Below are 60,948 nucleotides of genomic sequence, written 5' to 3' on the forward strand. Positions count from 1 at the left end.
CTATTATATGCTCTCTTAAGCAACGTTTATAAAATATGTATTCTTCTGAAATCATAAAATTTTGTTGAAGAAGTTTTCCTTTTATTTCTCTATGTTCAAATCTTTAAATTACCAAACTCTTAATATACCCTAGAACAGCGAATGAACTTTAATACGGACATTTTTCTCATTGACCTAATAAAATCTTCAAAGAGAGAGACAGAAAACAGGAGGAGAAGCATATTTAAAGGACAGGATGGTGAATTCACCTTGGACATATTTAATTGGCTGTTGGACCTCCTGCTGGAGACGGCCAGCAGGCTGCTGGAGAATAGAGTATAGAGATGAAGATTTGGAGGTCAACTTGAATAAAGGCACTAGCTAAAACTATGAGACAGAATGAGATCCCCAGGGGGGAAATGCACAATAAGAAGAAAGGGTGTCTGAGGACAGAAGCCTGGAGAACACCAGCATCTGAGGGGAAAGCAAAAGAAGGGACCCCAGAAGGAGAAGCAGAAGAAACAGGCACAGAGGTATGTAGAGAGCCAGGCGTGTGCGCGATCCCAGAAGCTAGGGGGTGGAGGACAGATCACATTGTCAAAGGCCTTACTCAGGGAGGTCAAGTGAAACAAGCACCAAAACAGGCCCACGGGATTTGATCATTAGGAAACCTTTTCCAAGCAGTTGCAGTAGCATGATGATAACAAAGCCAAATTTCAGAAACTTGAGGAATTAGCGGGAGCTGAGGCAGAGCAGATGTTGCATGAAAACTGCTCAAGTATGGCTGTGTGGGAAGGAAAAAGGAGAGGAGAGGAGGGTGAGCCAGTTATTAAGGTAGTGGCTATCAGCTTCAAAACTACTCTTCTGGGCACACTTTGTGGTGCTGGAGTGGGGCTCTGCAAACCGCGTTTCCACTTTGCAGCTGAATCCCTGTTAGTTCTGCCAGTGGGACCTAGAGAGAGATTGGAAGAGGAGAGGGACTTGCTCCTCCCTGTGGCTTTCTGTTCCTGACAGCGTCACTCACTTCTTCACCCAGTAGGGCACTTTTCCCACAAAGGAACACTGTCTATTTGCAACTGAGAAGCCCTTCAGGAGGAATCTAGCTTGGATTTTATTCCCCAAAGGCAGTTGAATCCAGTTTGCAGTTTTTCCAACTTCACAGAACCAGCCCTCAGAGACCCCTGCACCAGCAAGAAGCACCCCTTCTCAGAGGCTTATCTCAGAGCCCCATCCTCCAAGCTTCTGGTAATTCCAACCTCTCTCTGGTTCCCCAGCCCTGGGAGTAACTGCTGCTGCCTGAAATTGCTGCCCTTGTATACCCTAGTGTCTTCTTTTTAACAAGCCTCTGTTAAATTCTTTCTGTTAAAATAACTGCTGTGTTTTTGTCTCCTGCCTGATACATGGGAGAGAAAGTCTTTCTTTTTAACAATGACAAAACTTGAGTGTATTTATAGACTGTGAGAAATAAGCCCCTAGAGAGAGGGATCAAAAAACAAGAGAAAGAGGATAAAACTATGGTCCAAGTCAGAGAGAACACAAAAGAGGCAGGATCAAAGGCAGGCAGGGTGCTAGCCTAGAAGAGAAGGGACCCCCCCTCCCCCCCGCCGACCCAGGTCCCTGAGAGGGAGGAAAAGAGGGAAGATGTGGAGGAAGATAGGTTTGTGGGTGGCAAAAATTGAGGGAAATTGTGCTTAAGGGCCTTGCGTTTCTCCAAGAATTTGGAGGAAACGCCCTCTGCAGAGGTAGGAGAGTGAGAGATGAGAAGAAGCATAGCCAAATCTGGCGTAGTCTCTGAAGGGAATGAGGAAATTTACTAATCAAAGACAAGTAAAGGGATTGATGAGTAATACACAAGACAGAAGTTGGTAAGAAGAGAAATCCATGGCTACGTGATCTTCCCTACTAGGCCTGGCCACAGCTGAGAAGGCACAGCAAGGGTAGGTTGAAGGTCTCGTTGACAAACAACCACTTCAAGACAACGACTGAAGGGAAACGAGACTGTCATTGACTGAATTGCTCAGGTGGTCCGTGAAGTCCAGCCTGGGAAGTCAGGAGGAGAGGCCTAAAGGCATTTGACAGACAGACAAATGCAGAGATCAAGGACTTCATAGTGGAAAAGTAGAAATAAGGAGGTGAGGTCCATGTCAGCTCTTACAGAACCACGATAGTAAGGAGAGAACCTCATGTCAGACTCTGAACTAATGATACCTGCCACCCTAGAAACAGGATAATTTTACCTCTACATACATGGTTGATCTCTTCCTTAACAAAACCTCCAGATGCTGGGGTGAGTGGGGAGGTGGGGTAGGAAATTATGATGTCAGACAAACATTAGTTTTCGTTGTAAGCTTTTTTTTTTTTTTTTTTGTGAGTAAGGTCAGCCCTGAGCTAACATCCATGCTAATCCTCCTCTTTTTGCTGAGGAAGACCAGCTCTGAGTTACCATCTATTGCCAATCCTCCTCCTTTTTTTTTCTCCCCAAAGCCCCAGTAGATAGTTGTACGTCATAGTTGCACATCCTTGTAGTTGCTGTATGTGGGACGGGCCTCAGCATGGCCGGAGAAGCGGTGCGTCAGTGCGCGCCTGGGATCTGAACCCCGGGCCGCCAGTAGCAGAGCTCACGCACTTAACCGCTAAGCCATGGGGCCGGCCCCGAAAAGTATATTTCTAAGGACAAAAAAATACGATATTCTCATCCAGTTAGTTATTCAACAGGAAGAACTGCATCACGCAATATGTTGCATGAACCTGAATCACCCCATTTTGCTAAAAAGACACATCGTGACATTATTCTTTCATCTCCTATAATGTTTACACACTAAAATTTACTTGATACATTTTATAAATGCTGAAGACAGCTGTGTGTAACAAGGCAATTGGGAAGAAATAGATGATATAGAAATAAAAACATTCATTGGTGATCACTTGGTGTTTATAAATCTAAAAATGAAAATGTTTTGCAATTATGGAACAAAAAAGATGACACACATATGTGTCATAAATATGTATATATATGTATGTATGAATAAACACACAAAAACTTAAGCAAATATATTGGGGCCGGCCCGGTGGCATAGCGGTTAAGTTCATGGGCTCCCCTTCTGTGGCCCAGGGTTCACCGGTTCGGATCCTGGGCACCAACATACGCACTGCTCATCAAGCCGTACTAAGGCAACGTCCCACACAAAGCAACTAGAAACATGTACAACTATAACACACAACTATCTACTGGGACTTTGGGGAGAAAAAAAGGGGAAAAAAAAAGGAGGAAGATTGGCAACAGATGTTAGCTCAGGGCCAATCTTCCTTTAAAAAAAAAAAGAAAACAATTCAAGCACAATGTTTAACAAAAAAAAAGGGGGCAAATACATGTGTGTGTATCTTCAAATCCAGGAAAATAAGGAATAAAAATTTGAGTTTGCTATGTCTAAATTCTTATTATAATTTTGTCGGGGAAGAGGGAGAATCCCACTCCGCCCTTTCCCTTAAGGTTCTTATGGCTGGCCAAATAATTAAAAGACAGGTTAGCAGGAGAAAATAAAACAAAGTATAATAACGTGTATACAGGGGACGGCCCAGTGGCGCAAGCGGTTAAGTGCACGCGCTGTGCTGCAGCAGCCCGGGGTTCAAGGGTACGGATCCCGGGCGCGCACGGACACATCGCTTGTTAAGCCATGCTGTGGCGGCGTCCCATATAAAGTAGAGGAAGATGGCCACGGTTGTTAGCTCAGGGCCCATCTTCCTCAAGGAAAAAAGGGGAGGATTGGCATCAGATGTTAGCTCAGGGCTGGTCCTCCTCACCAAAAAAAAAATAACATGTATACAAGGGAGAAACCAGGGAAACTGAGTCTCTCAATAAATGGCGAAGGTATTCACCTTAAATAGCATATTCAGGTAGATAAAGGAGGATGCTTGGGGTGGGGGAGGAGACAGCTATGGGGGCTTACCGGAAAGCACAGCAATCAAGGGTGTGTAGATTTAAGTCCTCTCCTTCTGTGCTGATAAGAGTTTCCGAAGATAAGGCCATCCCTCCCTCTTCCCACTACAGAGAGGGAGATACCTTTACAAATATAAATGTTTGGTAAACAATACTTAGACAAGAATGGGTTTAGCGAGGACCCTGCCACTCTGTTCATATCTAGTTAAATTCCTTTAGGCAGTCGGTGGGGAAGGTCAAATGTCCATCAGAGAAAATAATCAAGGTAAGGAGATATATTTTGGGGTGGCCAAATTTTGATCTCCCACAATTTCTAATAAAGTTATTTTTACTATTTTTATTCTTCTATAAATTATAAAATGATTCAAAAGATAGGTAGATAGATGATCGATTGATTGATAAAAAGAAAGATAGATAAAAAGGGTACATTGGACCCAGATGGTAAATGGCAATGATTATTTTTCCTGGTATACTAAGAGTTTAATGCCTCACATGATTCCTGTAATTCCACAATTTCTTTGTTAGTTGAGAAACTTGTGATGAACTAGGTGTGTCTATGAAATGAACTAGGTGTGTCTGCCCCACCCTCCCACCACCAGCTCTGCGACCCGCAGCAACTCCAGCCCAGCGGCCGCTGCGCCCCACAGGCCCCACAGTTGAAGTCACCGGGGCTGCCGCCTTCTGGGATTGTAGGCAATGAAGGCGACTGGAGGGAATGAGGCACCACAACAGTATTTCTCTCTGGCAGCGTCAGGGGCAGGGCTCCCTGACATTTTTATAGCCCTCAAATATCTATGACAACCGGTGTGCTCATATCTCTAAATTAGAGTTCCGAGGAAATTGAGAACTGGAACTGGACCCACCCCCACCCCCTGCCCGGGGCTGGGACCCATGAGCCATAGCGGCTCCACTCAGGGACCCACCCACAGACCTACCCACAAGCCCTCCTGCAGATAAAGAAAGCAGCAACTCAGACACCACGTGTCCCTGAGTCACTTCCCGGGTAGTGACTCCGATCCTCTACCCTGCTCCAGGCCCCAAATCCTGCAGAAGCAAGCATGAGTTTTTCCACTCAGACAATCAAAACCGCTCCAGTTTCCTGTCCACAGCTAGATCAATTGCTGACCAGCCTGGCTTAGAGGGGAGGGACAGAGCAGCAGGCCTTTCTCCTTCTTCGTAGGAAATAAAGTCAGGAGACAGGCTGCAGAGTTCCCCTCTACTCCTGACATGTGGGACCAGAACAAGAGGCCCAGGCAAGCACTCTGCCCTATTCATGCCCAACACCCCCGCATCCCACATGCACCCACCTTGTGCCTTGGTGCATTGAAATGGCACAGGGTGGGTGTTCAATAAATATTTACTGACTAAATAATCTTTCTGTCCCCACATTGTGAGCCTCTTTAACATGCTTTCTTTTGTGTTTGAAGTTTGCCACTTAAAAATTCAAACTGCCTCACTTTAGAAGAGCATTTGCTTTTCTCTCTTCCTTTAAACAACACCCACCAAACCACAAGGAGAGGCCATGCTCTGCTCTGGGTAATAATTGGGAAATTGCAGCCGTTTTGGCAGCTCAGGGTTGACTGAGAAACAGGTAATTCCTGTTTTGGGGACTGGCTGGGTTTTTTGCTTTGGATCCTATTCAAGGGGTGACTAAGCAACAGAGGGAGATTTTACTCCAAGTAGAGCAAAGAGAGCTCCACGGGCTGGGCTGGGCTGGGAAATGAGGGGAGGGCAGCTAAAGGAGCCAGCCAGAACCAAAGCAACATTCCCAAGGGGCTCCAGAAAAGCCTCACATCGAGGCTGAAACACAGGAATGTACCACAACATTTAACTCCTTTGTGTCCTTTTGATGTTTTGTGTCTCAGCAGACTTGCTGATTCACAGACCTAAGAAGTGACTTCTTTTCTCCATCAAAAACTACTAACCTTTGAGGGACAATTTTGGAACATCTGTCGAAATTTTAAATGCTCATGTCCTAGAAACCATTGATTCTACTTCCAAGAGTTTCCCCTCAGATATGTCTGTACATATACAGGATTTCTGGAACATTTCTTAGGGAAAAAAATGAAACCATCTAATTGTCTTTTAATAAAAGCCACTACCAAACCTTTCATATTGTATCTGTGTTATAGAATCGTATATAGTCATTAAAAAGGATAAGGTGGAAATATATACACTGATATGAAAAGAGGTCCAAAATGGATCATTAAGTAAAAACAAAGCAAGTGGTGACTATGAGTGCATACAGTGTGACCCCATATATGTAAATCAAACAAAATAATTACTGAAAACACCCCAAGAAACAGATTACAGAGGGTAGTGGGTCTAAGAGGAATGAGAAGAGTTTGCTTTTCACTTTAAACCCTTCTGCATTGCTGGAATTTTTTAATAATAAGCCTGTATTTTTTAATAATAACAGTTTAAAGAGAAAAAATTAAAATGCACATATATAGACATATATATAACATCTAAGGAAAATACTTTATTATAAAGTATTGAAGCACTTGATCTGACAGGTCTGATCATAGACAGGAAGAACGGAAAGGTTGAAATTCACTATCATAGGAGAAAAGTCTAAGATATGCAGTCACTATATGCACTCACTCTTTCATTCAAACACTAATTCATTTATGTACTGAAGGCCAAAACTGTGCTACGTGTCGCAGATTAAAAAGAAAACTAAGACATGGCCTCTGTCTCAACAGGAAGAGATGTACAGGTAGATAAATAACTGCCTGAACAGTCAAGGACATCTGTACAGGGTACTGTGGAGACAGTGGTCAGCTCTACCGGATGGGGAGAGGGTGGGAGAGGCCAGCAGGAACACCTTCAGCAAGGAAGGGCTCTGCTGAGTCTTTTTGTGTGTGTGAGGAAGATCAGCCTTGAGCTAACATCCATGCCAATCCTTCTCTTTTTGCCAAGGAAGACCAGCCCTGGGCTAACATCCATGCCCATCTTCCTCTATTTTATATGAGACGCCACCACAGCATGGCTCAACAAGCAGCACAATGGTGCACGCCGGGGATCCAAACCTGCAAACCCTCGGACCACCGAAGCAGAACACACGCACTTAACCGCTGCGCCACCAGGCCGGCCCCTTCTGCTGAGTCTTAAGATGAACAAGTATTTGTGGTAAAGCCAAGACACCTAGTTCTAAGCCTGCCTCTGTCTTCACCAATTCCTGCCATCCCTCTGGGCTTCAGCTTCTTTATCTCCAATGGAATCAGCTCCAAGATTCCCACCCATATAACATCATCCATTCACTCAACAAATACTTATTGAGTGTCTCAGTGGCCCAAATAACAGAAATTTTGAAATAATAAAAACCCAGAGGGAGAAAAGGCACAAGGATGTGTGGTGGTGTAATTCAGGAAGCAACCAAAGTTACTCCATATTTGATCAGTGCAGGAGAGAGAGGAGAGATTCTCTCCTCTGGAAACTGGAAGTTGTTCTCTTCCCGTCAAAGGCTCGGATGTTCTACATAAGCCCAACTGTTGCCATGTTGCAGGGCAAAGGTCGTGCAGAGAAAGGAAAGCCAGTTCCAGGAACAGGCCACCTCAGCAGACACTTTGCAAAATGCACTCAACAGAGAGGATAAACCTCCCATGTTTCAGCAATATTCAAATCTGCAACTGCAAATTAGTTGGTGAAGATAGCACTTGATGTCTGAACTTTACAAAATTGTAGGCAAACTCGGAGACTTTTCTGCAAAAATGGTAAGAGCTCTGAATATCAGGAAGTAACCAATCTGGATCATGTGACAGGGGAGCAAAGAGCAGGTACATAAAATTTCAGGGAAAAAGCTAACCCAAGATGACAGAGTAGAAGATCAAGATAGCAATAATTCCTTTAACCACACCCAGTTAAGGAGTTTAGTCAGACCCCTAAGAGAGGCAGAATTTGTTACCATCAAATTCACACCATACATTATTACTTATATATTTATGATGGTGTTAACACTTTAAAAACTATATACAATTAATGCACCACATAACAACATTTGGGTCGACAGTAGACTGCATATACTGCAGTGATCCCATAAGATTAGTACCGTATAGCCTAGGTGTGTAATGGGCTATACCATCTAGGCTTGTGTAAGTACACTCTATGAGGTTCACACAAGGACAAAATCACCTAATGACGCATTTCTCAGAATGCATCACCATTGTTAAGCAACGCATGACTGTACAGATTTTTCTAAAGTGTGATTTCAGTCATTCTCTTCTTCGGTTAAAATAAATAAATAAATTCCTTTGGAGAACATTGACTTGAGTTGAGTGGACCCTTCAGGCAGCCAGACAAAATCCTAGTTCCTGGAATAGGTGAAACAGGTAAGAAGCTCCTCTGGGAGAATGATGCCTTAACAAGGCTTACTCCTTCCAGGTGGGCTACACTTTAAGTAAAAAAAAAATCATATTAGTCGTGATTAATTTCCTTGGATCTCAAACATCCAAATTAAAACCAGCCATCTTCCACGGCAACTTCTTAAGGGATATGTGCAAAATCACTGTTTATTATTATAAAGCTTGAACCCCAAAATCCCATATAGAATTCCCAGACAGTGAATAAGTTGGACTAAACAATAAAATGCCTTTTAGGCTTCAAATCTTTCCTCAAGGCCCTCACCTTAGGCCTTGCCCTTGATATCTAACCAATCCAATGACAAAAAGAGTAAGATTCTAGAGAAAGCACTGAGAAAACATTATTTCTGTGGTGGGCCCCTGTTCCAGTTGTCCACTGCTGCATAACAAACCACTCCAAAACTTAGTGACTCGTGAAGCAGCTCTCCTCTGCTTCACACGGTGTCAGCTGGGCAGTTTGACTGAGGCTGGAAGATCTACTTTCAAGATAACTCACTCACATGGCTGGCCATTTGGTGCTGGCTATTGGTTCCTCAGCACATGGGTCTGTCCACCAGGCAGCGTGGGCTTCTTCACAGCATGGTGGCTGGGTTCCTTGAGTGAGTGTCCCAAGAAAGAACCAGGTAGACTCAATGTCACCTTTTAACATCAAGTCTCAGAAATCATATGGTGTCACTTCCAAAGTAGTCACCACAAGCCCACCCAGATTTAAGGAAAGGAAACAGAGATCCCACCTCTTGACAGAAGGAGTGTGAAGGTCACACTATAAGAACATGTAGGAGGGCAGATATTGTTATGGCCGTTTTTGGAAAATACAATCTACCACAGCTCCCCAACATCCATTCCACTCAAACAATTTGTCTCAGCTAATTAAGGCAATTCCATCCCTTTGGCTAGCAATTTGTTCAGGGATAGGCAGGCCTAAACCATTTCGGGCAGTGAGATTTAAAAGAAGCTTACTCAGGGTTTCCAGGAAAGAGAAGCAAGTCTCTCACACTGGATGTGTACAAGGAAAAACATGCCCTGGATGTGCCACCTCTGATTACAATGGTAATGTGGACCATGGGGTAAAAAGACAGAAGAACCTCAACCCTGATGACATCACTGAGCTGCTGAATCAATCAGCCCTGGAGCCTCTCCTGCCTTGGGGCCTCTTCTTATAAAGATAATAAATAATAATTTCATGATTACTTAAACTGCTTGAGTCAACTTTCTATTGCCTTCACCCCAAAGCACCCTAACTCATACAATTTCTTCCTGGGAACAGAGCTGAGCTAACCTGCCCAATCCTAGACCTTCTAAGAGCTGGGGGGCAGGAGTATGGGAAGCAGGGAAAGGTGAAACTAGAGGAAGTCTAATTGCACAAAAATGTCACAGCATCAAAAAAGACCACAATTGGGGCCGGTCTCATGGCTTAGCAGTTAAGTGCATGCATTCTGCTACTGGAGGCCTGGGTTCAGATCCTGGGCGCACACCGACGCACCACTTGTCCGGCCATGCTGAGGCGGTGTCCCACATACAGCAACTAGAAGGATGTGCAACTATGACATACAACTATCTACTGGGGCTTTGGGGAGACAAAAGGGAAAAAAAAAAAAGACCACAATACAGAACACAAGAACCTTTAAATTCTACATTTGTCACACAGAAGTCCTCATGCCTACTACTAACCCATCCTATCCTTGTCCTAGACCCAAAGTATGAGTAAGAAGGACTTTGAATGCCCTTTAGAAGGTGGGTGGTGCCACCAACAAAAAGTATTGTACTAGATCAGGTCCTCAAGGAGCTGTCAGTCTAACAGGGAAACAATGGCACATATTTAAATAGCTCTAATTCAAGATAGGCCTGTGGGGGATCAGAATTGGCCACCCCAAAATGTATCTCTTTGGCATGAGGATTATTTGGGCTGGTTACTTTTAAAAACTGCAGACATGGGAGAAGCTCTGAAAAGCAGAATTTACCCTTTGTAAGAGACATTTACATTTGTAAGGGAAATCTCCCTCTCTGTACCAGAAAGAAGGGGGGATGACCTTATCTCTAGAAACTCTTATCAATGCAGAAGGCAAGGACTTAAATCTGCATAATAACCTTACTCTTATTTACTGTGCTTTTCTGGTAATCTCCCATAACTGACTCCTCCCACCCCAACATCCTCCTTTGTCTTTACCTGAAGATGCTGTTTAAGATGAAAACCTCCACCACTTTGGTGAGTTGCTCAGTTTTTCCTGAGTTTCTCCCATGTATACACGTTATTAAACTTTGTTCTATTTTCTCCTGCTAACCCGCTTTTTTAATTATTTGACCAGCCACAAGAACCTTAAGGGAAAGGGCAGGGGGGATTCTCCCTCGTCCCCCTACAGGCTGTAACACATGCCACAAGTGCAGATAAAGAGCTGTGGTTGATCACTGAAGAGACAGACCCTTTCTAGTTGGAAGAGATAAGTGAAAGCTTCAAAGAGAAAGTTCTTTTTGAGTTGGGTCTTCATATATGTTTAATTCGGACATGAGAAGATGGGGAAACATTCCACATGAAAGGACTGAATCACAAGAGCAAAGATCAGTAAGTGGGAAATTGTGGGGTTTCTAAAGGCTGGGAGATATCCAAAATGTGACCTAGTCAGAACAGTGGCCAGCATGCTGTGGCAGCATCCCACATACAAAATAGAGGAAGATGGGCACAGATGTCACCTCAGGGACAAGCTTCCTCAGCAAAAAGAGGAAGACAGGCAACAGACGTTAGCTCAGGGCCAACCTTCCTCAGCAAAAAGAGGAAGATTGGCAACAGATGTTAGCACAGGGCCAACCTTCCTCACCGAAAAAAAAACAATGGCCAGGATGCCAGGATGCATTAACTCTTATTACTTGATTATGAGAATCATATGGCCCAGGAGAGGGTCTGGGGTGGCTGGGGCTTCGGGTAGATGGCACCCAGGGGTTCAGGTAAGAAGAGAGGACATTTAGCAACTGGTAGAGAAGAATTTCAATATTTTAACAACTAGTATGGGCTACCCAGTGGCAACCAGCTGGAAGATCAACTTTGCCTACAGGTGACAGTGGAACTTGACCAGTGGTCCGCTTGACGAGTGTTCATAGTGAATGAAAGGAAATAATGAAAAAACAGGTGAGATTAGACCATAATGGACCTTGAATTCCAAGATGGAGAATTTGCACAAAAAATTTAGCAGTACAGATCCACTGAGAATATTTTGATGACACATTCAAATCACAATGGATTAGATATGGATCTGATATGGCATGGCCTCCTCAGAGTAGAAATTTAACATACATGTGGCAATTTGCCATAGGTCATTGTGAAAGAGAAAATTTCTTAACTCTGCCTGACAACACTTGAAGACCTAAAAACAAGTATGTGGAGGACTTGAACGGTTTCCAACCATCAGCATGAAAGATGTCTAGAAGAATATGAAGAAAAATGTAAATGTGTGCAGACAATGGAGGAAAGCAAACAGTTCACTCCCACCAGCTTGCACAGGGACTCTGGCTGCTCTGAAGATGCCATCGCAATAGTACAAGTGAGGGAATTAATGAGAGCCAGCAATTAGGGCAGAGGCAATGGGAAGTGAGAGGAGGGAAGATAACAATAACCATACCCAACATCCGCAAAGAACTGTTTACAAAGCACACTTTCATTTAATCCACGCAGCAATACTGAAAAATGGTAGTTAACATTTTTATAACACCCCACCATTTAAAGAGCCTTTTCATATTTATTATCACCTTAATTATTATCCCCATTTTACACAAGGGAAAACTGAAGCTCAGAAGAAAACAGCTTATCTCGTAAGGGAGGGGGCTGGAACTCAGACTCAGGCCTTTAGATTCTTTGTCCAGCATTTCCATTTATACCACAGTGGCCTCAGAGATTGTGGGGTCATTCCTTAATATTGCAGATGTGGTCTCAGCGCTCTGGGCAAGAGCTGTAGATTATGAGAGACACCTAAGGATCTTCCTACAGTTCTTATCTTCAAGAGATAAACCTAACCCAGGATTTAGGTGGAAAGATCTTCATCCTAGTGACTGAGTAACACCTTCTGATGCAGATGACTCAGTTTCTGAAAGGATCTTATTTCTGTTTTATTAATCAAATTCGATTTGGGGATCCTCAAGGGCAGGAACCATGACTTTTTTATCTTTGCATCTTCAGAACCTAGCAGAGGATCTGGTACTCAATAAATACTTCTTGAATAACTTAATGAATTAATAAATGAATATAAATTTAAGACCCTTAATAGAAATATCTTGAGATCCTCCTCCAAAAAAGAAAAACAACACAAAGAGTCAAACAATTCTTGGAGCAGGGCTGGCCCCGTGGCCTAGCGGTTAAGTGCTTGCACTCCGATGCTGGTGGCCTGGGTTCGGATCCCGGGCGTGCATGGACGGGCCGCTTCTCTAGCCATGCTGAGGCCGCGTCCTACATGCAGCAACTGGAAGGACGTGCAGCTGTGACATACAGCTATCTACTGGGGCTTTGGGGGGGAAATAAATAAATAAATAAATAAAATTCTTGGAGCAATGAGTTATTTAACATTAAGTCATGAATGTTAAATCATATGGAATTAAATCAGATACAGGCCCTCCTCTGAAATTGTACTATTCATTCAATCCCGCAAACATTCATTGGGTCTTACTACGTGCAAGCGTCTATGAATGACACAAAGATGAACAGCACAGATCCATAATTTCAAGGAACTCACATGCTAGCAGAAAAGAATAAGACATCTACTAACATAAATCCCTTTAATATATGGCAGAATATTAATATTCTCCCCCCAAAAAAAATATTTTACAAAATATTATGGGAGGACAAAGGAGAAGTGGTGGAGATCAGGAAATCTTCAAGAAAGAGGAGTTTCATTGAAGGAGCCATAGAATTTCATCAGAAGGAACTGAAATTAAGGATGTTTCAAAAACAGAGAAAGCTTGAGCAACGGCAAAGAGATGGAAAGTATAGAGGATTTTTTGGTGATAATTGGTGAATCCATTTGGTTAAAGCATACAGTATATAAAGGAAGATGGCAGATGACACTTGGAGACCTTCTGCCCCAACCTATCAGTGTCACATACCAGTTTCACCTCAGACATTATAACCTGCTTCACACTCTTGCACTCCACTCTAATGCCTCTCATCACCTGGGATGAGCTCAGCATTGATGTGGATGACCCACCCAACTGCCCCCCCCCGCCATACCTTCTTGACCTCCTCCATGCCCACTCCACTTAAACTGGAATCATAACGTCTATAACCATGCTTGGATTTTGCCATCATTCTTAAGGGCTCTATCTACAAAATATTAAACTCACTGGAAGATTATACAATACCAATAACTTCTTATATCCCCAGCTCTCTCCATCCCTCTTCTCTACTTGACTTGTTCTTTGATTTCACGGAGACCTTGTGTCCACCCATGTTCCATGTCCTTGCTCCTTCCTTTTTTGTCTTATACTCAATGCCCAATCAAGTGGATTACTTTCTCACCCACACCCTCAATTCCTTCACTGCCTTATCCTTCTGTTACACCCATCCTGTGAAGCCCTAACCCCAAATCTATTCCACAACACTCTCCCTTGTATCCAGTGACTAAAATTTACGCACACCTGGAGAAAGCATACAGCCACACAATCACACAACCATGTGGCTTACAGTCACTACAAAACTATAGCTGCCTAAGCTTTTACACCACCCAGCTATTCTGAGTCAGCTACTCTATTTTCCTCTGAGACCATTGAGAACCTCTTCAAGTCCTATGGCCAATGTCACAGATGTCCTCGCCTCCTGCTTCATGGCAGGAGTGTCAACAGTGATATCAGGGAGGATGCTCTCTGCATCCCTCCTAAACCTGTGGACTATCTACAGCCTCACTCCTGATTTTCTCCTTTTCCATCTCCATGGAGTAATTTCATCCACCCATAGCTCCTCTGAGCCCTTGCTGTATGATTTGTATCCTTTCAACTCTGTATATTTGCCTTTTCATTCTGATAATTCCTTCTCCACAGCCTGTGAACCTACTCAAGCCTCCCCTGTATGTTTTTAAATCCTCCCTTGGTCCTAGATCCCTTCTGGCTGCCACTCCATCTATCCTCCCTTCAATAGTCAATATTCTCAAATGAGTAATCCACACTCCCTGCCCCCACTCTTTTTCTCCCATTCATTCGTCAATCGACTGCCATTTGCGTTTCTTTTTTTTTTTTTTTTTTGTGAGGAAGACCAGCCCTGAGCTAACATCTAATGCCAATCCTCCTCTTTTTTGCTGAGGAAGACTGGCCCTGGGCTAACATCCATGCCCATCTTCTTCTACTTTATATGGGACGCCACCACAGCATGGCTTAACAAGTGGTGCGTAGGTGCGTGCCCGGAACCGAACCAGTGAAACCCGGTCCGCCGCAGCGGAGCGTGCGCACTTAACCGCTGCGCCACTGGGCTGGCCCCATTTGCGTTTCTCCCTACTACTACACTAAAACTGCTCTGGCAAAGGACTCCAAGGATATAACTGCCAAATCAAGTGGACACGTCTCAGCCTTCATCATACTCTGTCTCTCTGAAGACTTTCACCTTGTCAGCCACTCCCTCTATCTTGGAAGCGTCTCTTGCACGAACTTCATGACACCAGGGAAAGCTCTGGATCTCCTCCTGCCTCCCTGATCAATTCTCTTCTTTCTCCTATGCTGGATCATCTTCCTCCTTGTTCTTTAAATGTTGGTTTATTTACAAAAGCTAGGTTGAGCACCATCAGAACAGAGATTTCACCTGCCTTGTTAACCACTACAGCCCTGGTGCTTAGGACAGCTCCCCACACATGGAAGACCCTCCTTATACAACTGCTTAACGTATGTATTGAATGTTGGGAACACTGCAGTGAGTAGGGCACTGGCTCTGCCCTCAAGTAGCTTCCAGACTAGTGAGGAAGACAAGTAAGTAAACAGAAAATGACAGTAGAGTGTGGTAAGAATTATGAAACAAGGAGCTATAGGAGAATATATGATGGATACAGGACATGCTGAATTCCTCCAACATGGAATTGTGACAACCCATGTGAAGTTCTGTCCACCAGGGAACCTCATTAGAGACTTGATGTCCAAGGTTCTTCTCAGAGGATCGTCACATGGGCACACTCTGTCTAGCATGCACCAAAATTCCAAACCCCTAGAAGGAAAGTAGATGGTCAGCACAAACCGCATTGTACCAACAGTTTAGGCACAGTGAGGGAATGGTCGGAAACCTCCTGAAATCCAAGTTCCCAGATGCCAGCCAGAGGCCAACCTTGCAAGCCGGCCTTTCTAAGGATAGCAGTCTCAGGCTGCTAAGTTAACTCTTTTTTGCATAGATACCTAGCCCAGTCTCAGGGATGAGGAATGCTTAGGGAAGATAATTTCTGTATGAAGGATGGTGCTATGGACTTAACTGTGTCTCCTCCTACCCCACCTCCCTCCCCCCAAAAATTGATATGTTGAAGCCTTAACACCTAATGTGACTGTATCTGGAGATAGGGTCTTTGAGAAGTAAGTATAGTTAAATGATTAAATAATTAAAGGTCGTTAAGAGTGGGGCCCTAATTCAATAGGACTGTGGCCTTATAAGAAGAGGAAGAGAGTGGGCCGGCCCCATGGCTTACCGGTTAAGTTCGCGCGCTCCACTGCTGGTGGCCAGGGTTCGGATCCCGGGCGTGTCCCGACTCACTGCTTCTCCGGCCATGCTGAGGCAGCGTCCCACATACAGCAACTAGAAGGACGTGCAGCTATGACATACAACTATCTACCGGGGCTTTGGGGGAAAAATAAATAAATAAATAAAATTATAAAAAAAGAGGAAGAGAGAGATCTCTCCCTCTCTTTCCACCATGTGGAGACACAGTGTGAGAGCAGCCATCTGCAAGCCAGGAAAAGAGCTCTCACCAGGAACTGAATTGGCTAGTACCTTGATCTTGGACTTCCAGCCTCCAGAACTGTGAGAAAATAAATTTCTGTTGTTTAAGCCACCCGGTCTATGGCATTTTGGGTTTTGGGGTTTTTTTTTTAGTGGGGGGGGGGAGACTGGCCCTGAGCTAACATCCATTGCCAATCCTCCTCTTTTTGCTGAAGAAGATTAGCCCTGAGCTAATATCTGTGCTCATCTTCCTCTATTTTGTACGTGGGATGCTGCCACAGCATGGCTTGATGAGCGGTACGTAGGTCCGCGCCTGGGATTTGAACCTGCAAACCCCAGGCCACTGAAGCAGAGCTCAGGAACTTAACCACTATGCCACTGGGCCAGCCCCTATGGCATTTTGTTATGGTAGCCCAAGCAGACTAAGACAGATGAGTAGGAGAATGAGAAAGACTACTGCAGACAGATTAGACAGATGTGCAAAAGCCCTAAGGTGAAAGAGAGAGATTTGAAGAGCTGTAACTAAATGTGACAGTTCTCAGTCCTATTCTCTCCTAAAGTGATTTCATCCCTCTTCCAAACCCCCCACATTCAAGCAGAGACCAAGTTCAATTGCTTTTGCCTTCTCAGTACTTGGCAATTCCCTCTTCATTTCTATGGCCATCTCACCTTGGTCATTGCAACCATATCCTAACAGATTCCTTGCCTCTAGTTTCTCCTCTCTAGTACACTTTCTACACTCCCCCAAAAGGTGAAGTGGATCATGTCACTCTTCTGCTTAAAAATCTCCAGTGGTTCTGATGCATAACCCTCAGGATACAATCCAAATTTCCAAGCATAGCCCTCAATACTCTGATCCTCATCTCTCCAGCCTCATGTCCCACAGTTTCTGCCTCACATTTACCTTCAGCCCACACCCAAAGTCCAGGACTACCACACCACCTGCAAGTACTGAGAACACACATAATCTTCATCCTTCCTTACTTTTGCACAAGCCATTATGTAAGGCTTCCTCTGGAGACACTGCTCTAAGTTCTAAGCATTTTACATGAATTACATCTTAATCCTCACAACAATCATACGAAGGAAGTACTACTATTCTCTCCACTTTATAGATGAGGAAACTGAGGCACAGAGCAGATAAGCGACTTGCTGGAGTTCATACAGATATTATATTGCAGCACTGGGTTTGAACCCCTGTGCTGAGCTACACTGCCTGACTTCACCTAGATTCACCATCTCGCCCATCCAGCTGGTGAATTCTTATTGATCCTTCAATACCCCACTCAAGCATCATTTTCTCCATGATGCTCTCTCTGCTCACCCACAGTTAACCACTCATTTCCTTCCCCACATTGTCATTGTATCTTGGTCACACCTCTGCTGTTATCTTTGTCACACTCTACTGTGTCCATTAAGAACCTACCCAATGCTGCACAGAGCTCAGGTTGCACACAAGAATTACCCTGCACTGTGGAAGTCCTCACATTTATTTCCTGAATGGCCCTTTTACTCATCTGTACCTCACTTTACTCTCTTGGCATCAATTTACCAGCCCTCCCTCGACCTCAGCTCCTTGCCTGCTTTAGCCCTTCAGTTTGAAGCATTGTTTACCTACTTGGCCAAATCTGCCTTTGCCTGCTATTCTTCCTGAACGCTCCCTCCTTTGACTGAAAACCTGGTAATGAACCCCTGTCAGCATGACCCTGGGGAGTTGCCACCACAGGCAGCCCTAACTTGAAAGGGCTGAGCCCCAAACCTGGTTAATAACAATTCATACTTATTTGGTTAGCTGTTTTCTTTGGTTTCACTCAAGCTACTTCACGGGGCAGAGGAGTTATTGAAGGCATAAATGTCTTACAGGAAATCAGGAAAACTAAACAACCAGGTTCAGGAAGAGCAAGAACACTCGTAAAGTTGGACCGCAGGCTCTTCACTCTCGGTGCTGCACCATTTATACAACTCAACTAATACCCGAGCAGCTACTTCTTCTATTTCCAGTTAATAGTTGGTTTATTTTTCCCCTCTATTCTATGCATTCTTTCCAAACTTCATAGCTTCTACCTATTCCTGGTGTCTACTTCTTTGTAATTTTGATTTGTCATGACCCCATGATTCTCTCCATGCAAATGCTTCAGCTTTCCTAAATGCATAGTTCTCCATGTGTTTCTAATTTCAGTTTCCCAAGAACAAGAAGCTGAATGGCCCTGGCTCATCTTCCCATGTCATGTCATGAAACATCCACTATTGTCCATTCTACGAATTGATAGTCCTTGAGTCCAGAGCTAATCTCAATCCAATCAGTTGTGACAGTGGGCACAGGGTCAAATCATGCACAACTTCAACTGGACTGGCCCGTAAGCAGAGGCTATAAGTGAGGTATTTTCCCTTAAAGAGAATTATGGTGTAGGAGATCCCATGCTTCAGGTATGAAATAATTTAGACTAACGATTCTTTAATATTTTTTGATCACAGATTTTTCTGAGAATCAGGCGAAAGCTATGGATCCTTCCCCAGAAAAAATTTCTCTTATGCAGAAAATTTCACATGTAACTTTAGGGTTTTCACAAAACTTTAGGGTTTTCCCCAGCAGCCATCCATAGAATACCACCCCCCCAAACCACCATAGGTCTAAAGTCTATCCACAGACCACCTCAAAGGCAGGCACTATATTACATTCATGTTTGTATCTCTTGTGTCTAGCACTGGGCTTGGCATATAGTAGGTTTTCAAAAATATCTCTTGAATGAATAAATTGAAGAAGTCATTCGTTAATTAAAGTTAAAGAGGTCTTTCAAAACCAGATAGAGGCTAAGAAGTTTGGATTTGATAGAAAAGGCATTGGGGAGCCATTTTGTTTGGTTCTTTTGTTTTGTTATGTTTTTAAGTAGGCAACGGATCAGAACTGTACATTAGAAAAATGTGTTTTTACAAGTCAATAGAACAGACTGGCAGGCAAGAGACCAGTTAGGAAACTGGAGGCAACAGGGAATGAAAACCTAAACCAGAACACTGGAAGTGGGAATAGAAAACATGATCCAAGAGAGAGCTTGAAAATAAAACTGACAGCGCTTGGCACTTGCTAAGATTTGGGGGTAAGAAAGGGACTTCGAGTCAAAACCTGGCTCCAATGTTCTCAGGTGGGGAGAATGGAAGAATGGCAGTACCGTTAGCATGAGATAGGTAGCTAGCTAGACATGAGTGGGGGATCATAGCTGGAAACCTCGCTGCATCAATCAAGCATCTTATTGGCATCCAAACATGAGTGGAGAAATCACAGCTGGAGACCTTGCTACATCAAAGAAGCGTCTTGTTGGCATCCCACAAGATACAGATAAAGGGGAACCAAGACCCACCTGGCGCCACCACCAGAGTCTGAGACCTTCAACCACGAAGATAAACATAACAAGTGCACAAACAACACATACAAAGCCTTCTGCTATACATCTCTAGAGAACATCGACTTTTCTTTAATTTACATACGAATTCCATATGCATTAGCCCCCCTTCCATGGGTGATGACTGCCATGACAGTTCTGGAGATTCCCCTAGAATGTCAAGAACTCCCCCTGCCAACATGTAGGTTGAGGAAAGACCATTATTGGCGATTAACCAGATAATGCTAATTCCCTTCTAAACAGCCTAAATAAAAATGAAACTAACCCAGGACACAGGGCAGCTGTGTTCTCTGGCACTGCCCGCTCCTCACTTGGAGTGTATCTGACCTGTCCTCTAATAAATCTTTTCTTGCTTGCTGTTGCCGTTATGCCGGTGTCACACTGACCAAGACCGTGGGCGATGAGACTCTATAGTCCAGCTACAAGCAGAGACAGGGAAGACAGGAGAGAAATGGGTTTAGGGGAAATAAGTTATTTCTTGAATTACTGAGTCTGACTTTCAAGTGGATTCTGAAAATGTGAGTCTGGAGTAGCTGAGTAGAGATGAAGATCTGCTCAGAAGTGACCCGCTGAGGCTGCAAGAGCAGAGCTGGAGCCAGGAAGCAATTTACACAATGCCCCCCAGCCCGCTGTCTTTCATTCACATCCACTCACTCCACAGTTTTTGAAGCCCTCTCAAAGCCATCATTTTATTCGACAGTCATAACAATCTTATGAAGTAGGAAAGGCGACGTCACCTACTTTTACAGATAAGGAAATGGAGGCTCTGAGGAGTGAGGGGTTTTGCCAAAAGGATTGCAATGAAGTAACAGATCCAGGACTAGAACCCAGAGCTTCTGCTTCTTAACACAACTCCCAATTCGGTTGCCGACTGCACAGAGATAAATGCTCTACTCGCACGAGTCAATTTTTAATCGCATCAGTTTGGGGTTTGGGGTTTTGGTTTTTTCCCTTCAACTGTTATCGTCTGAGAGAGAAGTTTGACATCACGGTTCTCCGCTCGGGGCAAATCATCACTGTTTATTAACTGTCTTCCGCGGGAAGGACCAGATATCCCTGGCTTGTAGGGAACTTCTACTCCGACATTATGGCCCACAGTCCACGTTGCACGTTTTAAAAGGGATCTTTCTGCCCGTCTAACCTGAATGAGCTCGTACATGGAACAGACCCACGGACATGGAGAGACAGAGTTCTCGAAGACCGCTTGCAAAACTTTTAATTCCAAAAAGTCAAAAATCTTCAAGGTTCACAGGACAAGGAGAGACTGTTTAAGGCCCAGAGAGAGCAATGGGTTTTGTGTGAGTTTTAAGGTGCAGCTGTGTGTTTGACAAAGGCGGACGGCTGACGAGTCCGGATCTGCGCGGCGGGGCGGGGGCGGGGCCGGGGCCGGGGCCGCGTGAGTCAGGGGGGGCCCCGCGGGGCGGGGCGGGGCCGGGCCGGGCCGGGGCCGCGTGAGTCAGGGCCCGCGGGCGGGCGGGGCGGCGGGGCGGGGCCGCGTGAGTCAGGGGCCCCGCGGGCGGGGGGCGGGCGGGGCCGGGGCCGCGTGAGTCAGGGGGGGCCCCGCGGGGCGGGGGCGGGGCGGGGCCGGGGCCGCGTGAGTCAGGGGGGGCCCCGCGGGGCGGGGCGGGGCCGGGCGGGGCCGGGAAAGAGCCGGGCCGCCCGCTCAGAGTTCGCCGCGCCGCTCCTCGCTCACAGCCTGCGCGCCTCGCTCCGCTCCGACGTGGTAAGCCCGACTTTTTATTTGTCTGTCTTTTAAATGGAAAGAGAAAAAGCAACGGCACACTTTCCTCCAGGCTTGGTCTTTGATTTATATGCGGACGTGGCAGGAAACAGCAGGAAAAATAAATCTGTGGGAGGGCATTCGGGAAGAGGATGAAGGAAGGAGCCCTAAAATTATACCTGTAGTAACAGCCTGGGGGTGGCCACGGGAGGTTCTTGTGTTTTCCCGGCAAAGGTAAGGTCTAGGGCTGGGGCAGAGGAAATGCCCGGCGGGCCCCGCCTGCCCCGCAGCGCCCCGCACCGGAGCCCGCGGGGTGGAGGCCGCTCCCGCTCCCTCGCTCCGGGAAGGCAGCGGTGGGTTCCTGCTCCCTCGTGCTGGAAGCCCCTCGCCACTGGTGTCCCGGAAGCCTGGAGACACGGGAAAGACGGCGGGGGTAGGGGGTGGGATTCTGTGAGGCGGCACTGGCTACTTCTATAGACCAGAAAGGGCACATTTCAGAACTTAGTCGTCAGGGCCCTAGGGAAAATCAAAGTTTCAGTAAGTTACCGGCAGACGGCCAAGACACAGAGACTGAAACTCAAGCCCGCCCCAGCCAGCGGAACCACAGCCAAGAATGTGGGAGGAGCCCGCTTCCAGCTAAGCCCCCTCTTTTCCTTTGCCTTTTCTCCACCATCTTTTTAGGCACTCACTGCATCACCTGTTTCTCTCCTCTCAGCTCATGCCATTCCCACTTTGAATTATCTCTTTCCCATTAAGCCACCTCCAAAGTCTGTCTCCTCCTTGGCCTCTCGAGTGAAGGGAGTCAGCAAACTTCCGCCCGTGGGCCAAGTGGGGTTTCTGTTCCGCCCACAAACTACCAATGGATTTTACACTTTTAAATGGTTGAAAGAAAATCAAAGGAAGAATAATACGTTGTGGGACGTGAAAATTATATGAAAATCAAACTTCAGCGTCCATAAATAAAATTTTATTAGCAAACGGCCACGCCCATTCATTTATGAGTTGTCTGTGTGGTTGCTGTCCTACAAAAACAGAGTGATAGAGACCATATGGACCACATTGGCCTAAAATATTTGCCATCTGGCCTTTTACAAAACGTGTTTCCAACCCCTGCTCTAATAGGTCCATCTGTATCCCCAACTACTCTTTCCTTCTTCTCCTTTCCAAGCAAAAAGGGAGAATGGCTGTCACAGGGAAACTTGAAAGGCAGACCCAGCACTAACAGGTGCTGAAGACCTGGAATGATTGCCCTGGAGGAAGGTGGATGCCTCCATGCATCCTTGGGAGGAAATGCGGGGGAGTTGGGGGTCGGGTTCACATTCTTTTTTTTTTTTTTCTTGCTTTCCTGAAATGTTTGTTTAGCATGCATTTTTAAAATTCTCTTACAGTATTCGTTTATCATACCCTTTCCTCCTTCCTCTCATGGTTCCCACCAAATACAGCTCGGTGGATGCAGTGAGGTGTGGGGAGCACTGGCCTCCAGGCAGGAGATGTGGTTCTTCTCTCCTTCAGCCATTGCTCCACCTCAGGCAAACCTTTCCCATCTCTGGGCCTCCCTCCTTGGGAACCATCTCGAGTCCCCTCCAGCTCTACAAATTTTACAATTCCATTTAAGTAATTTGATAATGGTGTTTCTTTCTCTTGCTCTGGAAAATTACTTCTGGGGAGAAATGCAGGGGTTTTAATTTTCTCCATGTGGCTGCTAGCGACAGTTTTCAAGAGAAAAAAATACTCTAAATTACAGTCAAGACTGATGTTAAAGAAAAGAAAAAGTAAAGCAGAAAGCCACTTTGAAACTGGAAAGCAATCTGAATTCCACAAGGAAAAGGGGCAGAGGAAACTTCTGTAGGTCTAGAAAAAAGTCACAAAGCCCTCACTCTTTAGTCTGAAACCTTCTACCCTATCTGGTGTGCCCTCCCAGCCAACCTTCTGTCTTCTGACTCATTAGCAATACAGTGAGATTTTAGTCCTGATAAGAAAAGCTGTTGTGCAACCACATCTGTTTCTAGGCTATGGTACTTTTTTTTTTTTTTTTTTGTGAGAAAGATTAGCCCTGAGTAACATCCACTGCCAATCCTCTTTTTGCTGAGGAAGATTGGGGTAACATCTGTGCCCATCCTCCTCTACTTTATATGGGATGCCGCCACAGCACGGCTTGATAAGCCGTATGGTGCCTTGGTCAGCCCCCGGGATCTGAACCTGCGAACTGTGGGCCACCAAAGCAGAGCGCGCGAACTTAACCACTATGCCACTGGGTCGGCCCCCAGGCCGTGGTATTTTGTTTCTTCTCCAAACCCTGAACCTACTAACACTTTCCTTTCCTTAAGAAAAAGTTCTCTTTGAGAAAAAAAGAAAAAAAAAAACATTCCAACAATGTTACTGTTGAGAGAGAATCCACCTCCGAAGAGTTCTTTAGAACCCACCTCTGGAAGAGGCTTTATAGATGCTCCAACATACAATGGGCAGCAGGCACCTCAGCTAGGCTGGTAAAGCACCTGGAGAGACTGAAGTGAAAAGGCTACAGGAAGGAGACGGACAGCTTTGCGACTAAGTGTTCCGGTCAATCCTTAGTACATTAATTATGGGGCCTGAAAGCCTTTAGCTCTGGGCTCCAGGAAGTTCTTCCCAAGAACAATGAAAGCTAAAGGCTAAACTGCAATGTCATTATCCAAACATAGATCGTTGTTAATGCCCGGAGATAAAGCCTCAGAGGAAGGGTGTGGCCTGGTAAGTTTTCCAGCAAGTCTGCAGTTGCTGCTCTTATCCACCAGGGGGAGTCCACCGCTTCACTTCTGGGGCCCCAGGTGCCTGCTGGAATGACCGGCAGACTCTTCAGGACACCATTTTCTTCAAGAATTCTGTTGCAAGGAAAGCAGAGCCCAGCACAGGATCTGAATCTCCTGCTCCTCCTGGTGCAACCACAGCTGCGGTTCTGCTCTGTAGATGCCATGGGAGCTGTGTGAGCGGCAATCTTAAAACCCCCACATCAACCTTTCTGGTTTAAAGTGACCAGAAAAATTTCACCAACCATTCCTGTGGGAATTAGTGGCATCTGGAAGTAGAAGGAGCAAAGGCCAAGGACTGCAGAAAGGGAGCTGGACTGAGATTCTGGGGGTGGCTCTGCCTGTCAGTGCCCTTCTCATGCCTCAGTTTGCTCACATGTAAAATTAATGGTTCCTAACTTTTAAATATGAAGGCTGCTTTTGAATATCCAAAAAATTCTCAGGTCTCCCACCCCATACACAATAATAACTATGCTTTTAGTTTTCTTCTAGAAAATGCATGAGTCCCAGGAATTCAGTATTGCTTTAAAAAGAACTGCCATTTCATTCATCACAGTAGCCTCTATACTCTTAGAAAATAGGAAATGTTTTAATCTATAGACAAGGCTTGGTGTGCACATGGATTTGTGGATGTATAGTTATACCTATATTTACCCCCCCCCCCCGTTCTAAAAACATCAGTAGACCCTGTCACCCCCCACTCATCAAGGCAGTCTACTGCTTTCAGATGTGCCCACATGCTCCATATTTACCCTCACTGTATTTTGCCTGGAATAAACATGTGAGGAGATATGGGAAGGAAGCTCACAGAATGTGATTTTTTGTGGTTGTCTTGGGCCCCTTAGCCCTCTAAAAAATGACTCAGTCTTTTAGGAAACTGCTTTGACACAAAAGAAGACACAGGATTCTCTGGAGTGTTCTCTAGCATCCAGCCCTTGAGATCTTGCCCTTGTCTGAACCCTGAATTTTTTTTTTCCAAAGGCAAAAATGTCCAGCCCTACAGAGACTGAGCGGTGCATCGAGTCTCTGATTGCTGTTTTCCAGAGATACGCTGGAAAGGATGGGAACAGCAGCAAACTCAACAAGGCCGAGTTCCTAACCTTCATGAATAGAGAACTGGCTGCCTTCACAAAGGTACTGGTCCCAGCCCCCACCCCCAAACTACCCATGGCATGAAACAAGACCCTGGCAGATGGCTACGAATGAAGGACCAGCAGCTGATCCCCTACACTCCTGCCTCCTTTTCATTCACTCCAAGACAGTGGTCCACATAACCTAGGCTGAGCCCCTGGGCCTCAGGGTAAGCTCTGAATCATTAATAAAAGAACTTTTCTTTGAATAAGGTGTGTTTTAAAGATCAAAGCTATCAAACTACATGTCATAGGGAACAATGATTTGGTTTTTTCCATTTAGGAAGGGGGCATATGAAATGGTAAATGGCGTAATAGAAGAATTTTCAAATTTTATTCCTCCACCCCAAAGTATCTGCACTATCCGATATGATAGCCACTAGCCACATGTGCATCTAAGGGACTGACTTTCCAAATTAATTAAACAGCCATGTGTAACCAGTGGCTGTAAGTGTGTGTTGGGGGCTGGGATGAGGGGAGGATGAGGCTGATTAGACAGGGCCTACATCCCTTTTCCACCTCAAATCACTCCACGTTTATATAGTTTGTATATTGGAGTTGCATGTAACACTTGAAAAAAGTGTTCTGCTGTTTCTGTGAAATTGTATAACCCCTGATTGTTACAGAAAGAACCCTGACTAGGAGCCAGAAAACCTGGGTTCAAGTCCCAGGTCTTCCCCTTAGGCAAGTCACGTCACCTCTTTGAGTCCGTTTTTATGTCTGGAAACCGGGAATATTACTAACCTTTACCCTGAACCTCATACTCTTGTAAGAATAAAATGTGGCAACATATTTGAAAGCATCCTAGAAAGTGCAATATAAGGGTACTATTATCATTATCATTGTTGTTATTATCTTTGCAGAACCAGAAGGACCCCGGTGTCCTTGACCGCATGATGAAGAAACTGGACATCAACTCTGATGGGCAGCTGGATTTCCAAGAATTTCTTAATCTTATTGGGGGCCTGGCCATAGCTTGCCATGAATCATTTCTCAAGTCTGCTCACTTGCAGAAGTAAATGTAAGGAGCCCTTGGGCCTGGCCTCCAGACCCACTCCCTTTCCTTCTAGCCTCCCGACCATCATCTATTCCTCACAGCCCACACGTACCCTGAGCCCAGCACACCTACCACCCCACGCCGGCCACTCCTGCTGTTATTAATAAAACAATATCGTTTTTTAAAACACATACTGGAGAGTCAGTAAATCTGTGCAAAGGAGAGAGAAGAGTGGGAGGAATATAAATTAGATTGATGGAAGCAGTTACCAGAAACTGCAGCGTAAATACTAAAAATACATCTTGGGTGTATACACAGTGATGACTAATGATACCAACAGAATCATCTCTAAATTACTCAGACTGATGGAGAGATGTCACTTGTCATTACTCGTTTGTTAAATATCTATTCACCTCTGCTACAGGCAGTGTCATAGACTCTGAGAACAGCAAGACAAGAGGTCCCACCTTCACTGAGCTTTCTACTAAGGGGCGGGGGGGACGACAAGGAATGAATAAACGAACAAAGGACTATGAGAGTGTGATAAATCCTATGAAGGAAAGATTACAAGTTGGTATGTTACAGGTTAATGGGGACTGGGGGAGGTCACTTCTGAAAAGACGTGTGCTGAGATCTGAAAGATAAGGAGCAAACATTTGGAAAGATAGAGGAGGGCATTTCAGGAGAAACCAGCAGGGGCAAAGGTCCTGAGGTGAGTGGAAAGTTGGAGGAATAGAAAGGAGGCTAGTGTTGTCAAGGTCTTTACGTTTGGCTGTGGGCTAGTATCAACATGAGTTTTAATTTTCTAAGCTCTCTGATAAAGCAGCAGGGAAAGAGCCTAGAAAGAAGGATTTGAAGGCTGACCCAGGGTTAAAGACCACAGATTAGAGAAAAGCATGTTTTAGCAGTGGGCACTCATTCCTAAGCAGCGCAGGGAAAAAGTGATTGTTTCCAGAGCACCTCTGATTCCTGGATCACAGTTTCTTCCTTCATAAATTTATAGAATGAATCAAACCATTTCTGAAGCCGTTTTTTGTTTTTGGCTCTAACATTCTAGAATCAAGGCCAGTGCCTCAGGCTAACAAATCCCCAGATTTTTCAAGTAGAATTATAGCTACCTCTTGGATGAGTTTCTTAATTCATTAGCAACATGGGGTGGGGAGGGTAGAAGCTGTAGTCAGTGAAAGTATCCATATTATTCTGTTGGCATGTGCACCCTATATAAAAATTAAAAATAATTAATGACTGTTATTACCCGAAGAACACTGAGCCACAGAAGAGATGGAAGAACATCAGGCACCATAAGGTTACTGGCCCATTTGCTATTCTACCAAGAAGTCACTGGCCCTGGCTTTAAGACACCAGGCTCAGGGAACGAACCGGGAAATCTTTACTTGTTTGGCGCCCTCAAGTTTTGATCAGAAGTAAGATCCAATCAGTACCAAGCCTCTAATTCAAGATTCAAATCAACTCTATGGAGTGCCTCCTATATGCAAGGTGAGCGATAGAGAGAGGAGACATCAGGAGGAGGCGCTGGTTTGGGGAGGAGGTGATGAGCTCAGTGAGGGTGTATTGTATTTAGGTGCCATTAGGAGGTCCACTTGGCACTGCCCAATGGGCATCTGCAATTCAAGTCTGGAGAGAAGACCTAGCTTGAGAAGCAGAGAGAGAGGAGGGCCTGGGGGTATGCCCTCAGTTGGGGAGAGGGGTCAGCAAGAGGAAGAGGACTCAGCAAAGGAGAAGGAAGAAGAGCCTAAAGAGGTAGGGGAAAAGGCAGCAGAGCTGACAGAGGGACAGAAAAGCATGGTTAAGAAGGCAGGGCTGGGGCCAGCCCCGTGGCTTAGCCTACTGGCAGCCCCGGTTCAGATCCCGGGCGCACACCGATGCACCGCTTGTCCTGCCATGCTGAAGCAGCGTCCCACGTACAGCAGCTAGAAGGATGTGCAACTATGACATGCAACTATCTACTGGGGCTTTGGGGGAAAGAAAAAGGAGGAGGATTGGCAATAGATGTTAGCTCAGAGCCGGTCTTCCTCAGCAAAAAGAGGAGGACTGCCATGGATGTTAGCTCAGGGCTGATCTTCCTCACAAAAAAAAAAAAAAAAGGCAGGGCTGAGGAACTACATCAAACAATTAGTATACTGCAAAGCTGATGCTCTTCTGGTCCGCAAGTTCTCATTTCTCATACTCTCCCGGTAGATCTCATCCACTCCCGTGTCTTCATTTACTACTAGAGGCCAGTGACCACTCACATCTATCTCCTCAACCCAGTTCTAGCTCCTGAGCTTCAAAGCCGCCTCCTAAACTTCTCCACATAAAATAATACAGGTATCTTTCATGTATTCATATATAGAACAAATATTTACTTACAATGTATAAGACACTGTTCTGTGTATCAGACATAGGTGAATGAATAAGGCAGAGAAGATTCTGGTCCTCAAGAAGCTTGCATTCTCAGGCTCTTCATATCCCTAACTGGCCTTAGCATCCTTCCAACCCCCTAGCCTGTTCCTCCTCCACTGTTCCCCATCTCAGGAAATGGCACCTCCGTCCATCTAGTTGCCCTGCCCAGAAACATGGAAGTCAGCTTTGACTCCTTTTCCCTCACTCCTCACATCCAATCAAATCTCCAAGTTCATCTGATTCTCCACCCAAATATCCCTTGAATCCATCCCCAGCCTTCCCCGGACCCAGGCCACCACCACCTCTCATCTGGATACTTCAGCAGCCTCCTAACTGGCCCCACTCCTCTGGCTTTGCCCCTCTCTAGTCCTTTCTCCTTCCTGAAGCCTCCAGTCTGGTTGCTTTCCAGCTCAAAGCCCTTCAGTGGGCTCCCCAATGCTCTTGGGCATGTAAGGCCAGGCACAACGCACCCCTACTTTGTTCACTGCCTCATCTGACCTCCCCCTCTGTCCCTCCCTGCCCTCACACACGCACCCTGAATTCCAGCCATACTGAGCTTGTTTAGTTCCCTTAGCACACTGGGCTTCTCTTACCTCCCGGCCTGAGCTCCCTGCCTGGAGCACTCTCCCACCCCCGCCACCAATTCACATGTGCACTTACCCTTCCCATATCGGCCTAGATGGTTTTTCCTCCAGGAAACCTTGCTAAACCCCTTAGTGGGGATGAGGCGTCCTTCCCATGTACTATCATAACCTGTATCTCCCCCTTCACAGCATTTACACTAATTGGGTGTCTGTACACCATGCATTTTCCCTGGGTAACCCTCTCCAAACTCATGGCTTTGATCTGTATGCTAATCACTTACATTTCTGCATCCCCAGCCCAAATCTCTCTCTAGAATTCTCAACTCATCTATTTAACCTAACATCTCTACCCAGCTGCCGCACAGCAAGGATTCTTCTTGTTGCAGGTGATAGAAAATTCCACTTAAATTGTTTTAAGCAAGGCAGGAATTTATTGACTCACATAACCGAACAGTCAAGGGACAGCGTTAGCTTTAGCACAGCTCCAGGAGCTGGTGTCTTTCTCTAAATTCCTTGGCTCTGGGGCCGGCCCCGTGGTATAGCGGCTAAGTGTGCACGCTCCACTGCTGGCAGCCTGGGGTCAGACCCCGGGCGCCCACTGATGCACCGCTTGTCAGGCCATGCTGTGGTGGTGTCCCATATAAAGTAGAGGGAGATGGGCACAGATGTTAGCCCAGGACCTCAGCAAAAAGAGGAGGATTGGCATGGATGTTAGCTCAGGGCTGATCTTCCTCACAAAAAAAATTTTAAAAATAAAAAATAAATTCCTTGGCTCTGCTTCTTCAATGTTGGCTCCATTCTCAGGTCCCTTCCCTGTGGTCTGGAGATGGTTATCAGCATTTCTAGGGCTACAATCTCTCATATGAGAATCCACCGAGAAGGGGAAAAACAATTGCCTTTATCCCAGAATTCTCAACAAAAGTACTGAGGTTCCCTCTGTTTGGACCAGCTTAGGTCATGTGACCACCGCTGGGCCAATCACTGGGTCCAAAGATATGCAGTGCCCTGATTAACACAGGCCTTGGTTGTGAACTTGACTCTTAGAACTGGGTGGACCCCTACCCAAACTCTAAGAAACAAGAGTGGGGTAGAGTGGATCAGGCGTGGGAAATGAATGCTGCAAAGTCAAGGAACAAACACACGTAAGGAACACACACCTCAAATACAACATGTTTTAAACTGGACTCTACATCTTTCTCCCAGAAGCTGATCCTCTTGTTTCATTCTCAATTTCAGTGAATTGCACCACCATCCACCCAACCGTCCACACCAGGAACCTGGAGATAATCCTAGACTTCTCTTTCTCATGACTACATCCAAACAGTCATCATTTCTTGGGTTTTACCTCTTGCACACTCATCCCCTCCTCTCCACTCTCATTACTTTATTTCAGACTCTCTTTTAACTGACCATTTAACCATCTCTCCATTCTTACACTAAAAAACTGCTGATTGATGGCCATAGAACCACAAATGTCCAAGACTAATGGATAACCTCCATCAGTGGAATCATGTGTTCACTAAGAGTGTATTTGTGGTTGCTCCCAATCCTGTTTATATCAGTTGTACTTGTTCTTGTAACCTGCAGTTGAATTAAATAATCCATGAACCAATAAAATATGGGTGCAGAAAGATGGTTTTTGCTTTTATGAAAGCCAAATTTAATTTTTTTCAAAGACTTGATAAGGGAAATGCACTGAAGATCACTGTAGTTGATGTAGGTGTAGCTGAGAGAACAATAAACAAACGAGGAAAAAACTCACAGAAGCATCTTTCACTTGGATTGCCTCACAAACATCTTTAAATTCTCCATTTAAAAAAAAAAGAACTGAAAAGCATTATGAATGTGATTTATGCAAGAAAGGTAGTATAGCAAAATATTGGTAAATGTACATGTTTTAAGTTGAATATTTAAAATATTACCATTTTTGTGAGTACCCATTTAAACTGATTTTTTTATGTTAACCAACCTACTACTGTTCCCTACCCTTTGGAAAAGATGGCCTCTACCATTTTGCAATAAACTCTCTTATTCTTCATGTCCCCAGTTTGACCTCTTCCACTCCTTTCTCCACCCTGTGACTCAACAGTTTTTATTATAATTTTTATTTATTTTTTTTTTCCCCCAAAGCCTCAGTAGATAGTTGTGTGTCATAGCTGCACATCCTTCTAGTTGCTGTATGTGGGACGCGGCCTCAGCATGGCCCCAGAAGCGGTGCATTGGTGCGCGCCCAGGATCCAAAGCTGGGCCGCCAGCAGCAGAGCGCACGCACTTAACCGCTAAGCCACGGGCCGGCCCTGACTAAAGAGTTTTTAAAGGCAAACTTGATGGTGTCACTCCCATGGTTAAAATCGGGCATTGGTTCCTCTTAACATGCAGGATGGAATTCATACTTGTTTGGGGGTACTCAAGAGCCTTCGTGGTCCAGTCCCTGCCCCCCCTCCAGCTTTGTTTCCTGTTCTCACCATGACGGCTTGTCTCTAGCCTTGCCAAACACTCCTGAACTGACAGCTAAGTGTTGTGCCTCTGTGCCTTCATAATCTTTTCTTGCTGCCCTGAAAGCCCTTTGCTCCTTTCTACTTCTTCCTACTTGTCCTCAAGAGCAGCAGGAGTGTCATCTCCCCCAGGGAGCTTTCCCTACACCCAGCCCCATCCAACACTGGTTTAACGCTCGTATTCTATGCTTCCTCAGCACTCTGTTCTTACCTCTATCACGGCACTTATCACTGTGTTGTAATGGGGCTTTTACTTGTCTGTCTTCCCCCACTTGACTTTGAACTCAAGAACAGGGACCTAGTTAAATGCATCTTTGTAGCACTAGTGCTTAATGTGGTGCCCAGCCTATAGAAGGTCTGAAAAAATAGATAATGCTATAAAATCAGACTTGGGACACTGTGTGTATCAGTCAGCATCCCCACAGGAAACACATGCACACTTGACAAGGTCACTGAAGAAAGTTCAATGAGGAGGCTATTACAAAGGTGTGGGCAGGGATAAGAGAAACAACAAGAGGTGGCAAAGCCCAGAGGTCTAGCAAAATTAGGAAGCTGTTACCACCGCCAGACCTGACTGGGCAAGGCAAGGGAGCAGTCACTGGAAGCCAGCAAGAGCCATAGGCAAGGGAGAGGGGTCCCTCACAGATGCTGTGCCTTGGGTAGAGAACTGCAGCCACGGTCAGACCACAGGAGGCAGCAGAGAGCCAGGGGAATTAGTACTGATTTCTCTCTCTTCCCACCTTCTGATCTCCTGCAAGTACCTCCCATGGGCCAATCCAAATGGAAGGCTGAGCAGGGCAGAGAAGCATAGAAAGTGGATCTGGAGGGGCAAAGAGAATATTCAGCACATTATAGAAAGCCGAGATCAGTATTTCTCTACCACATAGTTATTCCTGTCACAGAGAGAAGCACAGAATAAAGTGCCAACACTAATGCAGGTAGATTTTTTTGTAGTATATAGTCTTAATTTATTGAAACGTTCTTTTTTTTATTGTGGTTAAATATATATATAACATGAAATTTAACATTTTAACCACTTTTAAGTATACATTAAGTGGCATTAAGTACATTCACACTGTTGTGCAACCACCACCACCATTCATCTCCACAACTTCATCTTCCCCAACTGAAACTCTATACCCATTAAACAATAACTCCCCATTCCCCCTTCCCCCAGCCTCTGGCAACCAACATTCTACTTTCCATCTCTGTGAATTTGACTACTGTCTATACCTCATATAAGTGGAATTTGTCCTTTTGTGACAGGCTTATTTCACTCAGCATAATGTCCTCAAGGTTCATCCATGTTGTAGCATGTGACAGGATTTCCTTCCTTTTTAAGGCTAAATAATATTCCATTGTATGTATATTCCACATTTTGTTTATCCATTCATCCACCAATGGACACTTGGGTTGCTTCCACCTTTTGGTTATTGTGAATAATGCTGCTATAAACATGGGTGCGCAAATAGCTGTTCAAGTCCTTGCTTTCAGTTCTTTTGGATATATACCCAGAAGTGGAATTGTTGTATCATGTGGAAATTCTATGTTTAATTTTTAGGAACCACCATACCACTTTCCATGGCAGCTGCACCGTTTTACGTTCCCATCAGCCATGTGCAAGGGTTCCAATTTCTCCACATCCTTGCCAATACTTGTTATTTTCTGTTTTTTGGATAATAGTCATTATAATAGGCATGAAGTGGTATCTCATTGTCGTTTAATTTGCATTTCTCTAATAATTAGCTATGTTGAGCATCTTTTCATGTGCTTATTGGCCATTTGTATATCTTCATTGGAAAAATGTCTATTCAAATCCTTTGCCTATTTTTTTCCAACTTTATTGAGGTATAATTGGTATACGAAAAAATGGTATACAATTTGGTGACTTTCCCCATTTTTTAATTGGATTGCTTGTTTTTTTGTTATTGAGTTGTAGGAGTTCTTTATATATTCTGGATATTAACTCCTTATCAGATACATGATTTGCAAATATTTTCTCCCATTCTGCGGGTTGCCTTTCCACTCTATTGATAATGTCTTTTGATGCACAAAAGTTTTTAATTTTGATAAAGTCCAATTTGTCTGTTTTTTCTTTTATGGCGTGTGCTCTTGATGTCATATCCAATAAATCATTGCCAAACCCAATGTAGAAGTTTTTTTAATAAACAAAACAAGAAAAAAAATCAAGCAAAGATCTATCCCTTTTGATGAAGATTTGGGCCTTGACGCTAGAACTTTTGTCAAGATTGAGGATGGGGCAGATACAGCATGCCCCTTTCCTACTGCAAACAATGCTGGATAAAATGGAAAGCAACTGCCCCCCCAAAAGTTTAAATACTTGGTCAATCCAAAAGGCAGAAAGAGAAATATCCAAATGCCAAAAGCAGAAAGGGAACTACTAGCAGTAACAGTACACCAGAGTTGAGGCCATGTGACCCTGGGCTGTAGTGGAGAACAGGAACTGAGCTCTTAGCTAAAGGAGGCCACTCCTAAAGAGTTGCCCTGTCAGTGCTGAAGACTAGAAAACTCAGCCCTCCATCCCAGACAGGACTCAGAATGAGCCCTGGGGGAAACAAAGTCATCTAAGAGAAATCAGAGCATTGCACCTGTGCTTCCTGAAGGCATGGGGCTCAAAAACACACACTGCTCCCTGGTACCAAATCCCCAAGCTAAGAAATTATCTAAAAAGTGTTCCAGAGCAGTAAACGCCATAAAACCCTAGACAAATGCAAACCACTTATGGAGACACTTCTGGTCATTTGGAGGATTTCCACAGACGATAAATCCTGCTAAAATGGGCTCACAGACAAACATCATACTGCACATGAGGGACCATCAGTACATGCAACAGATGAGAGACTTTGCACCCAAGTCACAAGAGAGAGATACACACACACATAGAGCTCGAAATCTGGAACAGACTTTAATGTATGTTTAAAATGTTCAAATAAATGAAGCAAGAAATAGGATACAAAAAAAAATGAACGGGAGTACATGAAGCAAAAAAAGAATAAGCAAATAGAGACTCTATAAATGAAATATCTAGTTCTGCAAATATATAAAGTATCATGGAGCTGGGTGTTCCACCAACAATTCCTGTCCCAGCTCCGGTGATGGGGAGAGGATCTCTCCCCACCCACTGCACCTCAGGAAGACCTCGGTGACTCACTGCACCCGCCCACCTCACACTGACCCTACTGTACTGTCTGCAAACTTGAGGAGAGATGTGCTGGGAATTCAGCAGAGAGATGGAGAGGACCACACCTATGCAGCACCTGCGATAATTCATGCTTTGTTTCTCTGTTCTCCCTAATCTCCTAAATCTACCCCAGTCACCACCGAAAGCATTCCTGCATGACCGCAGTCAAGAAAGAAGACTCTGGGAGGGAAAGGCAAGTCTCCACTTGCTGGGAACTGGGTTCCGAGCGATTCAAGCACCCTGTGAGAACAGGAAGCAAGGGCAGAGAGAAACAACAGTAATCACGGCCCTGGCCCCACCTCTCTCAGGCTGAGAATGCAACCAACGCAGACAGAAATGTTTCTATTACCAGATTCATATTTTATCCTCACAGTGACTTAGTGTGAACATTATCATTAAACATGATCTGCGGAGTCACCAGGGCTTCTGGTAGGAATGCAAAACAAAGGCAACGGATCAGGAACATCATAAATCCAGTCCATAAACAGATTAACTTCTGGCAAAGGAAGAAAACCAAATGTGAAAGTTGGAGAAGGCATAAATTAATATCAGCTAGGCAGCAGAGGTTGCTCATAAATGCTGGCTCACCCTCTCCTCATTTCCTCGCTACTAAACCTCCTCGATTCCTTACGATCAGGCTGCTTTCTCTTCCCATGGCTGAAATTGCTTTCCCCAGGGTCAAACAATCCGTACTATATTACCAAATCCAATAACCTGATCTCCACCTTCATAGTCCTGGATTCACAGCACTGTTAGACATTGTTGACTGCTCCCATGTTCCCTGAAATCATCTCCTTCCTGGATTCCAGAGCCAGTCTTCTTCCCTTGGTCTCAGAAAACCTGGATTCTGGTCCCAGTTCTGCCACATGCCAGCTGTGTGATCTTGGCAAGGTCTCTGAGTCTCTTCTTCCTTAGCTGGCAAGTGGAGATAATACTGCCTACCATATCTTCCTACAGGGTTGTTACAAGACTCAAGGGAAAGAAAGAGTGTGAAAATGCCCTTAGAAGAAAATGCTAGACACAAATGATTATTTTTACCTCCTGTCCCTTTTTTCTTTTTATCATGGAAAATTTCTACAAAAATAGAGTAGTATAATCTGACTCATTGGTACTATCTTGTTTAATTTATACTCCTATATACTGCCACCCCAACACTGGATTGTTTTGAAGTAAATCCCAGACAACATATTTTATCCATAAATATTTCAATCTCTCTCACTAAATGATAGGATTCTTTTATTTTTAAAATATAATCATGATATTGTTCACACCTAAAAAAATAAACAAGAATTCCTTAATATCCAATGTTCAAATGTCCCCCAATTATCTCAAAAAGGTATTTTTTTTTACAGTTTGCCCATATCAGAATAAAATGAGGTCCCTATAGTGCAATTAATCGATAAGTATCTTACATCTCTTTTAAGCCTCTCTTTCTGTCTCTCTCCCTGTCTTTTCTCCCTGTCCCTTGCTATTTATTTATTGAAGAAGAAACAGATTCATTTGTCTTGTATTACTGCCCATAGTCTGGCTTTTGTTGATTATATTCTTGGGTTAATGTTTAATATGCTCCTCTTCTCTACACTTTCCAAAAACTGGAATCAGAGCTAAAGCTTGGTCAGATTCAGGTTCAAGTTTTTGGTAAGAATACTCAAGAGCCGATGTTGTGTACTTTCAACAGGACACATGTAACATCTCTTTCTCCCTTTGTGATGTCATTGATGCTCATTGATGCCCATGACCTAGATGTGTTATTTCATTGGGCGTTGCAAAGTCAAAATAATTTTATTCCATTATATTTTCTTCATTTTTAATTATGATGCTGTTATAAAGAGAAACTTCTTCTCATCAACTATTTGGTTATTCTAAAGAACAGTTTATAGAGGAAAAGCAGCGTAAATACTTGGTTCTTTCTCTTTAGTTACCAGTTTTCAAAGTAACAGTCAGTTCCCTAGCATCCTTCAAAAGTGATCAATGAGATCATGCTGTTTTTGTTGTTGTTTAGTATCATTATCAACTCCTAGATTTAAACATATTTGATGTGTTTCCGTTATTTCCCTTATTGATGGTCATATTGTCCCATGTTTGGCCAACGGGAGCTCCTTTGAGTTAGGTCCTAAATCCCTTTGACAGGACCCCAGTAGTCTTTGATAACTACCTTGCTTTCTGGTATGAGATGTTTCTGGCTCGTCTTGTACATTTCCTGCACCAGACCTTTTTTCAAGGATCCTTTCTTCCTTTTAGTAACCTCGCATCCTTTTTTGTTTCCTTCGCCAGCTCTTCTCTCTGTGCCTTAACTGTGATCATTCCCAAACTCAGTCTTTGACCTTCTCCTCTTCCGTCCCTATAGTCTCTCCCAGTGGTGAAAGTCTAACCATTCATGCTTCAACTGGCACTCCATGCTGATATATATTTCCACCTTCTTAACAAGTACAAGCTTTTTAACCTGGTTTGCAAGGCCTTCCACTACCTCTGCACCTTTGCTATTTCTTCCTTCACATGGAATTCAATTCAACATAATTCAACTTAAATTTATTGAGTGTCTTCCATGTCCTAAGTGTTGTGCCCTTATTGTTGGCATTAATAGTAATAATGGTAATAACTAATAACTTATTGAGTACTTACTATGTGCCATACACTGTCTAAGAGCTTTATATACATTATCTATTTTATTCCTCTTAATAATCTTATAATATAAGCTCAATTATTAATACCTATTTTACAGAGGACTGAGGCACAGAGAGACTGTGAATTTTTCCTAGGTCTCATAGCAAATAAGGGAGAGACAAGGCCAAGTCTGCCTGACTCCAGGGATGGTTAATTTTATGTGTCAACCTGACTGGGCAAAGGGATGCCCAGATAGCTGGTAAAACCTTATTCCTGGGTATGTCTGTGAGGATGTTTCCAGAAGAGATTAGCATTTGAATTGGTGGACTGAATAAAGCAAATGGTCCTCCCCAATGTGGAGGGGCATCATCCATTGTGCTGAGGATCAGAATAGAACAAAAAGACAGGGGAAGGGTGAATTCGTCCTCTCTCTGTTTGAGATGAAACATCCATCTTCTCCTGTCCTGGGACATGAACACTCCTGGTTCTTGGGCTTTTGGACTCAGATGGGGATTTAAACCATCAGCCACCACCTCCCCCAGCCCGTATCCCCACCCCCAATTCTTAGGCCTTCAGACTTGAACTGAATTACACCACTGGCTTTCCTGGTTCTCCAGCTTGCAGACAACAGATCATGGGACTTGTTGGCCCCCACATTGCATGAGCCAATTCCCTTTGTATTTTTCCTCTTATATATATCCTCTTAGTTTTGTTTCTCTGGAGAACCCTGACTAATACACTCCAATACCCTATCTTAACCACTAAACCATTTGTCGTTTCTCTCCTCCCATTTTGTTACCGCACCAGGTCCGTTTTTGCCCACCACCCAGAAAGCCAATCACCGAGATGACGAGATTGCAGAGAGAGAGGGTTTAATCACAAGGCAGCCAAGTGAGGAAAAATGGGAGAAGACTCAAATCCGCCTCTCCGAAAACAGGGACTCAGGGGTATTTATGGGAAAGGGGCGAGGTGGTCTGAAATGATTGGAGGTGAGGAGAGATGAGGTAATTGATGATCTGCGCAAGCAAGCGTAGTCAACCTTCATGTCTCTTTGTAGGACACATGTTCACAGAATGGCGGCATTAGCATGCCCTGAGGGTGGAGTTCCAACCTCTTGCCATCAAAAGGGCCCAGTTGATGGGTTGGTGGTCTCAATCCAGCATGAAGTGGACAACGGGTTCAGTTCCTGAAAAAAAATAGCTCAAACACCCATTACCATGGTGACCCAGGCTCCGGGGGTTATTACCTATAGGAACCTAGTGGGAGTCAGATAGCATATTACCCAAACAGCACACTTAACAATGGGTAAGTTTATCATGCAGATTTAAGTCTTCATTTTCCATTCTGATAAGTTTCTAGGTAAGGCCACCCCCACCCCCACCCCGACTTCCTGGTACAGGGAAGAAGATACCTTTACAAATGGAGATTTTCTTTACAAATGTAAATGTATTTTATAAAGGATAACCAGAACTAAGAATGGGCTTAGCACAGACCCACCCAGACACCGGAGATGTCTATGGTGATGGCCTGTTCTGGGGGCAGGCCTCCCACCCCAAACTCTTTTGGTTAGTTAGTGGGGGTGGGGGCCTATTCTGATGCCCCATAGTTACTAGCTGTTTAATCATCAATGGCTAACTCTTTGCAGGTTTCAATTTGACTTAATCCCAAATATTCTACAAACTTTATCCCAAGTCGCATGTCTTCCAAGAAGCCTCTCTACCTGCTCTGATCAGCATGGCTCTCCCTCTCCTCTGAACTCCTCCACTACCAACAAAGCACTTCAGAACACACTGCTGTGCATCTTTGTTCCACTTCAGCTGCAGACTCTGATTCCCTGGATCGGGGGTGGAATCTGAGATTCTGCATTTCTAACAAGTTATCCCGGGTGACGATGCTGCTGCTGGTCCACGGACCACATTTAAAGTAGCCAGGATCTGGTAGACGTACACATATACCTTCACCAAGTATATTCAACAAAATATGAACAAGGGTTATCTCTGGTGTTCCTTTTATCTTTTTTTTTTTGTGTGAGGAGGTCAGCTCTGTGCTAACATCTGCCAACCCTCCTCTTTTTTTTTTTTTTTTTTTTGCTGAGGAAGACTGGCCCTGGGCTAACATCTGTGCCCATCTTCCTCCACTTTATATGGGATGCCGCCATAGCATGGCTTGCCAAGCAGTGCATCAGTGCACACCCGGGATCCGAACCAGCGAACCCCGGGACACCACAGCGGAGTGCGCGCACTTAACCGCTTGCACCACCAGGCCGGCCCATCCTTTTTTCTTTATGTTTCTGTATTTTCCATTTTTCTATCAATGGATATGGATTCTTTTTATAATCAGAAAAATGTATATGTGTTAAACTTTCAATGTTCCTCACGGTATTCAAAATAAAGTTAGAATTTATTCACTCAGCACCAGAGGTTCTTTGTGATGTGGCCCTTCGTGGATTCTATGTCCTGATCTCCCGCAACCTCCAGACACACCCCCATGTAACCACCAAACCTTCCAGATCACCTGCAGTTCTCCAGATGCCTCTCCCTTACTCCGTCGTTCCCCACCTTCCTCACCTGGCTAACGTGTACCCATTCTTCAGACTAGCCTCAAGTGGATTCCCCTCCAGGAAGCCTCCCTTCACTCCCCATCTCTGTTCTCTGCTCTGCACTCCAGCAGCAACCAGAAGCAGCTAGGCCATGATACTTTCCACCTTTACATGTTGTTTTGTTTGTCTGCCTGCCCTGCTAGACTAGGGTCTCTGAAGCCACAGACTAGGTCTTTATTTCTGTATCCACAGCATTTAGATAGTGTCAGGCATAAAGTTGGTACTCAGTAAGCATCTGAATGAACATACGAAATTGATTTGTAAAATATAATGGGTTCCCCAAATATTGGATATTATTATCCTCACTTTGAAGATGAAGAAACAGATTCAGAGAGGTTAGGTAATTTGCCCTAGGTCTCAAAGCTAATGAATGAGAGAACCTGAATTCAATCCCCAATTTTCTAATCCTTTTTCTGCTTCACCACAGCTGCCACCGTTAAATACTAACAAGAAAAAAATATATATATTATCATGTGTTGGGTCAAGGTGATGGACAGATATCTCATAACAGGAAGTTTCTCTGTCACTAATAAACCTTTATGACACACATAGCTAATGGCTTGATGAGCAGTGTGTAGGTCCACGCCCAGGATCTGAAGCCAAAGTGGAGCGTGTGAACTTAACCGCTACGCCACCAGGCTGTCCCCTTCTCTTAACTTTTAAGAACAGATTAAGCTGAGATATTTGAATATCTTTTAAAACGTGGAGGGCTTTAACTTATTTATATTAGACTAGGTAATAGAATTTAAGTCACATTTTCTTAAAAGAGAAACTGAGCATGCTCAGGCTGAGATGGGCTACAGGGGCATTTCCATCAATCCATCCTTCCCCTCTCAGATGCCCCCATAGGATTCTTAAGCCTGGGGCATGCCATTCTGAGCCAGGACACTCTTCTCAGCAACTGGATGTTGACAAGTGATTCACACTTCCTGCCAACATCTACTGTATTCTCAGAATATGAAACACATCAAGACCAATCTCTGTCCCCAAGGAACAGGGGACATTGAGGGACATTACAGGCATTGAGGGAGACAAACAAATGCACAGGCAATTTCTATACCCTGTGATAAGGATGAGGTGCTAAAGGAAGTCCGAGGACCAACATCCAACCCCAGTTGGGGGGGTTCAGGATGGTGTCATGATGGAAATGACATCTAATCAGAAGCTTGAGAATGTCTGGTTCTATAATTAGCCTGTACATCTACCTTCTGGCCGCCCTTCACTGCAGCCCATTACAGCCTGCCTCTTTGCCTGGAGTGTGAATTCCTCAAGCACAAGGAATGTGTCACCATCCGTGCATTCCCCCAAGCACCCAGCCCAGCAGCTGCACCCGGCTTTCCAAATCCCAGTCTGATGTTCTCATCACTAGATGACTGAGCCTGGCTGGGAAAAACCATGCTGGAGCCAGGCATCCTGCCAAGACCCCAGCCTGACTGTGAAGCGTGTGCAGAGAGCCACAGGGCATTGCCCAGGGAAGCAGTTCTCTGTCAAGTGACAACTGGGAGAGCCAGTGTCTACACACTCTCCCTTGCAGGTCACCATGCCAGGATTGGGATAAACAATTGAAGACCAGTCACAAAGCAGGTCATTGACACCTACAGATCCCACCGGCAGCTTGTTCAGCACCTTCCTTTCCAACTCAGTGTCTCCTCCCTGGATTTGGCAGGTAGCACAATGCTCCAGGTGTCAGGGGCTGGAAAATTTCAGGTGGTTGTGCTCCTTTTTCTCCCTCAGGCCCTGCAGCTCAGTAGTGGCAGCCCTGGGGATTCTTCCTGCAGATTTCCCTCAAATCTGTACCTCCCTGTCCACTCTCACCACCACCATTCCAGTTCAGGCCTGCATCATCACCAGTCTCGCCTCCGTCATCTCCTGGCCCCCAGGATCTCCCACCTCCAGTCCTTGGTGGTTCTACCCTCAGTGGTTTAGTTGTGTCCACAATTTTAATTTTTAGCCTAGAATTCAAAAGCATCCATAATCTAGCCCTTCTCCCTCACTCAAACCCTTTTTCTGGCTGCACTTGCTGTTCCTCCAAATGTGTCCTGCACATTCACCCTCTGCATTTTTATTCGCATTACTCCTCCCCCTGGATTGTCCTCCTCTCAGCACCTGTTCCACATGCCCTATCGATGCTGATCAAATCTGACCCAACCTTCAAGGCTCACTTCATATCTCCCATGAAGTTATTCTTAAGGGTCCTAGCCATAAGGGAGCCTGCTGTTCTAAATTCCTACTGGTCATACTCTCTACACCTGTGCAACACTGGCCAAACACACTACCTCATCTCCGAGCTGTTTGTCAGCATGCCTCGTGTTCCTGCCTAGATCTGGATATGTTCCTGAGCAGCTGTCCTTTTGCTCTACCCAAAGAAAGGCAGAGTGAGGTGGTGGCAGGACGGAAGCTTTGAGACTAGACTTATCCGGGTTCCAATAGGGCTATACACGTGCCCTTAGGTAAGTTATTTAACCTCTCTGAGCTTCCTTTCCTCATCTGAAAACAGACTAGCATCTACCTTGTAAGGCTTTTGCAAGACTTAAAGATAATATATATAAACCACAATTAATTATTACTATAATCATAACATTAATCAATCTAAAATACTTCTTGGGGTAATTATACAGAACAAATAAGATAAGGCATGAGACAGAACTTTGTAGACTATAAAATTATGATGTTAATTTTTAATAAGCAAGACTTGGACTACATTTTCGTTCTTGTATAATATGACCAAGATAGACCTCAAAGATGCCCCCACTGATTACCAGCAAGTACATCCTCCACTAACCAGGCACTTTGGCTTTCAGAATGTCTGTGCTCAAAACTGTTAGAATGAATTCCCTTAAAAGCCAACCAATAAAACTGGTTAAATTCTATGCCCTAATTGAGGTTTTGATCCATATGGCACCAAATACTAGTTCAACCTAACATCTCTATTTTCATCTTTTTTTTTTTCGGCATCTCGTACACGGAGCATTGCTGTTCCCACCGCTCAAGCCCTGAGAAATACCACCAAGGGCATGAGCAAAAAGGGCTGGTGCCAACTCAAATCACAGCCCCCATCTCAAGTCAGCTGAGTAAACTTCTCAGTCCCATATTCAATCCTTGGGTTTCTAGACAAGACTTCCTGCCTCTTATTCTGCCAGGGCCACTCAGGAGAAAGCAAACCCCACTGCAGAGCTACTCACTCTGCAGCCACCAGGGGGTCCCACAGCATTAGCTTGGAGGCAAGGACACACCCTCACCCAGTATAAATAGCCGATCTTAAATATTTCCCAGAGCGCCTCACAGCAGCTTTCCCTAGCTTCCAGCCCGGAAACAGGACTGCCCGGAAACCCCAGAGAGCTAGCTGCTGGCTAACAATGGTGAGGTAACGGTTTGTACCAAGGGGCCAGCTTTTCACAAGGGGCTTGTCACCAGGGCCCATGGAGTCACATTTCTGCAGGTCTGAGCCCTCCCCAGCCACATTGCAGTATCATCAATGAACACAGGGTATCTGCGACTTACTTTTTCTTTCATACAGCCCCCGGAATTTCTGCCTGGAACACACTTGTTCTCAGGTTTTAATAAAGAAAAGTGAAGGAATGTGAGACTGGCAGACTACAGCCCATGATGGGCAGGTCCTGTCTTGCAGAGTTCTCTCCCAACACCAGACATTCTTGGGGTTCAGACAACCTGGTGTTCTGTTCTGGCCTAATTACTTAACTTAAGGTACAGGGTTTTTATTCTTTCTCCTTGGAAGAGACCTGGGAAATCAGGGTCTCTTATGACTAGAAAAGGGAAGAGGAGGGCTAAAATTCCCCAGGTTTCTCTTTGTCAGCCACCCAACCCGTAACATAAGCAGACCCACAAACTTATGACTGATTTTTCTTATGCTTTTGTTTGTCTCTTTTTTGAGTGTTTATTAAGAGGTTGGATAGACTCAGGAAAATATTTAAAGATAATTAAAAGACCCTGAGGAGTTGGCTCCTACCTTCAGGATGGCTGCATATAAATCACTTCATATAATCCCCACAATAACCCACCTGCCAGGATAGGAATTCAAAACCTGTTTTATGGATGAGGAAACAGAAGGTGCACTTACTTGCCTATGGCACAAAGCAATCATGCAGCAGAGCCAGGATTCAACACGAGTCTGTCTGGATCCAACCCCTCCTCCACTTATTAATAATAATTATAGTTAACATGAATGGGGCACTTGCTAGGTGCCAGGCACTCTGCTGAGTATTTACATGCATTTTCTCATCTATATTCACAACATCTCTATAAGGCAGGTACTACTTTTCAGGTCCATTTCCCAGATGAGAAAACTGAGGTTTGGAAAGTTAGGTGACATGTCCAAGATCACATAGCTAAAGAGTGGCAGAGAAAATGTGATTCACCCCCCAAGCCTGCGCTCCTAACCACTGCGTTCTGTAGCTGTACTGTCTCTCCACATCCCTCTACACTCCCCCAGGCTCATCATGCTGTCTGGTTTTTCACCACCACGCTGGTGGTTTTTCAATTTCCCTCTCAGACCACGCCTCTCCCACCTCCCAGCCTCTGCACGTGCTTTTCCCTCCACCTGGAAAGGTTCCTCCTAGTCCCTCCTTTATTTGCAACCCTAGTTCCTCTTCTTCCTTCTTCTTCTTAGAAGTCTGGGTTTAAATGTCATCCCTTCAGTGTAGTCTTCCCTGACTTTCTACCTAAAATGGTCCCCTTCAATTCTTCTCTCTCTCAGACCCTTATTTTTCCCATCATGGCACTCATTATAATTTACCAAAATTTTTATATCAGTTTTGTTTTCCCCTTTACTTGTATTTTATTTGTCTTTCCCACTAGAGTGTAAGGCCCAAGAGAGCAGAAATTTGTCTGTCTTGGTCATTGACATCTCCCCCGTACCCAGAACATGTGGGATATTAGTAGGCGCTCACTAAGTATTTGATAGATTATAATCATTAGAATTTGCAGAAGAAAGCAGGTGGTTTCCAACCCCAAGCTACAGTTCTCTTGTGTTTTAAAAAAAAAGGGGGGGGGCTACACTCCTTCAGCTTCTGCTGCTCCCAGAGATAAGAGCCTGGCAAGCGCAGCCGAGGTAGAGCTGTCCTGGCGCCCTAGAGGGAAGTCTGCTCAAAGGCGTTTACCCACAAATCATACACCAGAGAGCTTGGGCCATGCCATAGCCCCACTTGGCCTCCTTAAAGCTTCTGCTCCACAGAGTGAGGGATCACAAAGAGGCTGGATCTGCTATCCAGAACCCACTGCCTGCTGGGGCTCAGCCATATGCCTTCATGGTCATATCCAGAACCTGCTGCCTGCTGGGGCCCAGCCAGATGCCTTCATGGTTATTAGTCAGTTCATTCTATGCCATTGCCCCAGAAGACAGGTGTCTAACCTGATTTTACCCATAAGGAGACTCAGGTTCTCAGTGGTGAGAGCCCAGAGCCACATAGCTGGTAAGTGGGAGAGTCATCCCTCTCCCTTTCCTTTTTTTTTTTTTTTTTGTGAGGAAGATCAGCCCTGAACTGACATCCATGCCAATCCTCCTCTTTCAGCTGAGGAAGACTGGCCCTGGGCTAATATCTATGCCTATCTTCCTCCACTTTATATGGGATGCCGCCACAGCATGGCCTGACAAATGGTACCTCGGTGCGCGCCCGGGATCCAAATCCGGGCCGCCAGCAGCAGAGCCTGCACACTTAACCGGTACGCCATGGCATCCCTCTCCCTTTAACGTTCTCCAGTGGCTCCTTGTTACCTTCAGAAAGGAGCTCCAAACTCCTTAGCAGATTATCTCAGGTGTCCCAGGAAAGGCAGCTCATCTCCAGACTCATCCCCGTCCAAAGCCCTAAGGGACTTCATACAACCCCATGCAGAACTGGGGTCAATTCCTAGAAGAGATGCGCTACCTCACAATTCCATGATCTCACACGTGCTTTTCCCTCCTGTCTGCCCCCAAAGAACATGGCCAATTCCTACCTGTCCTTTAAGATCCACATAAACAGACAAACAAAAGCCCCTGAGAGGATTCTACCCTAAGAAATAAACATGTGGGCAAAGATGTTTATTCAAAAGTAGTCCTTTTATACATAATTATTATTTATGACAGTAAAAAACTGGTAACAACCTAAATGTTCAAAAAATATAGGGAACATTTAATAAATTATATTTCCCTATTTAGGATGTACTAGTATATCCACCCTTGAGGGTTTGTTGTTTTGTTTTGTTTTTTGGATTGCCAGCAAAAAGAATTGACCAAGCAACTGTAAATCAGTGGTCCTCAACAGAAGTGCCATGGGGTACTGCTGTGACTCTTACTAGGGCTTGGTAATTGACAGATAAAGTTTCCTTTTGCTACAACTGTTATTCACGCCATGTCTGGGCAGACAGAATGTTGAGCTAGGCTGCACACAGTTTCTGTGTGGTGCAGGGCACGACTTGATACACACAAAGAAACTTGCTTGCCAGGACCTGTGAGAACTTTGCCCCATGAGTATCTAAGAGAGAGTGATCAGAGCAGTAAATCCTACTCAAACACTGACACGTTGCTGAAGTGTGATCAGTATAATTGACCTTTATTGACCTACCAGTACATACTATACATGCAACTTAATCCTTTTGAATGTGCTGCCAGAAATACTAGCATCAAAAGAATGCCACTCTATTCGTTAGAGTTATGCCGTAACAAATAAACCCCCAAATCCTGGGGTTCTTCCTCACTCACATAACTAGTCCAATGAGGGCATTCCTGGTCAGCTGGTGGTTTTCCTCCACTTGGTGATTCAGGGACCCAAGCTCCTTCCAATTGTGGCTCTTCCACTCCTAGAGCCTCAGAGTCCAGCAGATGGAGAGAAAGAATGTGGAACAGTCACCTCTTAACCACCTTGGCCTGCAAGTGACACATCACTTCCAGTTCCATTCTGTTGGTGACTAGTCAGAGTCTTACCTAGGTGCAAGAGTTGCCAGGATCACAATCCCTGGCTGAGCAGCCACTTCCCAGCAACACTTCTACACTATGACGGGAAGAACACACATTTCTGGTGGACAATCCACCCTCTTTGCTACAGCCACAAACCCAAAAAAGTTGAGAACCATTGGGTAACGGTTTTGTTTCCACATGGAGAAGTGGGAAAATACCCAATAGTGCCTCATTAGTAAAACAATGCCTCCTGCTCCTGGCCTTTTGTACACTGAGTGTATCACAGGCCTGGTGGAGAACTTGAACATTGCCTCATCTTCAGTCCAGGGACCATACTGGCTTGGGCCTCTGTGCCCATTCCTTTGATGGCCATTCAGTCTGCTCCTCTCCACACATCTCTCCTTCACCCTCTGCCACCCCAACCTCCTTGTTGGTCAGCTCTGACTCAGATGCTGGTCCCTGGTCCCATCAGTTGTCACTAGGGAAACAGAGCTGGCTCCACCACGTGCATGTGGTTTACAACGCATACCACTTTCTGGAGAAAGAACTGCCTGGGACCACTTCTCCTAGAGAGAGAGTATTGGCATGGCAGGTACTTAGAGCTTTCTTGACCTATCGGTACACAGAGTTATAAAACGCCACAAGAGGGCAGGGATAATGTCCATCATGCTGACCATTGTCACCACTATATCCACAGCACTTAGCACAGTGTTTCAGAAACCCAGGTCTCTTCCATCTTGTGGAGCTGCAGCCAGTAGGGCCTGGGAGCCCTAGAGTCTGGCTGGCAGGCTGGAGAAGAGTAGAGAAGCTACAGTGTAGTTGAATAGTTACCTGTTCAATGAAAAAAACAATAATAATGAATAAATGAATGAACACTCATGCTCTTGATAAATATTTGACAGAAAATAGTCAAGATAAAGCATTACAGGATGAAAATAGAATACTGTACGTAATTTTATAATCAGTGTGATCACAACTTAGGAATCTCACATCAAAAGTAAAAAGAATGAATTTACTTATTTTTAACAATTTTCAGCACTTCCTAGCCCTTTCACTAAATAACTACCACCTGACCCGCCAATGGCTTTAATAGCAGTTGTCACAATGACTATTGTTTGCCAATTCTGGCTGATGCCTGACAACTCCAAGGAAAAATGGATATACTCCGTTGGGGTAGAGAAGGCTTCTGAGTTTTTTCTTCCTATTGGATTGCATCTGGAACTTTTCCTTTGCTGCCCACTTTTTTAGTGGGCAAATTTTATGTTTGCTGAAAGGTGGGAGAGACAACCTGGATCCAGGTCTGTTGCCTCAACTCATTTTCTCTGAATTCTCTTTAGGGATCAAATTCAAGAATGCCCTTTTGGTTCAATTTTCAAAAAATAATAATAATTTTCCCCCAAGTCCCCAAGTTATGTAAATATATATTATATATGCATGAAAAGACTTAGAAGGAAAGACATAAAAGTGTTCATCTTTGGTTCACGGGTTTATAAATAATTGTATTTTCTTTTTTATACATTGCCATATTTTCCAAACCTTCTACAATAAGAATGTAAGCTTTTTTACAATCAGATTTAAAAGGCAAGAGTGTCATTGTTATTTTTAAAGCATCTATCAAATGTTGCCTCCTCCAGGAATAGTTCTGTGACCACTCCAAGGGGACTTGCAGGCCCCTCCTCAACGTTCTTATAATGTCTGATAGTGTCCTCTACCATTCACTGAGCATGCTGGGTTTTAATTGTTTACTTATCTTTCTCCCAACAAGACTTGAAGCTCTTTGAGGGAAGAGACTGATTCTTTAACCTCTGAATCCCCAGGGCCTAGCACACACTAAGCATTCCTAAAGGTTTGTGAATCAAATGAAATCAAATAAGCAGGAGTATATAAACTCAGGCGTTGTCACTCTAAATCCAGTTGCATCTTCCCTGGGAATAAAGGGATCCAGGATTTTCTCCACTCTTGACTGCAACCTGGGGCCTGGGAAGAACTTGGGAAGCATATGGGAAGAGTTTGAAGAACTGCCCCCAGAACAGTCAGCACCAAGGTCGCAGGAACTCAGCGGGAGTGAGAGCTGAAATCCAAGTTGGGTTTTCCTGGCAAGAGCCAAGAGTAGTCACATGGTGACACTTGGAGGATTCCCTGAGTCTGCTCATTCCTTCGGGATCACTCACTCCTCTGAGGACCTCCCCTGGGAACAAAGGAAAACCCAGGACTTGGGACTGGGCCCATTTCCACCAACAGCTGCTAGTAGTTTGCATTTAACCCTAAACCACAATTAAAATAAATGTCAAGAGGGAAAGGGGAATACCATCCGCTAGGAAACACTTAGGTAGTCTCTAAATTTCTTCCAGAAATTTCTTCTAAAGGACCAAACAGGCGAAGTACAGGACAGAAAGAAGCAGGGTTTGAATCTTCGGTTTTAACAGTATCAACCACAACTGAAGCTGAACTATCGACCAAGTGAAGCCATACACAAGAGTGGTAAATCCCTGGTCAACAGAGGGTTTGTAACGCCCTCGAGCTGACAAGCCGAACTGCACCCTCTCTGCCCCAAGCCCGCGGGACAGGCGGGGGCAGGGACCTCGGCTTATTCCAGATGCCCGCGGACCCGCGGGCGCAGGCCGCGAAGCCCCTCCGTACCGACCTCCTAGGGCCTAATCTGAGCACAACCCAGCCTGACGCCCGCGCGGTCGTTAGCACTCCACGTGCCCCCTCCCTGCAGTGTCATCTAGAAAACAGAAATTCCAAGACCTGTAGGTTACCGAAGAGCCGCTTACATCTGGTTCCGGGCCAGCGAGCCCCACCCGCAGAACGTCTGGATTCTTTGATTTCCACACTCACTCACTTTCTAAAACCAAACCCGAGAGGAAGGGCACGGCCGAGGGTGCGGAGGGATGTCCTGAACTGTACGAGAGCATTCCAGTAGGCAGAGAAGTTTACAACACGTCCTGTAAAGCTCTCACTGGGGGCGGGGGGAGGCCAGGAGCGAGGCTCCTCTCTGCACAGCCTCACAGAGAGCAGGGTGTGCGCGCTGCGCCCATGTGGGGGGTGGGGGCAGGAAGAGGAGGGAGGAGAAGGGGTGGGGTGAGCCGAGGCCCCGACACCGGCCCAGGCTCCTCCCGCCTCCCCCCACCCCCACGTACTAAAGCGCCCTGCCCGCCGCGCTCTCTTCACTGGCCGCGCGTCCCAGCCGCCGAGTGTCTGCGTTGCGCCTCCGGCCAAGGTGAGTTCTGCTCGCCGACCCCGGGCTGTCTCCAGCCCCGGACCCGGTGCTCGGCGGGAACATCGGCTGCTCTGGCCCACCGGGCCGGCCTCGCGGGGTGGTCGGGCGCCGGCGGTTCTGGGCGGGGGGCGGCTGAGGGGTATCCGCTGCTCCGCGCTCTGGGCTACATCCAGGCGAGGCGAGCGCACCCCTGTCCGGCCCGGCGCGACCCCTCCCTAGATCCTCGCGGACGGGAGGACGGGACACTTGTCCTTTCCTGCAGGACCTGGGCGATGGTGCCCTGCGATCTGCTTTCTCCTCCCTGTTTAATTTTCTTTACTCCCACTTTCCTACTTTGGATTAGTCTCCCGAGTTATCCGAACCCCCACGTCTCTCCCGCGTCCTCGCCGGCATGTTGCTTTGTGGGCTCTGGCTGCAGGCTGACCTCCGCCCAGATGTTCCCACCCTCCTAGCTGGACGGCCCGAGCAGGCATGTGGAGGGCAGGGCGGGTTGGCAGCTGGCGGATTCCCTTCCTAAGGGACACTTCTCAGTCCCTCGCCCACAGGCTTCAGGTTGGGCTTCCTGTTGTTTGTCTGCTAGAAAGGAAGGTTCTTACTGCCCAGGGAGGAAGATATATTTGTTTTCTTTATAAAGCAGTTTTGCTAGGGGGCAGTGGGGGAGAGGGCACTATGCGAAGTGATTTCCCTATTGAAAGGGTTCCCTTCTTGCTACCTTAATCAAACTAGTGGAACTATAAAGAGATAGGGGAAGAGGAGGCTTGGTGAAGGATCTTCCAAACTAGATTAATCTGGCCCAGTGCAATGAGACAGAGAGAGACGTGCTGTTGGTACCTGGTCACAACTTGAGTTGGCTAAAGGAATGGCGCTCCCCAGCCCCAGCTGGTCTCCACCTAACTGAAACCGGGATGCTGCCATGTTGGGTGGGGGTGGTGAGGAAAGTGGAGCAGCTACGGACCAGCTACAAAGAGCCCTAGGCCAGACTCTGGAATACATTAAGCACACCCCCCTTCCCTCCCTTGGGGAGCTGGAAGCATTCTGCAGGGCGTGGTTAGCACAAAAAGGGCTCCCAGATTCTCCTAGTGGAGGCCTGTGACTCAGCTGTGAGACCATGTGGGTGTGGCCCTGATGGCTCCAGATTCTCTCTGCAGATGGTTCAGACAGAATGCTCCCTAAAGGAAAAGGGGAACTGTGCCATCTTAGAGGGCATTTTCCAAGAGGAAGTGAGTCACACCAGAACTGGCCGGCAATCTGAAGGAGAGGTTTCTTGACTGAACTGTGGGTGAGGGCAGCAGTTAGATTGTCAGGGCCTTGGTGAGACCGCTGCTGGGTTATCAGCCAGTGTGCCTGCTGGCGGATTGCCTCAGCTTTACTTGGGAGGTTGCTTTTCCGTTAAGAGGTTTGCACTGCTGCAGATTTTTTTCCCCTGCAGCTTGTGTTTCAACCAAGTGGATTTTTATATCCTGCACTTCAGGTGAGGCCAGGCTCATGGAAACACCGTGTCAGTGATCTTTGCCTCCAACGTGTTTCAGCAAATTGCAAAAGATAGCGCCAGGGATTGGGGCAGGAATGAGTTCATATAACTCATTTGAAATTTCTTCATCAGCCCTGCCCCCACAGGTTCTTATCCAGTGTCTACTTAATCATCTCTTCTCAATAGTATATGCCTTCCTTGATAGCCAGAAGCTACTTTCTTCATCGTGGTCCTTGATCTACCATATGGAGTTTCTTATTTCAGTTCTTGATATTTTCTTGAGGGTCTGCTGGGCATAAAGCATTTTGATTTCTAGGTGATGCTCTTCCCTGGCTTTTCCTGCATACAATCAGATGGGCCTTTTCCTCCCATATCTGGACTCAGGCTAGCCCCACAAGCAGCTACCCAGTGATGTTAAGTCTTGGGCTGAGTAGAGCTGAGACTGGGTGCCTCCCTGCTTTCCACTGACAGTTCCAAAAATGTGACTTTTTTAGAGCACTACCCACTTGGTATGGCCTTGGACACAGTCCAGTCTATTAAAGTTGAGGGAACAATGGAATTCTTTCAGGGTTATAATGTATAAATTAGCACTCAGAGTGCTGGGAGAACTGGACTGAAGTTTTAGGATCTTTCTTAAGCTTCTCATTTTCCTGGGACTCAACAATTTAGGAATCTCACATCAAAAGTAAAAAGAATGAATTTACTTATTTTTAACAATTTTCAGCACTTCCTAGCCCTTTCAAGAAATAACTACCACCTGACCCACCAATGGCTTTAATAGCAGTTCTCACAGTGGCTATTGTTTGCCAATTCCGGCTGATGCCTGACAACTCCAAGGAAAAATGGATATACTCCGTTGGGGTAGAGAAGTCTTTTGAGTTTTTTCTTCCTATTGGATTGCATCTGAAACTTTTCCTTTGCTGCCCACGTTTTTAGTGGGCAAATTTTATGTTTGCTGAAAGGTGGGAGAGACAACCTGGATCCAGATCCGTTGCCTCAACTCATTTTCTCTGAATTGTCTTTAGGGATCAAATTCAAGAATGCCTTCTGGGTTCAATTTTCCCCTCCAAAAAAATGTTTTCTTCATCTTAAAATCGCTAAAGCAAAAGGAAGGAAACCTCAAACACATTTTAAATAACAGATGTTTGTTTTTACTGACACCCTGCCAGTTATTTTCTGGGTGGGCTGTAAGAAAACTAGGGTATGGACAAGACACAGAAGAGCAAAGTAAATCAGACCTCTTGCTCTTTAGAAGTGTCCTTTTTGAAATTACGGCCTGGATCTGGGCGTGGGTCCAGAGCAAACATTTGGGACTGCTCAGGAGCAGACACTTTTCTAAGGAGGCCTCCTGCTTCCCTGCTACTCCCAGGAGGATCAAAATTTACATTATTGTCAGTTTCATTCTTACCAATTCATTGAGCAGGCGCTATAAGGGCAGTGCGCTAGCTACTGGGACCCTGCTCAAGGAGTCCCTAGTCTAGAGGGGAAAGAAATAGAAACACAGTTAAGTAGAATTCAGGACATATTTTTAAATAGTATGCCATTAGCTGGTGAACTCCTCAAAGGCAAGCACCATGGAGTGTGTGTGTGTGTGTGTGTGTGTGTGTTTGCGCTCGTGAGCGAGTGTGCCTAATGCCATGATCAGGTCATGCAAAGTAGTTGCTTAGTGTAGGAGAACCAAAAATGGAAAATTGAATTCCCACCACTGTGACTAAATTTGTGGAGTCCAGAATTTTTTCAGTTGGGAAAACACACAGAGAAAGATTATAGACTTCCGAGCCTCCACTCTTAAGACCTGTTGCCCAGGCAAACATGTATAGGGGATTTACAGACGTCAGAATAAAATGATTCAATGAAAGATGAGTGAACAATGAGGTAGTTACATTCTGTGGAGCTCACAGAGCTAGAGAAGCGTGGAGTAGAAAGTGGGATGAACCAAAACACCAGGAAACAACAAGAGTGAGAAGAGAGAGAGAGAAGTCAGGTCAGGGTCTGACCAGACCTGTTTAGCAGGACACATATTTTTCCCTCTGCTTATGGAATGTGCTTTCCTCTGTACTCTACTGTTCCATTCAGAGGCGGCCCCTTTCCTGGCCCTTCCCAGCTCTCACATCCTCCCGCTGAGCTCTAAGCTACAAGGTTTTCAGCCCAGACCTCGGTAATCACACCTGCACCTCAGCTCCTGCCAAGGGGATTGTTTGATTCATTTATTTGCTCCTTTAGCAAACACTTATTTAGTGGTTCATGGATAAAACAGGATAACTCACAGTTATTAATCTAGAGCTTCAGTCTAAGATAGAGAGACAGACAGATAAATGATTAAATGGATTGAGTGTTTCAGGTGCAGGAGTAAGTCGTCTGGGGCACAGAGAGAATGCTGCTGCCTCTCAGCCCCACCCCCAGGGCCCTCCAAAGGGTATCCGACCTCTGCCCGGCTGTGGAGCCTGTTGGATGGCTGGGGAGATGGAAACGCCAGATTCAAGTCCCTGGACTGCTGCTTTAGCAACCAACAGTCAGCGCTGCAGTCAGCCCGGCCCAGGCGGCCCCACCCAAGACGGGAGGGCCAGGCCGGGCAGGGCTGACTCAGTGGGGCAACCGCTGCACTTGGAGAAGAGCTACATGATTCAGCCACTAGCCAAGAGAACAGTTTTAATCACAACATTTTCCCCTTTTCCTTCGTCTTACTTTAAAACCAGTGCTCTGGCTCCTCCTTCAAAACAGAATAACTTGCTCGTGGCCCTGGTCAGTGACTTCTGGGGCCCTGGTTACTGATGAGACGGTGGACATCTCTGGTTTTCAACCATATTTTCACCTTCACGACCTTAGATCTCCTGGCTACCCCTGTTCTGCATTCTTATTGCAAAAGGTCTACCGGACAAATAGGGAGGCAGCTGGCTGCTGTATTCACAACCAATTTGCTGAATAAAATAGTGAGGGGGAGGAGTGGAGGAGGATCCAGAGGGGCAGGGATGTGGCTTCAGAGAGGAAAGCTCCATCACTTCATAATGAGCCGGACAAGGAGGAGTGGGATTGGAGTGGCCTGAGACCTGAGCGCTCACTCAGGTCAGGCTGGCCTCACTCTCTTGAAGAAGATATTCAAAGGTGGCCAGGATTTCCTCAGCTTACAACTCGTATTTCTTAGATGTTCCTAAATTAGCCTATTTTCCTATTTTAGGGCTCCTTACCCCACTGCATTCCCTTTCTTTCTTCTCTGGCTTTGCACTGCACTTCCCTCTGCTTTGCCCTGTGAAGAAAGTGAACTACTTGTCCCATAGCCAGTTCCAGTTTCTGGGATCTTTAGGAATTGGTCTTGGAGTGCTCTGCAGCTCTGAGCTTGGGCACAGGTATTTTTAAACCTCTGTGGCGGCTGACTCCTTTCCTGAGTTGTTTCAGAACTGGGATGGGATCCCACATCCTTCTTCCATAGGTGACTCGCTCAGTTCAGTTCTCTTCAGCTGCTGTTATGCCAGAACCAATCCAGGCAAGGCTGACTCCCGCTAAGCCCACTGCCATCTGAAACCATATGGGGGATGCGGGATGAGCCAGATCCCAGCTGTGTAGGAAGAGAGGGGAAAGGGTGTGGTTCCCCTGGAATTCATCTCATGGTGGATCTTGAAGCATTAATTTGCTGCTCTCTCCAAGAGAACTGTCTTCCAGATGAATCATACCAGGTTCTGGTTTATAGCATCTCTAGAGTAGCACATTCTTTGGCATGCTGGTTCCTGTACTTTTCTGGGGATTAAGGGGTATCATTTACTATTCTTAAGTGTGATTGCTCAATCCTCCTGTTCACCAACTCCACCTTCTCCTCTCTAAAAGATAGCATTTAGGGATCCACGTTGAACGCTCATCTGTCGGCAGCGGGAAGCAAACTGAAAGCATATCTCAGGTTCCTGTTGGCATTCTTCAGCAGGGGAAGGTGCCAGCCTCTCCTTCAACCTGTGCTCAAAACCTAGTCTTCTGATTTTTTTTTTTTTTTTTTTGGAGTAGTATATTACAGTCGTCATTCAAGTTCACCTGTTTCCTATCCAGTAGTGAATTTAGGTGATGTTAGCCAAAGCTACTCGGTTCTGGCCAAAGCATGCCTTCTAATTAAGCGAAAATCCATTGAGCTCCTATTAAGTAGCAGGCACTGGGTCTTGATGAGACAATATGCCCTCAGATGATTATACATGAATATAATGATCTGACATGTTTCCTTTCCTTTCTTTTAAACTCTTCATGATGAAAAGCTCTTGCTCTTTCACTGCATCCCAGACTGTGAGAGTAGCTCTTCTGTCTAGTGCTGCCAAAAATATATCAGGCCCCCAAATGCCTTAGGATATACTGTTACTGTTTCCTTTTCAAGGAACTAGATAATATGCTTTAGGTAGCTTTTATTTGGGTAAAGCAACTGCATTTTACTTACAAAGATGCAAATATCTTTGTTGTAATCAATAACAAATTCTGAACTTTAGTAAAGAATACATGCTCAGCAGACAAAATTCATTTGTAAGCAGATTTCTAAACCCTAGAATTAGACTGAACCAGGTTACCTAGTTAAGCTTGGAGGGTTGAAGTTTTTATGTTAACCAGGCTTGACTGTGTGAGTTGTTGGTATTCAGTCATATGTAAGAGTCCCATTTACCAGCACCAAGAGAAATGATCAAACATCTGTTCTTTCAGTAGGTGCTTTGTCAGTTAAAAAGAGGGACACTGATCTTGCTTTTCCAAATGATGAGAGTTTTTATTCTCATTAGGTGATTTATGTAGAATTAGTGGGCAACTAGACAAACTCACTCAGAGCACCACTACCTGAGCTGCCTATTTCCAACAGCAGGAGGCCCAACACCTGTGGTGAACTGGTCCTTAGATCCATTGAATTTTAGAGCAGGAAAGGATTAAATGGATGATCTAATCATACTCCTTCCAATTATCCTCAAAAGACTGATAATATATGTGGCTTAAAAGTTAATGTGAACTCTGTTTCTTTACATCCTTTAACAGGTTTCAACAGATCTCTCCAAAATGCCGTCTCAAATGGAACATGCCATGGAAACCATGATGTTCACATTTCACAAATTTGCTGGGGATAAAGGTTACTTAACAAAGGAGGACCTAAGAGTACTCATGGAAAAGGAGTTCCCTGGATTTTTGGAAGTAAGTATTGAAAGGATCAGAAAGAACCAGACATAAACGCCAATGCTTCTAGGCCCTGGTTCCTTTCCTTTCCTCTTTCCATCCCTTCCCTGGGAAGGTCACTATAAGAAATGTGTTTTCATTCATTTATTTATTAAACATTATTGAGTGCCTACTGTTTGTAAGATACTGTAGGGGAAACAGAAGGTAAAGAAGACACAGCCCCTGCCCTCAAGGAGCTGACAGTTTGGAGGTGAAATAAGACTACACACAAATAACCACAGTATGAGGTGTTTGGTAGAAAGATTCCATCTGGTGTCATCTTTGTCCATTGAGACAGAGTTGCAGGAAAGAAGGCCTTTCACCAGAGAGTCATCAACCAGGCTGCCTGGTTGTCCTCAGGTCTGTAAACCTGGTGTTGGAGATGCCACATCTTGGTCACATCCACTTTGAGCAACTTCAATCTCCCTTCTTAAATCCCTTCAGATAAAGGCTTTTAAAAATCTTTTCCAATTCTGATCTAAAGAAGGGTGTCAAGCATCTGCTGAATAAGAGCCAAGTGTCACTCCAGAAATAACTGCTTTTCACATTGAAAATGCTGTGAGAACACAGGAGCACAGCTTGAGTTTATGCCTCACCTTTGGCAGACTGAGGGGTCTGTGAAGACTAGAAGAGGACTCTGCCGTCAGCTCAGATACATCACTCAGAACATTAGGCCACAAGGCACAGTTGTCCTTTTACATGTAGGCCCTCAAGAGATGGTCATTGCATTTCACCAAAGGTGAAAACATTGCTTGACAAAATATTAGATTGAAATGCAAGCCCTTCTTTCCCTGCCACAACTGGAGTCACTTGAAAGGATTGTTACTGTGCTTGGTGTGGAATAATGTGTTAGCCTCTAAAGGGAGAAGGGAGATGATGGTAAAAGGCTGGATCCTGCCTCTTGTCATCTTCCTGGCAAATAGCACATTAGTCAAGCTCCTGACTCCCGAGTCAGTGAACATGGGGTTTTGTAGTACACTATGATTTACTTGTCATCAATACCAGTTAAATAAACAGATATAAATAGCCTGACTAGTCTCTCAGAGCTGCAGTTACCACAATGCGGTCCCAGAATGTGTTAGAATATACTGTTACTCTGCTTTTGTGCAGTCCTATGATGTAGCCCCAGACCAGGAGTTAGATCTGACTCTGCCATAACTAACACTGGGCAGGTTGCTTCAGCTTTTGGGGCCTCAGTTCCCTCCTCTGTAAAATGAGAGGGCTGGACATGATTCTCTCCAAGTCGCTTTCACTTTCGGTGATCCTTCCAGACAAGCATAAAACGCAAGGACAAAATGTGCTCATTGTAAGCCTGCCCATCACATGAGCAAAGGCGTTCTCGGTATACTAAACGCTCGTTAATTGTGTTGTTGCATAATTTAGAAGCTGGGATGATGAATATCACATGAAACACAGACCCTTCCTCCCTAAAGGCTTTGCGGCATGAGAAACATAAAGGGTATCTGTAGCACAGAGTACTGACCGTAGCAGTGTAATTTATTCCAGGCGTGGGGGTGTAATTCCAGGCACACCCACACTCGCTGCATTGACAGAGCATTTTGTTTCTAAAGTTGACCCCTTCTGTCATCCAAATTTTACTCCTTCTGACCACAGCCAGGAAGCTGGGGGTGAGGCCAGAATTAACTGAAACCCACCAAAAGGGGAGGTAGCTGCATAGAGCAGGTTTTAGTTGATTGCCGAGGGCAGGAATTTGCAGTCCTCACGTAGAAAATGCTGCTGCCTTAAGGGATTTCTGAGTGCAATTTGTAAACATCTAGCACCCTTGAGACACTGAGTGTCAGTTCCCTCACTCGTGTATACAATCAGTGGAATTCCTAAATACTTTACCTGAGCCCTTTCACACCTCTAGGGGGCCATATTTCCCTCCCTGGTTGATGGTATGGACCCTATAGGAGAAGCCACACATTCCCACTTCTAACCACCATCACTAGGAAAAGGAATGATCAAGCCAATCACCACGGAAGCAAGATGAAAGAAAAAGCAAAGGGGATCCTGCCCACCTGCCTCGGTTCCACACATTTGTACCAGACATTGAGAGTCATGGGGAGTTTATGCCTCCATCACACATACCGCTTTTGAAGCCCATCCAGTGTAAAACATCCAGCAAAGAAGAGTAGAGGATGGCACAGATTTACCAACTCATAAAGAATGGAAGCGATCTTAGAGACATTCTTTGGTCCATCACGTGAACAATTCATAGTGATACACGAAGGCCCACTAAGCTGTATGACTTACTCAAGGTCACATGGCTAATATGACATGAAGCCACACTAGCTTGGCCTCAGCTGTGCCAAGAAATGAGGAGAAATGGGGGTCCTGTATCCCTCCTCTCCAAACCTAACACACCCCGTGGCATCATTAGCACCTCTTTAAAATTCATAGGACAATGATCTGAAACTTACTCCCTAAATAATCTTATGAGATCTTTTCATAAAGAGTTTCCTTTTTAAAGGATTTGACCATGCTATCAGGAATAAAAGTTTCTTAAGAGAATGTAAGCTTAAACTACAAAATGGGGAATTTAGGTCATTCTTAGGCAGAATCTTGTGACTTTGAAAATTGTGGAAACAGTTGAACTGGAAGCAAAGCAAGTCAGAAGGCCATGCTGAGTTCGAAGTGGCAAGAGCAGTGGGCTGAGAATTAGGAGGCCTGAGTCTACCTTCTCTGGCATGGAATCTTAATAGGCCATTTCTAAGGTCCCTATACTTATATGCAAGAATGCCGTGGAAAGCTCTTTCCTACTTAAACTAAATGTGAATTTAGTGAAATGCTCCCTCAAGGTAGAAAAATACATTTAGATGACCTCCAAAGGTCACTTATGATCTAAAAGAAGAGTTTAAATAATTGGGAGATTATATATATATATATATATGGTTGTCAGCAGTACAACTCAAAGAAGCTCATCATTGAAACCATTGACTGATAATTCTTGCCTTGTTATTTTTTTCAGAATCAAAAAGACCCTCTGGCTGTGGACAAAATAATGAAGGACCTGGATCAGTGCCGAGATGGCAAAGTGGGCTTCCAGAGCTTCTTTTCGCTAATTGCTGGGCTCACCATTGCGTGCAATGACTATTTTGTAGTACACATGAAGCAGAAGGGAAAAAAGTAGGCAGCATTGAGCAATTCCTCTCACCCTGATAAGAGTTCTGGCAAAGGGTCGCTTAAGGAATCTGCCCCGCAGCTTCCCCCTGTGTAAGGATTTCCTGAGCAGATTGGGACCCTTAGAAAATGTACAAAGAGAATCCATTCCCATTCGACAGGCCCACAAAGAAAAGTTAGTTAAAGCCAGATGAGCTTTTGATTTTTATATTGCTTGCATCCTCTTGCCCTCAATAAACAAATTCCTTTTTTAGTTCCTAATTGGAGACAGAATGTTTATTCCTTCTTCAGAAATACTTGTTCCCTGTTTCATTTCACGAAGAGCCCACATGCCCTTGGGCAGCCAGCACACGGCAGAACTCTTTCCACAGAACCGGCAAAATGGGACAGCACTCTCCATGCAGGCTTGGAGTCTGCCTTCTCTAACTGATCTGCCTTTGTAGCTATGTCTAGCTGAAAGACCAAAACTCCAAGGATTGCGAGATGGCACTTCAGGAATATATTCTAATTATAATTATTGAGCACAGTCTTGCCCAGTTAAATCAGTGCCTTTCTAACCAGCACTTAGGATGCCTGAGATGTCCGAGTCCATTTTTCATAGGAAAGTTTCAGCAAACTAGGGTAAAAATAAGTCTATAAGAGCACTAATCAAAAAAGGCGAGTCTAGTGTGGCGCTTCAGTAATAACATCACATTAACATTTATTGAGTTGTCATGAGATGTCATGATTGTAGCGGGATGTCAGGAAAGAGGCTAGCGTGACTTGTATAAAGGGGTAGTGCTTTCCTGTTGAAAATGAAGTGCCAGCACTGATTCTCCCAGCCCTCTCTGCCTGTTATAAGTATCAGCATATACGCATTACATGCTATATGTTTATTAATAACACAATACTCTATATTTTTATGGAGAGATGATATATGAATTGGCACATGAAATGGTTCCAATTAAATAGGTCAACGAAGATGGAAACATTTAGTTTTATGATTGGACACATCAACATAACTCT

General features: G+C 45.1%; 2 protein-coding genes and 1 long non-coding RNA gene across 4 annotated transcripts; 2 read left to right on the plus strand and 1 right to left on the minus strand.

The window, feature by feature from the left end:
• The first annotated feature begins 21,196 nt into the window (after positions 1 to 21,196).
• Positions 21,197 to 26,378, plus strand: S100A11 (S100 calcium binding protein A11). The gene is made up of 3 exons (XM_004436036.3): positions 21,197 to 21,280; positions 25,042 to 25,194; positions 26,054 to 26,378. The coding sequence occupies exons 2-3, from the start codon at positions 25,048 to 25,050 to the stop codon at positions 26,207 to 26,209; spliced, it is 303 nt and encodes a 100-aa protein (XP_004436093.1). The 5' UTR covers positions 21,197 to 21,280; positions 25,042 to 25,047; the 3' UTR covers positions 26,210 to 26,378.
• A 20,218-nt stretch (positions 26,379 to 46,596) lies between these two features.
• On the minus strand, positions 46,597 to 50,000 carry LOC147917945 (uncharacterized). 2 transcript variants are annotated; one of them, XR_015555068.1, is made up of 2 exons: positions 49,744 to 50,000; positions 46,597 to 47,797 (listed from the first exon to the last, which is right to left on the minus strand). It is a non-coding gene; the product is annotated as an uncharacterized LOC147917945 (long non-coding RNA). The 2 variants fall into 2 exon arrangements; XR_015555067.1 differs by having other exon boundaries at positions 49,718 to 50,000.
• An 81-nt stretch (positions 50,001 to 50,081) lies between these two features.
• Positions 50,082 to 60,204, plus strand: S100A10 (S100 calcium binding protein A10). The gene is made up of 3 exons (XM_004436035.2): positions 50,082 to 50,189; positions 56,647 to 56,799; positions 59,792 to 60,204. Exons 2-3 carry the CDS (start codon positions 56,668 to 56,670, stop codon positions 59,951 to 59,953), a joined length of 294 nt encoding a protein of 97 aa, XP_004436092.1. The 5' UTR covers positions 50,082 to 50,189; positions 56,647 to 56,667; the 3' UTR covers positions 59,954 to 60,204.
• The last annotated feature ends 744 nt before the right edge of the window (positions 60,205 to 60,948 follow it).

This window comes from Ceratotherium simum, chromosome 2 (genome assembly GCF_057802395.1).
Source record: "Ceratotherium simum simum isolate JZ-2026a chromosome 2, ASM5780239v1, whole genome shotgun sequence".
NCBI classification, from domain to species: Eukaryota; Metazoa; Chordata; class Mammalia; order Perissodactyla; family Rhinocerotidae; genus Ceratotherium; species Ceratotherium simum.

Excerpts from the sequence above, each read along its gene's own strand:
- S100A10 (XM_004436035.2), top strand. The coding sequence starts at position 56,668 with ATGCCGTCTCAAATGGAACATGCCATGGAAACCATGATGTTCACATTT. Across the intron at positions 56,800-59,791 it reads AGTTCCCTGGATTTTTGGAA|AATCAAAAAGACCCTCTGGC; the intron begins GTAAGTATTGAA and ends TATTTTTTTCAG.
- S100A11 (XM_004436036.3), top strand. The coding sequence starts at position 25,048 with ATGTCCAGCCCTACAGAGACTGAGCGGTGCATCGAGTCTCTGATTGCT. Across the intron at positions 25,195-26,053 it reads AACTGGCTGCCTTCACAAAG|AACCAGAAGGACCCCGGTGT; the intron begins GTACTGGTCCCA and ends TTATCTTTGCAG.